The 72,089-nt window shown below is 43.6% G+C and overlaps 4 long non-coding RNA genes across 7 annotated transcripts in view; 2 read left to right on the top strand and 2 right to left on the bottom strand.

Annotated features, from left to right (window-relative positions):
- Positions 1-19,761: 19,761 nt before the first annotated feature.
- On the bottom strand, positions 19,762-38,114 carry LOC308484053. 3 transcript variants are annotated; one of them, XR_013989886.1, is made up of 7 exons: positions 37,817-38,114; positions 36,612-36,882; positions 35,828-35,972; positions 29,051-29,157; positions 26,421-26,544; positions 25,417-25,487; positions 19,762-19,986 (listed from the first exon to the last, which is right to left on the bottom strand). It is a non-coding gene; the product is annotated as an uncharacterized lncRNA (long non-coding RNA). The 3 variants fall into 3 exon arrangements; XR_013989887.1 differs by lacking the exon at positions 29,051-29,157 and having other exon boundaries at positions 37,817-38,105; XR_013989888.1 differs by lacking the exons at positions 29,051-29,157; positions 37,817-38,114 and adding an exon at positions 37,574-37,800.
- On the top strand, positions 31,565-36,709 carry LOC308484052. The gene is made up of 3 exons (XR_013989885.1): positions 31,565-31,992; positions 35,185-35,320; positions 36,582-36,709. It is a non-coding gene; the product is annotated as an uncharacterized lncRNA (long non-coding RNA).
- A 15,041-nt stretch (positions 38,115-53,155) lies between the features above and the next one.
- On the top strand, positions 53,156-58,571 carry LOC308482834. The gene is made up of 2 exons (XR_013989443.1): positions 53,156-54,188; positions 57,712-58,571. It is a non-coding gene; the product is annotated as an uncharacterized lncRNA (long non-coding RNA).
- Positions 58,572-69,392: 10,821 nt separating this feature from the next.
- LOC308483908 overlaps positions 69,393-72,089 on the bottom strand; it is a 5,925-nt gene continuing 3,228 nt past the window's right edge. For both annotated transcript variants that reach the window (XR_013989833.1, XR_013989834.1), the window contains exon 3: positions 69,393-70,794. This is a non-coding gene — a long non-coding RNA (uncharacterized lncRNA). The remainder of the gene's footprint in view (positions 70,795-72,089) is intronic.

The following is a 72,089-nucleotide window of genomic DNA, read 5'->3' as shown; positions in this document are numbered from 1 at the left end:
AGGCTGGCCTAAGGAATGCAATGCCTCCACCATCACCATCTCGGTTTGCTGACTTTACTCATAACAGAGTTAACCCTTAAATTACACACTGAATGAACTCTGCTGCAAACCTCTGACATTTTCCACAATCACACATCTCTCTGCCAGGCGAGCAGGAGGCATGTTCACAATTCAAGGACAGAAATGACACATTTAAGAAAAAATACACAAGGGAGCGATGTGCCGTGCAATGCCCTCTTTATTAATTATGTGAAAACAAAACATCAATTGAAGTTTTTTAAAAGCTTTTCTCCTCTTGCCACAATTGATTGCTTATACTTTAGAAATTAAAACAAAGAATGTTTCGTTATTTGAAGTTATATTAAGGATAATTTCCTAAATAGGATTGTACAGTAAAAAGTGTACAGTAAAAAGTGATTGTACAGGCACATCTTGGATGATTGCTGTGCCCTCCTTAACGCCCTGCTGAAGGAATATCTGACTCAGCAGTCCCTATTTGTAGAAAGAAGAGAGGTTAAGGACTCACTGCTGCAGAAGTGACTTTCTACGCTCCCTACATTGACTTGCCTGTCAGTGACTTTCTTCCCCTGAACATCTTTTCGATTTGCATCAGGAAGGTCAGTGTAGTAGATGGGGGGGGGGGGACTGCTCATCGTTCTCTTTGGGCTGTATCCAATGCCATGGGCAGGAATGGGCTAAAGCCTCAGGACAAATGAGGCACAGGGCCCCATAACTTCAATCAACCTTCCCCTAACCTGGCAGCTTTTTAATGACAACAGACCCAAGGGGTGGCACTGCCAGTCAGCTCCCTTCCGCTGATCTTTTGCCCTTGCAGAACTCATCTGTGTAGAGGAAGGTTGATTAGCTCTGGAGTTACTTATCCATGGCCAGGGGGCCAGGGGGCCAACAAATGAAATGGGCACCACACACCCACCCACACCCCACACATCATATGCTGTTAAAATGTTCATGGAATCATAGAACTATACAGTTGGGACCCAGATCCCTCCCCACTGAAACAGGTCACAATGCCACCCTTAAGAAGCCAAAAGTTTTTGCATGACACCAAAAAACAGGTAAAGACGGCCAGACATGCCTCCTGGGGAGAGCATTCCACACATGGGGGTGGGGGAGAGACACTCCTGAGAAAGCCCAAGCAAGAGATCTCAATCTTTTTTTAGAAAAAGCCAAACTGATTTTCACCAGGACCATGGATAATTTATTGGGTGTTCCAAAAAAGAATACATGTGGAGCCATACATGACTCCTGTTATTCCAACTTAGAACATGTCCATTGGGTTGTATCCAATGATAGTCAAAACCACAGCTAACCCTGTGCAGGTGTGGCCTTAGAGCATTGAGCATGCTCAGAAGAGCTGCCTGGCCAATCAGGAAGTAAACCCGTTTAACCCAAATAGTTGGTTGAATAATGGCCATTTGCCCTGATAAAATAAAAATAAGATTACACACACAGACAGACAGACAGACACACAACATTTAGTGTTACACCTACTAATTTCTACAAGAGGGCTGTCTACGTCCTCATCCATGTTGGGCTCATCTGCACCCATGCTGCCTGCACTGTTGGCTCCAGAGCCTTCCAATCCGCCCTTGTTGCTGCTGCCCTTGGAGCTACCGGAGGACGTACGGCGCTTGAAGATGTGCTGGACATTGGCCTGGTAAAATTTAAAAATAGTTCACTTGTTTTCCCGTCTAGAGATTCTTCATCCCTTCCTCCATGTCCTTTGTTTTCTGCCCCTCGAATACCTTTTGAGGGGGGTCAGAGTCTGAATGCAGTTAAAAATAAATAAATGCTGGGCATTTCTCTTGGTAGGGCTAAGCCCTGGTTGCCCTCTTGGACCAGCCTCCACAGAAAGCACCATTACTCAAGACATGGTGGTAGCTTCCAAGTGTCAAGACCTTCTCCCACCCACTGCTTTCAGTGTTAATTCTACTCACATCATCTAGGACGCCAGCCTGGTCCTCAATGTGGCTCTCCTCGTTAGCCAAAATTCTTGTAGCACAAACCAGGATCATTACAGCTAGCAGGATAGACCATTTCATGATGGCTCAGAATCAGGGTGTCTCCCTTTGGTCAGCAGAGAGGAAAAGAAGTGAGGAAGAGTTGCCTCTTGTCTTTTTAGGCTCTGTTGGGTGATAAGATCTATCTCTGGACAAAAACAAAGTGAAGTTTGGAAGAGCAACTAGCTTTTCATGATGGCATGGAGAACACTAAGCTCCTTGCCAGGGCTGAGTGGACTTCCTTCATTCTCCTTCCTTGACTGGTCTGCTGGTTCATTCCGCTCTGGTCTCACCCTTCCCGAATTTGACCATTCCTGATCCCACTGCTGAAATGGAATCATGCACCATTAAGAACATAAGAAGAATTCTGCAGCAGCAGGCCAGAATCCCACCTAGTCCAACATCCTGTTATCAAAACCAAAGAGCAGGATTTGAGCACAAGAGCCCCTCCTCGCCTGTGCTTTCCAGTAACCAGTATTGCTGCCTCCAACTGTGGTGGCAGAGCATAGCCACTTTTCTAGTAGCCATCAATAGCCCTCTCTTCCTCCATGAATTTGTCTGAACCTCTTTTATATCAATCTACGTTGGTGGCCGTCATTGTCTCTTACTGGAGCAAGTCCCATAGTTTCACTATGTGCTGTGTGGTGAAATACTTTTTTTTATTGGTCCCAAATCTTTCAACTTGCCCGAGTTTGTGTTCCTTACTGCTCTCTACCTTTGGACCCTGGTTTGCTGTATAAACACAAGTTGAGCATCTAATATTGTATCTTTAAACAACTCCCAAGCATTTTGGAGTTATTTGACCCTCTTGAATTTGCCTTTCTGCCCCAACCTCCTCAGTTTAAGGAACTTTCCCTTTTTTAAATCAGATGAAATCTGGTGATGGTGGTGGTGACCTGGCTTGCCAGTACAACATGTGAAAAGGATCTAGGGGTCTTGGTAGACAACAAGCGAAACATGAGCCAAGAGTGTGACAAAACAGCAAAAAAGAAGCTAATGCTATCATAGGCTGCATCAACAGAAGTATAGTGTGCAGTTGAAGGGAAGTAATAGTACCATTTTATTCTGCCTTGGTCAGACCACACTTGAAGTATTGTGTCTTGTTATGGGTGCCACAGTTTAAGAAGAATATTGATGAGCTGGAATGAGTGCAGAGGAGGGTGACCAAGATAATCAAAGGTCTGGAAACCAGGCCTTATGAGGAACTGTTGGGGGAGTTGGGTATGTTTAGCCTGGATAAGAGAATGACAGGAGATATGCTAGCCATCTTTAAATATCTAAATGGCGGTCACATGAAGGATGGGGTAAGCTTGTTTTCACCAGCTCTGGCGGGTAAGTCCAGAAGCGATTGGGATTGTGCTCTCTGTGCAGTGATCAGGGAGATGAACATGGAGGTGAGTGGGGGGAGTGCCCAGTGCAGACAAGGGACACATGAGTCACCTGTACAAGGTGTGTCAGGTAGTGCTGAGCCTCCCCGTGCAATGATGGGATCTTGGAAAGGGCCTGGAAAAGAGCCCCAATGCAGGGCTTTGACACTCCAACCATCAGTTTATGACCTTCTGATATGCAGTGGTACCTTGCATTACATACGCTTCCGGTTACATACGCTTCAGGTTACAGACTCCGCTAACCCAGAAATAGTACCTCGGGTTAAGAACTTTGCTTCAGGATGAGAACAGAAATTGTGTGGTGGCACGGCAGCAGTAGGAGGCCCCATTAGCCAAAGTAGTATCTCAGGTTAAGAACAGTTTCAGGTTAAGAACGGACCTCCAGAACAAATTAAGTTCTTAACCCGAGGTAACACTGTAAGTTGATTGACAGGTGGGCAGACACACCACTTATTACATTTGGCCCACCGGGGATTGTGAAGAAAAGTATCTGACCTTTCCCCCCACCCATTTCATCAGTGGCGTAGCGTGGGTTGTCAGCACCCGGGGCAAGGCAAGTAATTTGCGCCCCCTAACCATAACCCCCAGATGTTGCGTGGAAAAGAATTTTTAAAAAGAATTTTTAAAAAGCATTTAAAAAGCATTTAAAAAGTTGAAAATAATTTTTAAAAAGCATTTAAAATGTCTGGATAGGCTGGCCTAAGGAATGGAATGCCTCCACCACCACCTTTTCGGTTTGCTGACTTTACTCATAACAGAGTTAACCCTTAAATTACACACTGAATGAACTCTGCTGCAAACCTCTGACATTTTCCGCAATCACACATCTCTCCGTCCAGGCGAGCAGGAGGCATGATCACAAATCAAGAACAGTAAAGAAAAATTTAAGAAAAAATAGACGAAGGAGCAATGTGCCGTGCAATGCCCTCTTTATTAATTATGTGAAAACAAAACATCAATTGAAGTTTTTTAAAAGCTTTTCTCCTCTTGCCACAATTGATTGCTTATACTTTAGAAATTAAAACAAAGCATGTTTTATTCCTTGCATTACACTTGTGTTATATGCGATTATAGCAAAGAGTGCCAAGGCCGAAAAAAATGAAAACATCAGAGTTATTAATAGCCTTTTCCATCATTCTGGTAATCAATCAATACTTTGATCATCGGTTACACAACAGAAATTAAAACAAAGAATGTTTCATTATTTGCAGTTATATTAAGGATAGTTTCCGGACTTCTGGTCAGCGCCATTAGCGAACGGAGGATTCCCTCTGTAACGGAGGGAATCGGCTCCGCGAAAATCGGGTCCTGAGCTCTGCGGCGGAGCGGGGACCCCCAGAAATCGCAGGCGGTGAAGCCTGCGAACGTGGAGACTCAGCGGGCACCCTTCAGCGCCCCCCCAACTCGCGAGGAAGCCTTTTTTTGAGGCTTCGGAGCGGAACGGGGGAGAGGCGCGGTGCTGTGAGTTGACTGCTGCTTTCGCGGAGCGAAGCCGTGTTGCCGTTGCTAGAGAGCGCTGATTTCTTTCCTGGAACACTCGGATTTAAAGACTAACCGTGAGTAGGTGGAATTGGACTTAAAAGATTCTGAATTGGACTAAATTTTTAAAAGGAAAAGACGTTGAATTGGAACGCAAATAAGGATTGAATTGGCTACCGCGGCGGGAGGTGTATACAGGAAGTCCGCTTCCCGTCTTGTAAATAGTGTAAAGCATAGAGACTTTGAGCTAAAACGCTGAATTTTAACTTGAAAAGAGCTGCCTTCCGACCTGAGAATTCTTTTTGAATCTACCCTTCTGAAAGTAGGAAAGGAAGGGGTTTGTTTTTGGACTGCGTAAAGTTGCTTAAAGAATAATCTGCCAGTGAGACGTCTCAGCTGTCAAAAGCTGTCAAAGAGATCTGCTGACAGCAAGGTGGATATATTGTGGCCAGCTTCGTTGGAAAAATAATTGGAAGGCTACTTTTTGGAACTGTTTCTTCTTCTTTGTCTACAGTTTGTTTTTTCTTTTTCTTGTTACTTTAAAAGGGAAAGTGACTGCTTTGGACTGTTGTAACAGTGTCCACCTAGGGGGACTTTCTGAAATTGCAACAAGGGAATTTTGCACTGGTAAACAGGAACAGCATATCTGAGAGCGGCCTTGACTTTTACATTGTTATGGCAGATGGCAGAGAGAAATTAGACGCGTCAGTTTTGAGGTCTGGGAAAGCCTGGGGGCATCGAAGGCAATCATCTGCTGGTTTGCCTACGACAGCAACACAAGTTAAGTCCAGTGGAATGGCAGAAGAAGTTCTAGCCAGTGCTCTGGCCAGGATTAATGAAACTTTATTACAACTTAGTACAAAGGTTGATGAGACGAATAAAAAGGTTGAAGAAACGAATAAGAAAGTTGATACTGCAAATAAAAAAATTGATTTAAATACAGAAACATTAGACAACTTGGGGAAAAAGGTGAACAGCAACACAGAATCCATTCAGAGACTATTGCAGGAGTCGAAGTCTACACAGGAAAAAACTGCTGCTGTGGAATTTAAAGTAGGGCAGCTGGAAACTGAGAAGGTACCTGGCCTACAGAAAGAAATTGCAGATCATAAGTTGACGCTGTCTATGATTGAACTCAGAGAGAAACAAACCAATCTAAGAATTAGAGCTGTTCCTGAGCTGGAGACGGGCACCTTGATAGATTTTCTGACACAAGAATTTGCAGAATTTTGGAAATCGGATTTGAAACAAGAAGATTTTAAGATTGTGAGGGCCTTTAGATTGGGAAAAGGAGGAAAAAAGATTAAAATAAGGGATTGTTTGATTACCCTCCGATCTAAAGAAGAGAGGGATAAAATTTTAGGTTTGCACTACGAGAAACCTTTGACAATTCTGCAATCAAAAGTGGAAATTTTTAAAGACATACCGAAACATCTTTTGGATTTAAGACAAGACTTTGGAGACCTGGTGGCCCTGTTGAGAAAAAGTAAGATTCTTTTCAGGTGGGAATTCCCTCAAGGCCTATCTTTTAGCTTCAAAGGAAGAAAGATAAAGATAAGATCAGTGGAGGAAAAAAATAAGTTTCTGAGTACATACGAAGAAGATCTACAGAAAGGACTGGGAAAAGAGCCTGCCGCACTGGACAAGAGTCTACAAAAAAAAGGGAAAACAACGCCACCGACAGATATAGACAAACTTCTGGGAGCTGTTGGGGGAGAAGGAGAGTAAGTACAATATGACACTGCAAGTACTAAGCTGGAATATTAATGGTTTGAACTCCCGGGAAAAAAGGGGGCGAGTATTTCATATATTTAAAAAAGAACATTTGGACTTGATTTGTTTACAAGAAACGCATGTGACAAGGCTACATCGGAAAATTTTGATTAATAAAAGACTAGGAGAAGAATTTATTTCATCAGACAATGTAAAAAAAAGAGGAGTAGTACTTTACGCAAAGGAAAGCCTGTCACCAAAATTTTTATTTAAAGATGACCAAGGAAGATTTATTGCAATTGAAATTCAGCTTCATGGCCAGAAGTTTTTGACATTAGGCATCTATGCGCCAAATGAAGGAAAATCAGAATTCTTTAAAAAATTGCATGAAATCCTATTGGACTATCTGGATTACAATATAATTTTGATGGGAGATATGAATGGAGTAGTGTCCACAAATATGGATAAAGCCCAAAGACAAACGGTGATGAAAGATGGCAGACTACCGAAGACATTTTTTGAAATGACTGATAATATGGACCTTGTAGATATTTGGAGAATAAAGAACCCCTTGGAAAGAGAAGGAACCTTCTTCTCTGAAGCCAAAATGACATGGACAAGAATAGACCAAATTTGGATAACTAGGGGACTGGCCCCGAAGATAAAAAAAGCGGTAATTGGCCCTAAAACTTGCTCTGATCACAACCCAGTAAAGATGGAAATGGCATTAACGCCAATTGGAGCTTTCAGATGGAGGATGAATGACTCCTTGTTTAGGAATGAGGAAATCATTAAAAAGGCCCAGAAAAACTTGAGAGACTACTTTGAGATAAACATGAACACTACAATCGAGAAAAGAGTGATTTGGGACGCAAGCAAAGCAGTGATGAGAGGGTTCTTGATACAACAAAATGCAATTAGGAAAAGAGTTCAAAACGAGAAGAGAGAAAAAATTTTGGAGAAAATAAAGGATGGAGAAAAGAGATTGAGGGTAAAACCGAATTCACAGGAGATTTTAAAAGAGATAAAGTTACATCAAGTACAATATATGAAATTAACGAATCAGGAAATAGAATGGAAGATCAAACAGATGAGACAAAGGACATTTGAATCAGCGAATAAGTGTGGGAAATTGCTGGCATGGCAAATGAAAAAAAGACAAAAGTTTAACACTATTACGAACTTGGTGATAGAAGGAAAGAGTATACAGAACCCTGTGGATATTAGAAAGTGTTTTCAGAAATACTTTAAACAGTTATACACGCAGGAGACTCAGAAAGAAATAGACATTGATCAATTTTTGAGAACAAATGGATTACAAAAAATCTCTCAAGAGAGTAAATCGATGCTAAATTCCACAATATCTGATCAAGAGATGGAAGGAGCCATTCAGGACATGAAATTGGGCAAATCTCCAGGGCCAGATGGTTTGACTGCAAAGTATTATAAATCTCTGAAAGAATGGTTAATGCAGCCTTTGAAAGAAGTTTGCAATGAAATATTAGGGGGGGGGGGGAAGGCACCCGAGTCGTGGAAAGAAGCTTATATTACACTCATACTGAAAACAGAAGTGGAAAAGACACAGCTTAAGAACTACCGTCCCATATCCCTACTTAATGTGGATTACAAAATTTTTGCAGAAATTATGGCTAAAAGATTAAAAAATGTATTGGTGAAAGAAATTCATAAGGACCAAGCGGGCTTTCTCCCGGGGAGGCATTTGTCAGACAATACGAGGAATATCATTAATATTTTAGAAAAACTACAAGTTAATATTAATACCAAAGCAGTTTTAATATTTGTGGATGCGGAGAAAGCCTTTGATAATATTTCTTGGAGTTTTATGAAGAAAAATCTACAGGGAATGGGAGTAGGCCAAAGTTTTGAAAACGGTATAGGTGCAATTTATTCAGAACAGAAAGCTAAGCTGATCGTAAATAATGTAGCTACAGAAGAGTTTAAGATTGAGAAAGGAACAAGACAGGGTTGCCCAATCTCCCCATTGCTTTTTATATCGGTCCTGGAGGTTTTGCTTAATATGATCAGGAAAGACCAATTGGTTAAAGGTATACAACTCGGAGCTAAACAGTATAAACTGAAAGCTTTTGCTGATGATTTGGTTTTGACACTACAGGAGCCAGAATCCAGTACAAAAAGAGTATTGCAATTAATCCAAGAATTTGGTCAAGTAGCAGGATTTAAATTGAATAAGGTGAAAACCAAGGTGTTAGAGAAAAATCTTACAGAGATTGAGAAAGAGAGGTTTCAGAAGGAGACAGGATTAACATTGGTTAAGAAAGTGAAATATCTAGGGGTTCACATGACTGCTAAAAATGTGAATTTATTTAAAGATAATTATGAAAAATGTTGGATAGAAGTAAAGAAGGATTTGGAAATATGGTCAAAATTGAAGTTATCATTGTTGGGCCGAATTGCTGCAATAAAGATGAATGTATTGCCTAGGATGTTGTTTTTGTTTCAAACATTGCAGATTTTGGATAAGATGGACTGTTTCAAGAAATGGCAGAGAGATATTTCGAGATTTGTCTGGCAGGGCAAGAAGCCAAGAATAAAATTTAAGATTTTAACTGATGCTAAAGAAAGAGGTGGATTTGCCCTGCCAGACCTTAAACTTTATTATGAATCAGCCGCATTTTGCTGGCTGAAAGATTGGCTGCTTCTTGAAAACATGGACATTTTGGACTTAGAAGGTTTTGACAATGTCTTTGGATGGCATGCATATTTATGGTATGACAAGGTTAAAGCACATAAGGCCTTTAAGAACCATATTGTCAGGAAAGCATTGTTTAATGTCTGGGTAAGATACAAGGATTTGTTGGAAAGTAAAACACCAAGGTGGCTGTCACCAATGGAGGCTGAGGCTCTGAAAAAAACTAATATGGAGACAAATTGGCCAAAATATTGTGAAATTTTAGAACAAGATGGAGATAAACTAAAGCTGAAGAGTTTTGATAAATTAAAAACTAAAGTCCGGGACTGGCTTCATTATTATCAAATAAGGGAGGCTTATAATTTAGACAAAAAGATTGGTTTCCAGGGGGGAAAATCAAAATTGGAAACAGAATTGTTAGACCCTAAAACCAAGAATTTCTCAAGAATGTATAACTTGCTGTTGAAATGGAATACACAGGATGAAACGGTTAAATCCGTTATGATTAAATGGGCACAAGATTTTGGACATAATATTATGTTTGCTGACTGGGAACAGTTATGGACCACAGTTATGAAATTTACGGCTTGTAATGCCTTAAGAGAAAATATAATGAAATGATTTACAGGTGGTACTTAACCCCAGTCAAGCTAGCAAAAATCTATCATTTGCCAGATAGTAAATGTTGGAAATGTAAAGAGACGGAGGGTACATTTTTTCACCTTTGGTGGACATGCCCAAGGATTAAGGCTTTCTGGGAAATGATATATAATGAACTGAAAAAGGTATTTAAGTATACCTTTCTGAAGAAACCAGAGGCCTTTCTTCTGGGCATGGTCGGCCAATTGGTGCGAAGGGAGGATAGAACTTTCTTTATGTATGCTACAACAGCAGCAAGAATACTCATCGGGAAGTACTGGAAGACACAAGAACTGCCCACCCGAGAAGAATGGCAGATGAAAGTGATGGACTATATGGAACTGGCTGAGATGACCGGCAGAATTCGAGACCAGGGAGAAGGGTCGATGGAAGAAGACTGGAAAAAATTCAAAATATATCTTCAAAAGTATTGCAATATAAAAGAATGTTAGAAGGAGGTTGGAAAAAGAAATATTAGGGCGTTTTGGTAGATATGATATAATGGTCTAAGCAAAAATGAGTTGATGAATTTGATGAAATAGAGGAGGTTTAATTATATCATTTCAATTTTAAAATACGTAAATGAAAATAAGATTAGAGGGATTTGCTGGAAATACGATCTGAACAAGAATACAAAATTGGGAGGTGAGAGGAGATCATTGGAAATAAGTAAAGGGAAAAGGATATGTAAAGGTTTAATCTGTTTTTGTTCTATTATTAACTTAATACATTTTTATATTTTTTGTTAAGTTTTCTTTTTTATTCTATCTCATTGTTTTTTCTACTTGTTTATTTTTTGCTCTGTTACTCTGTATGGTTTTTCTTTGTTTCTGTGATTTTAAATTTGGAATAAATATTATTTAAATATATATATATATATTAAGGATAGTTTCCTATGTAGGACTGTACAGTAAGGAGTGTGTAGATTGCTTGATGTCACACAGATTCTGTTAAGCTCCTCTTTCCACCACTATTGTAATGTGTAGGTTCATGTTATGTGGTTATGGCTATGCATGTTCTTTCCCTGAAATGGGCTCCAATTCCACCCCTTCCAGAGCCTTTTGGGATGGGGGGCAGAGTGGACTTGTGCATGAAATCAAGACTTCCTGCCCAACCCCCAACCCCCCTCCCTAAAAACCTGGAGCTGAACCGAATCCATAAGCATCAAGGTCCTCAGATATGTTGGGATTCTGCATTCTGGGTTGAGGTGCCAAGGAGGAAGATCCGCAATGAGGACTACTCTGTTGCACTGGCTCCTTGTCTTATGTGGCTTCACTGAACGATGGCACGTTTTCCTTAATACCCGTCTGAAGCAGCAGACCCTATTTGTAGAAAGAAGAGAGGTTAAGGACTCACTGCTGCAGAAGTGGCTTTCTACAGTTTGTTCACTCTCAAGTCTCTTCACATCCAGCGCCAGAGAAGCAAGCAAGGATGCCTGAGGGGCAAAGTACGTTGGCAGCAGCAGAGGCAGGGCCATGAGGAGACCAGGAGCATCAAGGAGCCACATGTAGCCAGATGCAGGTACTATGTGCTCTCATTCAGTATAGCCTCTGCTCCTCTGTCTCATGATAAGGAAGAAGAAAATGTGTTCTGAGCTCTGTTTAATGCCCTTTCTTTACTACAAAGTGGACACACTTTCCAGTTCAGTTCGTTTAGCACCGCATACCAAGGAACATGCACCATTCTTGGCCTAATGAGGCTGCAATGGCTTTAGTAATAAACGCCCCAGATTGTCCCTAACGGGCCAAGCTCACCCTGACCATTAATTTTACCTGCGTTATGGTTCATCTGTTAAATTGCATTGCTGTTGGGAACAGGACCTCCTCAGCAGATACATGCCTCATTTGTAGGTACAACCAATTCAACTTTATTCCCAAGACTCTTACTTCCCCATGGTACCTAACATTTCTCACCACCTCATTGGTTCTCCAACAGCATGAGACGTTGGTCATGCAACTCCATCCTTAAGTGCAGATAGGGGGTTGTTAATTCATTTCCCCATGTCTTGTAATATTTGAAATGCAGCAAGTGTCGCCCCCTGACCCTGCAATCTGAACTGCTGGATTAGTGAGGATTCGTGGGTACGATTCTTCCCCCAGTACTTTTATACCACTTTTTGTATCAGGAGGGATTCTGATGCGGTTTACAAAGCCTGCCAAATAAATAAATAAACAAACTACAGTATATAGGAGAGATGAAAGATCAACAACCATAGAACAAGATTCTTCTCACTGAATAGTCACTGAAATACTCACCCACTAAAAACACCCCTATACCCCCTTCAACCTGCTCTCCCATACTTGCAAACACGGGCAGGGACACAGTATCCCACATCCCCATCCAATTCCATCCCTCCATTCAGAGGCAGGACTTCTCCGGACTGAGTTGAAGAGTGTTTTATGGGATGGATTCAAGCACATCCCAGGAAATTTAGGTTTTTTGCAATCAATGTGGATTAAAGGGGTCTGCTTCCCTCATGAAATGCAGTGGCGTAGCGTGTGGGGTGCAGGGGGGGCCGGCCGCACCGGGCGCAACATCTGGGGGTTATGGTTAGGGGGCGCAAATTACTTGCCTTGCCCCGGGTGCTGACAACCCACGCTACGCCACTGATGAAATGGGTGGGGGGAAAGGTCAGATACTTTTCTTCACAATCCCCGGTGGGCCAAATGTAATAAGTGGTGTGTCTGCCCACCTGTCAATCAACTTACAGTGTTACCTCGGGTTAAGAACTTAATTTGTTCTGGAGGTCCGTTCTTAACCTGAAACTGTTCTTAACCTGAGATACTACTTTGGCTAATGGGGCCTCCTACTGCTGCCGTGCCACCACACAATTTCTGTTCTCATCCTGAAGCAAAGTTCTTAACCCGAGGTACTATTTCTGGGTTAGCGGAGTCTGTAACCTGAAGCGTATGTAACCGGAAGCGTATGTAATGCAAGGTACCACTGCATATCAGAAGGTCATAAACTGATGGTTGGAGTGTCAAAGCCCTGCATTGGGGCTCTTTTCCAGGCCCTTTCCAAGATCCCATCATTGCACGGGGAGGCTCAGCACTACCTGACACACCTTGTACAGGTGACTCATGTGTCCCTTGTCTGCACTGGGCACTCCCCCCACTCACCTCCATGTTCATCTCCCTGATCACTGCACAGAGAGCACAATCCCAATCGCTTCTGGACTTACCCGCCAGAGCTGGTGAAAACAAGCTTACCCCATCCTTCATGTGACCGCCATTTAGATATTTAAAGATGGCTAGCATATCTCCTGTCATTCTCTTATCCAGGCTAAACATACCCAACTCCCCCAACAGTTCCTCATAAGGCCTGGTTTCCAGACCTTTGATTATCTTGGTCACCCTCCTCTGCACTCATTCCAGCTCATCAATATTCTTCTTAAACTGTGGCACCCATAACAAGACACAATACTTCAAGTGTGGTCTGACCAAGGCAGAATAAAATGGTACTATTACTTCCCTTCAACTGCACACTATACTTCTGTTGATGCAGCCTATGATAGCATTAGCTTCTTTTTTGCTGTTTTGTCACACTCTTGGCTCATGTTTCGCTTGTTGTCTACCAAGACCCCTAGATCCTTTTCACATGTTGTACTGGCAAGCCAGGTCACCACCACCATCACCAGATTTCATCTGATTTAAAAAAGGGAAAGTTCCTTAAACTGAGGAGGTTGGGGCAGAAAGGCAAATTCAAGAGGGTCAAATAACTCCAAAATGCTTGGGAGTTGTTTAAAGATACAATATTAGATGCTCAACTTGTGTTTATACAGCAAACCAGGGTCCAAAGGTAGAGAGCAGTAAGGAACACAAACTCGGGCAAGTTGAAAGATTTGGGACCAATAAAAAAAAGTATTTCACCACACAGCACATAGTGAAACTATGGGACTTGCTCCAGTAAGAGACAATGACGGCCACCAACGTAGATTGATATAAAAGAGGTTCAGACAAATTCATGGAGGAAGAGAGGGCTATTGATGGCTACTAGAAAAGTGGCTATGCTCTGCCACCACAGTTGGAGGCAGCAATACTGGTTACTGGAAAGCACAGGCGAGGAGGGGCTCTTGTGCTCAAATCCTGCTCTTTGGTTTTGATAACAGGATGTTGGACTAGGTGGGATTCTGGCCTGCTGCTGCAGAATTCTTCTTATGTTCTTAATGGTGCATGATTCCATTTCAGCAGTGGGATCAGGAATGGTCAAATTCGGGAAGGGTGAGACCAGAGCGGAATGAACCAGCAGACCAGTCAAGGAAGGAGAATGAAGGAAGTCCACTCAGCCCTGGCAAGGAGCTTAGTGTTCTCCATGCCATCATGAAAAGCTAGTTGCTCTTCCAAACTTCACTTTGTTTTTGTCCAGAGATAGATCTTATCACCCAACAGAGCCTAAAAAGACAAGAGGCAACTCTTCCTCACTTCTTTTCCTCTCTGCTGACCAAAGGGAGACACCCTGATTCTGAGCCATCATGAAATGGTCTATCCTGCTAGCTGTAATGATCCTGGTTTGTGCTACAAGAATTTTGGCTAACGAGGAGAGCCACATTGAGGACCAGGCTGGCGTCCTAGATGATGTGAGTAGAATTAACACTGAAAGCAGTGGGTGGGAGAAGGTCTTGACACTTGGAAGCTACCACCATGTCTTGAGTAATGGTGCTTTCTGTGGAGGCTGGTCCAAGAGGGCAACCAGGGCTTAGCCCTACCAAGAGAAATGCCCAGCATTTATTTATTTTTAACTGCATTCAGACTCTGACCCCCCTCAAAAGGTATTCGAGGGGCAGAAAACAAAGGACATGGAGGAAGGGATGAAGAATCTCTAGACGGGAAAACAAGTGAACTATTTTTAAATTTTACCAGGCCAATGTCCAGCACATCTTCAAGCGCCGTACGTCCTCCGGTAGCTCCAAGGGCAGCAGCAACAAGGGCGGATTGGAAGGCTCTGGAGCCAACAGTGCAGGCAGCATGGGTGCAGATGAGCCCAACATGGATGAGGACGTAGACAGCCCTCTTGTAGAAATTAGTAGGTGTAACACTAAATGTTGTGTGTCTGTCTGTCTGTCTGTGTGTGTAATCTTATTTTTATTTTATCAGGGCAAATGGCCATTATTCAACCAACTATTTGGGTTAAACGGGTTTACTTCCTGATTGGCCAGGCAGCTCTTCTGAGCATGCTCAATGCTCTAAGGCCACACCTGCACAGGGTTAGCTGTGGTTTTGACTATCATTGGATACAACCCAATGGACATGTTCTAAGTTGGAATAACAGGAGTCATGTATGGCTCCACATGTATTCTTTTTTGGAACACCCAATAAATTATCCATGGTCCTGGTGAAAATCAGTTTGGCTTTTTCTAAAAAAAGATTGAGATCTCTTGCTTGGGCTTTCTCAGGAGTGTCTCTCCCCCACCCCCATGTGTGGAATGCTCTCCCCAGGAGGCATGTCTGGCCGTCTTTACCTGTTTTTTGGTGTCATGCAAAAACTTTTGGCTTCTTAAGGGTGGCATTGTGACCTGTTTCAGTGGGGAGGGATCTGGGTCCCAACTGTATAGTTCTATGATTCCATGAACATTTTAACAGCATATGATGTGTGGGGTGTGGGTGGGTGTGTGGTGCCCATTTCATTTGTTGGCCCCCTGGCCCCCTGGCCATGGATAAGTAACTCCAGAGCTAATCAACCTTCCTCTACACAGATGAGTTCTGCAAGGGCAAAAGATCAGCGGAAGGGAGCTGACTGGCAGTGCCACCCCTTGGGTCTGTTGTCATTAAAAAGCTGCCAGGTTAGGGGAAGGTTGATTGAAGTTATGGGGCCCTGTGCCTCATTTGTCCTGAGGCTTTAGCCCATTCCTGCCCATGGCATTGGATACAGCCCAAAGAGAACGATGAGCAGTCCCCCCCCCCTATCTACTACACTGACCTTCCTGATGCAAATCGAAAAGATGTTCAGGGGAAGAAAGTCACTGACAGGCAAGTCACTGTAGGGAGCGTAGAAAGTCACTTCTGCAGCAGTGAGTCCTTAACCTCTCTTCTTTCTACAAATAGGGACTGCTGAGTCAGATATTCCTTCAGCAGGGCGTTAAGGAGGGCACAGCAATCATCCAAGATGTGCCATCGTTCAGTGAAGCCACATAAGGCAAGGAGCCAGTGCAACAGAGTAGTCCTCATTGCGGATCTTCCTCCTTGGCACCTCAACCCGGAATGCAGGATCCCAGATTGATCTGAAGATCAGTTCCTTTGGACCCCAACCACCCACATATCTGAGGACCTTGATGCTTATGGATTCGGTTCAGCTCCAGGTTTTTAGGGAGGGGGGTTGGGGGTTGGGCAGGAAGTCTTGATTTCATGCACAAGTCCACTCTGCCCCCCATCCCAAAAGGCTCTGGAAGGGGTGGAATTGGAGCCCATTTCAGGGAAAGAACATGCATAGCCATAACCACATAACATGAACCTACACATTACAATAGTGGTGGAAAGAGGAGCTTAACAGAATCTGTGTGACATCACACAATCTACACACTTTTTACTGTACAATCCTATTTAGGAAATTATCCTTAATATAACTTCAAATAACGAAACATTCTTCTTTTTAATTTCTAAAGTATAAGCAATCAATTGTGGCAAGAGGAGAAAAGCTTTTAAAAAACTTCAATTGATGTTTTGTTTTCACATAATTAATAAAGAGGGCATTGCACGGCACATCGCTCCCTTGTGTATTTTTTCTTAAATGTGTCATTTCTGTCCTTGAATTGTGAACATGCCTCCTGCTCGCCTGGCAGAGAGATGTGTGATTGCGAAAAATGTCAGAGGTTTGCAGCAGAGTTCATTCAGTGTGTAATTTAAGGGTTAACTCTGTTATGAGTAAAGTCAGCAAACCGAAAAGGTGGTGGTGGAGGCATTGCATTCCTTAAGCCAGCCTATCCAGACATTTTAAATGCTTTTTAAAAATTCTTTTCAACTGGTTTTTAATGAATACAAGCACACACACACACACACCCTTAGAAGTTTTACTGTAATCAAGAGCTATTGAATTTTTGTTGAATAAAAAAGGAAACAAACCAGGTATGATCTTCATGGAGGTAGCACATGGTCTGCTTGGCTGCTTAGTACAAAGGGAATTTTTCCACTGTTTGGTTGCGTGTCTCCCTCCCCAGTGCAAGTGCTGGGTTAAGAATGACCACAACCTCTATGTCTCTTTCTCCTCAAATTAAACACGGCGTTTGTTCTGTTTGCTCAGTAAAATAGGAAATGTTATTTTCCATTGGCAGAGTTTTAATTAATGGTGTGCCAAAACCCACCATCTGATTTCTAGAACCTGTTTCTTCCCCTGAGAAAGAGGCATCAATTCTCCCACATATGAGAAATTCTTTAGAATTAATTCATAAGGACTTCATTTTTATGAACAACAGCACACCAGCAGATAAGCATTTTTTTATTACATAGTAGTCAGGTACTGCCTTTCCCTGTACTGGCAAGGGAAAAACTTAGCTGAGGATGTGATGAGGGGTTTTGAGGATGAGCAGGAAGTTGGAGAGGCATTAGTTGGCAACACCTCTCTCTCCAGGCAAAAGGATTCCTCTCAGATGACCCGTGAACACCTTTTGCCATGTTAACAGATTTGCTCTTTGCTAGGCCATCCAGGCTGGTTTTCATAAGCTAGCCCAGGGATTCCTTGTCTGACACAGTTCTGCAGTTTGTACTTTCATCCATATCCCAGTTCATCAAAATCCTACCATTTATCAGTTTCTAGGGTTTAGGGGGTTCCCCCCAAATCTATAGAAATATGTTCCTGAATATGCAGCATCCCCTGAATTGACCTGATGCTTTGCAAGGGTCACCAACCGACCTGAAAATACCTGGCCCAGAAGTATCCTGAGCAGTAAAGTCTAGCTGCTCATTCACCAAGGAATTGGTCCATTCTAGGGAGTCCTCAACCCTGAGGCCCCCTTTCTCCCTGACAGCAAGGGAGCTATCCTTGTGGGAGTGGGACAAAGCTAGTACACTCCCAGAGGCCTCATCCACCAATCTCTCTGCCTCCCATTAGTCATCTTGGCCTCAAGGGAAATGATGCAGAATAATAGCTAAAGGAGCTGAAAGCCAAGACCAAAAAACCAAATGAAGAGATATATGAACCTTTTCCTCGATTTTGCCTTTTAGTCTGCTCTCATTTTAACTCGCTCCTCCCGTTATTTCTCTCCTTCGAATCCTTTCTTTCCCTTTGTCAAATAAAGCATTTTTCTTTCTTCTCTGCACTGCCCATTACTCTATTTCTGAATTGTCTGCATAGGTGCCAACTATGCAAGGTCCTGGGTGCCTGGGCACCCACAAATTTTAAATGAAGGGGACACCCCCAACGTTCTATTGCATGCTGTGTACATGGTCCACAGGGTGTGCAATTGATGTCAGCACGCTGCGGGACGTGCCGACATCACTCACGCACGGACGCATGCCACAGTAACGTCACCTTGCCCCAGGCACCCACTGTTGTGGGGGCAAGGCGACGCGCCTGATTGTCTCCATTTGTGCCTTCAATACTTCACCTTTAAGAAACTCCCTTCTCTTTTAGTATTTCTGACTATCTGATCTCGTCCAGAGCACAGCTGAGACAAGCCTAGTTAGCTCAGTTGGCTAGAGCATGGTGCTGGTAATGCCAAGGTTGCAGGTTCGATCCCCGTATATGAGACAGCTGCATATTCCTGCTTTGCAGTGGGTTGGACGAGATGATCCTCAGGGTTCCTTCCAACTCAACAATTCTGTGATTCTGCTCAAGAATACATGGATAGAAATGCACCCTGTGTGTGCTCAGAAGGGCTCTTTTAAAGCCTGCAAAAGACATGGTGCCTCCAAGAGGTAGGTGCAGGGGGTACTGATGTCTGGGGACCACAGCCAGCAGGGAACCCAGACTTGGAGCTTTCATGTTCTTTCTTTCAGAAGCCCATCTGTGTTCCCACTGGAAATGAAGTTATGAAGCAGAACCCCCACCCCTCTAGTGCATTGTTCTCGTCCTCAAGTTGTAACCCTTTGAATAACCACAATCTGCCTTTTGTTTTTTACTAGCAAGAAGTACAGATCTTTCCTGGGGTGGGTTTGTCTGCAATCAGGGGCTCCCTAGAAATGATCTTCTGCAATAAGTGTGGGTGGGTCTAAGAGGATTCCCTGACCCCAAATAACAAATGCAAAATGTAACAACTGTTCCGTGAGGCTTAGGCAAGAAGAAGAAGAGTTTGAACTTGATATCCCGCCTTTCACTCCCCTTAAGGAGTCTCAAAGCGGCTAACAATGTCCTTTCCCTTCCTCTCCCACAACAAACACTCTGTGAGGTGAGTGGGGCTGAGAGACTTCATAGAAGTGTGACTAGCCCAAGGTCACCCAGCGGCTGCATGTGGAGGAGCGGGGAAGCGAACCCGGTTCACCAGATTACGAGTCCACCGCTTTTAACCACTATACCAGAAGCTAAAGACTGGGCACTCAGTGAGAACTCACAGTATATTTAGATTAATGTAAAACTGTATACATGTCTAGTTTGAACTCTCTTTGTGGCTTTAACAGATGTGTGTGTCTGGGAGAAATTCAACAGGTTAGGCTTTTCTTCTAGGAGATTCCATTCTGGAGAAAAGCTTCACTACCAGGTATCAAACTATCAGTGTGTACATAAAAGGGTATATCTTGGGGCCTGACAATGCACCTAAAAAGGGGACACAACTTTGAATATGACATGAGGCATATGCATTTTTATTTTTTATTTTTTTGCAGAGCTTTTTCCTCTTTTCAGAGTATACTGGAAGGTGCAGTATGTGGGTGCACCTCTGGATAAACATCTTGTAGGTTCACATTCAAGACACCAAATGACAGGCTTGAAGACCACAATTTATTTGCAATTGCTGAATTTTGACAGGTTCCTTGAGGCAACTGGGGTGACTGCCCATAAAATCAGGTTTCAGGGCTAATGGAACACGGGAATGGAGTGGAGGTATCAAGCAGTGAAGGTGTGCCTTTGAGATCTTTTGGTGAACCTGCTGAGCATCTGGGTTGATTGCAATCTGCTTCTCAGTTTTCTTCAGCCATAGGCGCCTCTGCATCTGTGAGGAGAAAGTAGAGGGCATGTGATTCATTACTCTGAAAGATCAGCCCTCAGGAAGGCAGGAACCACACAATTAGAGAACTGAGAGGGACTTTGGAAGTCATTGAGTCCAGTCCCTTTCATTACAAGCATCCCCAACTTGTGGCTTTCTAAAAAAAGTAGGGGCATTCTTGCTCTCTCAATCCCAAACACAAATCTGTTGGGATTGGGTCCATTGTCCCCCTGTTTTTACCATCAGGAATTGCCTACTAACGTTCTACCAAAATCTACTTTCCTGCAACTTAAGCCACAAGACCCACTCCTCTCCTCTGGGGCAGCAAAGGATGATTCTTTGCCATCTTCCAATTGAGAGCCTTCCATGGATGTAAAGAGTGTTCTCCTCTCCTCTCCCCCTTCACTCTTCTATTCTCTAGGCTGAACCAACTATGTGTTGTATCCAATGTTAGTGCCAGTTCAAGTAGGCCCATTGAAATTAAAGAGCATGCCTAACATAGGTCCATTAATTCCAATGGCTCTAATCGGAATATAAATCAGTTGGATATGACTGAGGAGATTTCACCCCTCCCATACACAAGAATCTCCTGATCATCTCCTGATGGTCTCTGCTGACTCTCCAGAGAGAAGGAGGCGTGTCCTGCCTATCTACTTATTCTGCCCAGCAACATATCTGTGTGTGTGAGAGAGAGTCAGTCAGTCAGTGTATCGGAGAGAGTGAGAGTGTTGGAGATCCTAGAGATAAGATTGCTGTTAGAGCAGCTGCAGACTCTCAGTGTAGCATTGATTTATGCTTAGAATATTCAGCTCTGTATATAGTTTTGTATCATAGTTGTAGTTATAGAATAAAAGGAAGATATTCTACAGAACTGCTCTCCGAGTGGTTTATACTCTGCAAGACTCTGCAAAACTCTGCTGCGCAACGACTGTATTATTGAGACAGTGAATCCGGTGCTCTCAGCTCTGAGCTGTGAGTCCACAGCACTGTGACCGTTTCCTGTGAGAAGGAGGTCTCTGGCGGTGCTACCCAGCTCGCCTAGCCCAGTCGGGGTTGAGGTGCAAGAGTCCAGTTGGTGCACTGGCTCTAGGGCGATGCTGACATCGGTTATGGGCCCAGTCGTTGTTCCAGTCGTCTGACCTGGCGTTGTTCCAGTCATCCCAGGCGTCCCAGGCGTCCCAGTCGCCAGAGGTTTCTGTTGCTGATTGCCGGACGGTGGAACGGACGCTGCATGCTGGACTGATTTGCGGTGCCCAGAAGCAGAGCTGTTTTGGAGCAGAGTGTTCAAGCTGCCGCTGTTGCTCTTGCTGCTGCTTGATTTATGGAGGTATGTTGCTGACTGCCAAAGGAAGAAGATAGCATCCCTGTTTGCCTGTTAATTGCGCTCTGAGTGGGAGAGAGAGTGGCTGAGGGAGTCAAGGCTTTATCTGTGTTGCACGAGGGAAGTGTCTTGCTCTAAGTGATAGCAGACATGGCCTGTGCACATTCTGGCCAGATGGCTCTGTCCTTTCCTCTCCTCATGCCTGAAACCTATGCAGTTTGGCAAGTAAAGATGAAAGCGCTTTTACAGAGGGAAAAGCTATTTCACACGATAGAAGATGACCCTCCAGATAAGGATGATGATGACTGGGCTGAGTGGCATGCTGCAGATATGAAAGCCCGAGGGACAATTATTTTGAGTGTTTCAGACCACTTGCTGGTGAACTTAGAGGGTCAAGAGACTGCACAAGCTGTTTGGCATAAGTTGAGAGATATGCATCTTAGACAAAATGCTGGTTCCAGTGTGATTTTCTTTAAGAAGCTGTGCAGGCTGCAGTTGGAGAAAGGTGGTGATTTGCCTAGCCATCTATCTCACTTAAAGCGTCTCAGACAGGACCTTGTTCAGCGAGACCTGGCTATTTCAGAGGCTGTGTTTGCAATGCTGATGATCAATAGCCTAGATGAGTCTTATGATGGAGTGGCTGCCCAGATTTCCACAATGCCTTCTGACCGGCTAACAGAAGATTATGTGTCTAGCGTGCTCTTGAATGAGTGGGATCGCAGACAGGCTGTTAAAGAAAGCCGGGACTGTGCTGTTAAAAATATGCTTGAAAATGTGCCTGAGTCTTCAGCAGGGGAAAGTGAAAGTGAAACTGCTGTTGTTAAAGCTTTGAAATTGAAGCGGTGTTTTTCGTGTGGAGCACAAGGCCATTTGAGTTTCCAGTGTAAGAAGTCTTCAAAGAAGAAGGGAAACTTCAGAGGCAGAGGGGGAGGAGGAAGAAATCCCCAAGCACCTGCTACTTCAAAGGCCTTGATCTCTCGCTGTTCCAGTCAACGTGGGCGGAGTTTCTTCGTGGTCAACTCTGGCTGTTCAAACCACGTGGCCAAAGATAAGAATCTCTTTGTTCAGCTTGAGAAGCAAGAGAAAGAAATTCATCAAGCAGATGGGACAGTTCTCACAAGTATGGCTCAGGGAACTGTGTTCTTAAAGAGCCTGAATGCAACTATTAAGAATGTCCTGTATGCGCCTGATATTCAGGACAATTTGTTGAGTGTTTCCCAGCTTGATCGTCAAGGGTTTAAGGTGGTGTTTGCTAAATCTCGCTGTGAAATTCTTAGAGATGGCAAGCTCATTCTGTATGCAAAATGTGTAAATGGATTGTACCAATTGCCTTTTGTTTCAGGTACAGGCACTGCAGAAGCTACTGAGAAAAAGTGTTGCAATTTAACTGTAGATAAGAATGAGAAGTTGCATGACCAATGTATTCATTATTACCATCGCGTTTATGGTCATTTGAATTTCCAGGCTGTGGCAAAAATGCCTGATATGGTTCAGGGTATGAAGTTGAAAGAATGTCCCTACCACATGAAATGTGTTTCTTGTGCAGAGAGTAAGGCAAGGCAAGCTCCCAAAGGTACAGAGTCTGGGAGAGAGGCCAAGAAACCATATGAAGTCATTCATGCAGACTTAGTGGGGCCTCTAGCGCTCTCTAGAGGCAATTCAAGGTTTTCATGGTTCTGATAGACTCCTATTCGAAATATGTTTGGGTCTATATGCTGCAGAAAAAGGCTGAAGCCTTTACCAAGTTTCGCCAGTTTTGTAAATGGCTCAGAAATGTACATAATGAGAATGTACGTTGTCTTTTCACAGACAAGGGTGGAGAGTTTTGTTCAGAAGAGTTTGAGAGTTTTCTTTCTGAACAGGGCATTGAGCATAGGACGGCCACGCCCAGATCACCCTGGCAGAATGGTTTATGTGAGAGAGTAAACCAGACTCTGCAGCAAGGAATCAGAACGCTGTTACATGATTCAGGGCTGCCCAATCCTTTTTGGGCTGAAGCTCTTTCGTTTTTCTGTCATGTGTATAACAGGAGATACCAGTCTAGTGTAAATTGCACCCCATATGAGATGCTTCACGGAAGAAAGCCATGTGTAAAGCATTTTAAAATTTTTGGTTCGGAGGTTTGGGTGCACACCTCGCAGGGTGACAAACTGAGCAAGCGTGGAGAACATGGTGTTTTCCTAGGATATGAGAAAGGGTCTTATCGTGTTCTGATCACAGACACGAAAACCATAAGGCTGACCAGGAGTATTGATGACAATCCACAATGGGACAGAGTTGGCGTTTTTCAGTGCCATCCCATTTGTGATGATGGTGCAAAAGGGGCAAAGAAAGTTAAGAGGGAGGCAAGTGTTGTTGGTGATGATAATCCTGATGCCAATGTAGTTCCAGATGATGGCACAGATTATCAGAGCCCAAAAGCCTCAGGTGAGTCTGACGCTGACTCAGACTTAGCAGCTTCATATACTTTAGCTCCCCATTCTCCCAAAGAGGAGGAAGCACCAGAACAAGAGAATCAAAGAGTTCTGCGCAGGTCCGAGAGAACAACCAAGGGTGTACCACCGAAAAGGTTTTCTGAAGAGTTTGCAAAGACTGCGGTCACGAGCAACTCTGGTGGGGTTTTCAAACCTAGCATGAAGTGTGCTGAGAGTAGTAGCACAAAACGCTTTATTTATTTCCTTACCTGATATTTGAAGTAAAGCGTGTATTTGAGTTCTGAAAAATGGTTTGTTCAAATCTGCCTAATTAGAAATGTCAATTTGTATTTGAAAGGTGTGTGAAGATTTTTCCAGAAGCTGCTTATTCAATGGTATTGTAAAAGTGTTTTATATGCCGGGAGAGAGATACCTGCAGATATGTTAACCAAGGTTGTAAGCAGAGAACAACTTTTGGAGTGTATGTGCAAATTGCAGTTATGTTAAAGATTCTTGAAATGGTCGGATGAAATGGGGGAGGATGAGGAGATTTCACCCCTCCCATACACAAGAATCTCCTGATCATCTCCTGATGGTCTCTGCTGACTCTCCAGAGAGAAGGAGGCGTGTCCTGCCTATCTACTTATTCTGCCCAGCAACATATCTGTGTGTGTGAGAGAGAGTCAGTCAGTCAGTGTATCGGAGAGAGTGAGAGTGTTGGAGATCCTAGAGATAAGATTGCTGTTAGAGCAGCTGCAGACTCTCAGTGTAGCATTGATTTATGCTTAGAATATTCAGCTCTGTATATAGTTTTGTATCATAGTTGTAGTTATAGAATAAAAGGAAGATATTCTACAGAGCTGCTCTCCGAGTGGTTTATACTCTGCAAGACTCTGCAAAACTCTGCTGCGCAACGACTGTATTATTGAGACAGTGAATCTGGTGCTCTCAGCTCTGAGCTGTGAGTCCACAGCACTGTGACCGTTTCCTGTGAGAAGGAGGTCTCTGGCGGTGCTACCCAGCTCGCCTAGCCCAGTCGGGGTTGAGGTGCAAGAGTCCAGTTGGTGCACTGGCTCTAGGGCGATGCTGACAATGACTACATGCTTCCTGGGTCTCTGCTCATCCTTATTGCCCTCCCCCCAACTCATCCTGAGTCCTCTATTGATTGCCTTCTCATCTTCCTAGAGCAGCATTTACCTTGTTTAATACTTGAGCAAATGATAGACATTCAGCAAGTCAGTAACTTCCCATCATGGATACTTCTTTGTTAGCAAAGTTACACCTGCTGAATTCTTGTCTGCTAGAATTAAAGGAACAGGAGCACCTGGCATGAACAGAACAGCCAAAACAGAAAGCCATCTTAACCAGGAAGTTGCCAGCCTAGGTGTTCTCTCTCACTGCCCAAATCACGTTTGAAAGGACAATTCTGCTGAAGCCCATAGAAAGGGTTGAAGCGTGCAGTTGGCCTTAGTTTATGTTTAATGCCTGAAAAACTTTCCCCTGTACTCCAATGTGCCCTCAAGACAAGATGTTAGCGAACCATGATCAAGACCATAAATGGTGCGGATCTCATTTCTCAGAGAGGAAGGACTTTTAAATAATTCATTGGAGGAAAAGGGAAAGCTGCCAAAGCATAGAGACTATCCAAAAGGTTCATCATCCTTTTCCCCCATCCCCCAGAATCTTCCGGTCCATACCAACCTCTTTTGCTTACATAACTTCCTGTGGGTTTCCAATTTTCGTCATAACAAATACATTCCATTTTTCCTGCACTAGAAATAGAAAGAGGTGCAGCTTAAGATCTGAGTATGCATCTCCAACACATATTAAAAATGACTGAACAGCTTCCTCCACCGCAACAACCATGCCTCTGAATCCTGGAATGATTGTATGGATGTCAGCTGAAACAGCTATCCTTAAAAATTATTTAGGGGAATTCAAGGCACTTAGAAAACAATAATGCACTGTATCCCATCTTAGTCCTCCTCAGAGTAGACTGAATTTGCATCAATGGACATGACTAAATAGATTCCATGAATCTAAGCCCACTATTTATAGTGTGTGTCCTTTGAGGTAGACGTAGGCTTACAGTGAAGACGTCGTAGACCACTGATGAGCAGAAAATTGACATCCATCAATTTAGTTGGTTTGCAGGTGGTTTAGCCCCAATCTTACATGGATGCAGAGTGGTTGATTGTGCAATGGCACCAGCCTTCCTGAATGCACAAAGTGCCCTCCAGGTGTTTCACACTACAGCTCCAGCCAGTTTGGCCAACAACCAGAGGTGCTGTAGCATCCAAAGAATCTGAAGGGTACCAGGTTAGGGAGCATGGAGCACACTAATAACATTAATCATAATGATAATAATAGAGAATGGAGAATAGCTTCCTGGTTTCAGCACACCTATGTGATGAACACAGAGTGTTCCCGGAGCTTCACAAATCCCCACTATCTGCCTTTCCTTAGCTTTTAAACCAGGAGAGCCTCTCTACCCTTTCCCTGCTGAGGAATTTCCAGAAGGCCAACTGGGTGCCCATTCTTGTGTCCCTGAACCTCCACCCTCTTTGAACTGCTCCTTGTGGGACTCTGGCCTTCCTTTGTTTCGGATTTTATGATCTGCTACACACCAGTCTGCCATGCCTCTCCAGGTACAAGGATGTCCTCACCAAGCATCTGAAAGGATTTCCTTTTCCTTTCATACTTACGCATTTGGTGTACATCTCTGACGACCGCAGCCTCCGGCCATTGAACAGCTCATGAGTGCCAGAACAGACACCAAGATCACAAGATTCTTCATGATGGATGGAGAGGGAACTGGCTTTGAATCAACTGAAAGGAGAAGCGGGAGGAACTTGCAATTATATTTTTACTGAACTCCAGAAAACATACAATAAGCACAAAGCAATAGAGTCCATGAGAGCAATATCTGCAACAACATTTAGAGTCATTTTACAAAGGATAATATCACAAAACATCTGAGGAAGTGAATCAGAATCATAGAAATGTAGAGCTAGAAGGGACCCCGAGGATCATCCAATCCTCTGCAATGCAGGAATCTCAACATAGGCACACTTGACAGATGATTTAGAGTAAGACTTAGAGCACATCTCTGACATGAGCAAATGTTCTTGAGCAGCATGTAGGCTACTGAGGAATGCCCTCCACTGTGCAGCTGGACTCATTGGAAGTTGTAGTCAATGTCCATTCTTGTTCACGCAAGATGACCAACATGCTGTGTCAGATTTGTCTTTAGAAACTTACTCCTCAATCCACCCGATTCGGATAAATTAATCTTTCTGAGAATGCCACGTCCCATGTTTTGTCCAGCCAGCCAACCTTTCATTGAAAATCCAGTTGACTTCCATTGGCTGTCTATCTCTAGTAGTGTCATCCCCCCCCCCCCAAAGAGCCTTCAGGCCAGAGGGGAAACATTAGGGAACCCACCCACCCCTTTTTATTCTTTTATACTTAGAGAGTTTCTCAGTATACTCCTAAACAGGCAGCATCCCCTGAACAGGCCTGATGCTGTGCAACAGTCACCAAGTGACCTTAAAATACCCGGGCTGGATTGCCCCTCTTCATACCTGAGCTCTAGGAAGAGTCAAAGCAATGTCTTATCTGCCGAAGTAACACACTAAGGGGTTGGCAAAAAGGATATCCCTTGTTTCTGGAGAGAATCCCAATCCTAATTGCTGCTGAAAACAGGAAACATTAGGGAACCCACCCCCCCTTTTGAATGTTTTAATTAAAGATTGCCTTGGGTTAGTACATACATTGTTTCATAAATTTTTCTTTAGAGATCAATGTTTTCTTTCTGAGACTTTAACGTATAAAGTATAAGGTTGGGGGAGAAGAGCAGGGGGGAGAGATGGGGGGTTAGTGAACTTTCATTCTTTTACATAGTGCATGCACAAGGTTTTGGGTCAGCGCCACGTGGGTAGGTTCTCTTCCTTTTTTCATTTATTAGTTTTTGTTGGCACTGAGAGGCATTGGGGGGCCTAGGGCATGGTTGATGCCCCCCTTCTTTAAAGAAGAGACAGTGGTACCTTGGTTTAAGAACAGCTTAGTTTATGAATAACTTGGATTGGGAACGCTGCAAACCCAGAAGTAGGTGTTTTGGTTTGTGAACTTTTCCTTGGTTTAAGAACATGTTCCACATCCTGTTGAGTGTGTTCCATTTGTAAATTGAGTCCCCCGCTGCTATGGGAAAGCATGCCTTGGTTTAAGAACGCTTTGGTTCAAGAACGGACTTCTGGAAAGGATTAAGTTCATAAACCAAGGTACCACTGTACTCACCCTCTTCTGGTGAATTCTCAGACAGGCATGCAGGCAGAAATTGACTTGGCGCTTCCCAAAGCAAAAGGGACCATCTAAAACTATTAACTCAAGAGTATCAATAAAGGCAAACTTTAAAAAAGCATACATAACATATTTAAATAGAAAGGTGTTTAAATAATATACTGTTAACAACTCCTTTAAACACTATTATTTATACATAAAGTTACATGATAAAAACATTTTCAGTATAGAAGATAGGTCACTAATAAACACATTGAGCATTTGAAAAGTGCCGTAAAACCCAGCACTCCACTCAGGAGATTCTGGCCCAAATTTCCTCGTCCCTCAGAGCATTTTTGTCGGCAGTTTCTTTTTTCCAAGTATTTCTGGGGAACAGCCAGGACAGCACTGGGTTGAATCTAACTGCTGCAGGTCAAAAGAAAATGGGATTCTTACCAAGCTAGTGGTCTTTCACTCTTTCTCCAGGGATGGAAAGAAATTCGCTTTCAGAGAAGTCAAGAGATGTGTAGAGCAGAGGAACCCACCTTTGGTTTAAATAGCCAAATGATCAGTATCTTAATCTTAATCAAGATTAAGATGCTCATTGACATTTGGAACTCACACACTCGTTCCACCAGGGACAAGCCATTACAGGGCACAGGGAGTTACTTCCCGAAAGCACTTCACAGTTCTCATCACCTCATTGGTTCTCCAATGAGAAGAAACGTTAAGTCATGTAACTCTGTCCTTAAGTACAAGGTGGGGGTTAATATTCCCCCACCAATTTATGATAGTTCAAATGCGGCATGAGGCACCCTGATCTGAAGTGGGAGATTAGTGGGGAAGTGTGAGGATGATGTCAGGAGGTTATCAGCTGGTGGTTGGGACTTCCAATCCTGCCTTGGGGAGTTTCCCCTGCCCCTTTCCAAAAGCCCTTTGCTTCTCATTGAAGCTCAGCACTTGGGACTTCCAAAGGGCCACCTATCAGCTGATAGTTGGTGCTCCAGAGACCCCTTTTGCCCTCGCCCAGCCGCCTTTGCGCTTGCCCATACCTGACCTCAGATAGGATGTCAGGTGATTGGGAAGCTGGCCCGGAATTGTCTGATGGGCGAAATGGGGAGGTCTGGTAGGCCTCCTTGAGGCTGAAGGTTCATCATCCTTGCCCTGGCACAATAATATTTAGAAAAGAAACACATGTCAAAATACCCTGCAAAGTTTAACGTGAAGAAGTGGGGAAGAGGAAGATGCAGGAACACTGCAAAAAATATTAAGAAGGAATGCAGGATGAATGCTCATTGTCATGTAACATCAACACAACATGCACATCAAATATGCTTAATAAAGGCCAGGTATGCCCAATCTCCATGTGAACTTTGTTGAAGGAAATTGGGAAGAATCCTCACTGAATGCTTCACCTGGAGGAGACCTCCCATCAAATTGTGTTTGACAGGTACCAAGGAGTCCATGTGGTGGCAAGAAGCTGTTTCCTCCAAGCCCTGCTTATAGGCTTTCTGTAGGCATCTACAGAATCAGAGCCTGGACTGGTTGGAGCCATTGACGGATTAAGCAGTGCATTTTATGTCACTCAAGGCAAGTGAAGGGGAGCATGGAGGATAGCACAGATAAGCTGAAATATACATTCCAGTTTATCAATATTCTTCTTTAGCTGTGTTGCCCAGAACTAGACACTGTGCAAGAGATCAACTTCATCGCCCTCCTCTGCACACATTCCAGCTTATCAATATTTTTCCTGAACTTCTTGAACTAAACACAGTAATCTAAGTGTGGTATGAACAAGGAAAAATAGAGCTGTAGCACAAGATACTCTAGGATCAATCAAGCATGTATGTGTGTGTGTGTGTGTGTGTGTGTGTCTATCCCCAAATAGAAGCAAATAGATAATATCAACATAAAACATCTCCCCTCCTCTCATAACAGAACAGGAGAGCAGGAGCATTAGCACCATATATACGGAAATCATACATGAATGAAAGGCAAAAATAAATGCACACAGGAATAAATGTCTGATTCAGATATCTGAAGATGCACATCAATGAGCAGCTGTTCGGAACCTTTGATTCTCCAGCTGATCAAAAATTCTGGGAGTATAGCCAGAGATAAGAGTGAGTGAGTCCGAGAGACAGGGAGTCTGACATGTGGGAGTTAACTTTTCTTGGTGAGGAATGCATTGAGGTTTTCTCCATACGAAATAATGGAAATCACTGGGCAGCTTGTTTTATAAACTGTTTCTCAGGAGCAGATTACATTCACATAGTAGGACTTGCATGTACAAGTACAGAAATAGGAGATGGACCTCAGCCGAAGACCAGGAGAGGATGATGGAAGCCAAATTGTCTTGGTGGTTTCCAATAGAGATTCTTAGCTATGTGATTCAGAAGTCTCTAAAGTAAAGTCCCACTATATAGCGTTAAAGGATAATGACCTTTCTTCACCCCACAGCAAATAACAGTCTGTGGGTAATCTTTTCTAAGACTGCAATGTTCCTAATGTTCTTATACCATGTTTGCAAGGATAGATTGTCCAAAAGTTCCTATTGTTGTACTACTGTTTGCCTGACAGCAGCCAGTAAGGATGCTAGAAGTTCCTTTGAATGGAAGCCGTTGTCTGAGTCCAGAAATAAAGGTAGTATTGATTGATCTAACAGATACCTGGTTATCATGTTGCCCTGTTATATCAAAGCATCACTGTAAGCCAAAGACAGATTAGTAAATAAGGAGCTGTCCTCTTAAATTAAGATATATAATACATAATTCCCTCCATTGTTTCAAATCCAGGATTGTGATGCAGCATTACAAATCTTCCAATGGCAATGGCTGTCTTAAATTTTTAATATCTATAAGAAGACATACCGTATTTTTCGCTCTATAACATGCACCCGACCATAACACTCACGTAGTTTTTAGAGGAGGAAAATCCGTAGGCATGCCACCAATAGGCATTCCCTCCATAACACGCACAGACATTTCCCCTTACTTTCTAGGAGGAAAAAAGTGAGTGTTATGGTGCAAAAAATACGGTAATTCCCTCCATTCCCTCATTCCGTCCAGGAAATGAATATTCCTCTTAAATCCTATGTCAGACAGTGTATCCATGCCAGAGGCATGATTTTTAGTCTTAGCCACATACCCATTGATGAGGCTGTGGATTTTGTGTAGATAAGGACAGGACTGCAGGATGTGTTTCAGGGGCTGTGTGTCTATGCATTCAGGCTATGCTATCAGATCCTTCAAGTGTCCCAATGTAATCAGGACATCCTGAATTGACAGAAGCTGCTCTGGCTTCTGATCCCAATCCGGGATGCCCTGATTTTCCCAAAGACCGCTCTAAGCTGCGCTACATCTCAAAATGCAGCATGGGCTGGAGCGATCTTCCTGGAGGCTGCTCTAGGCTATGGGAAAGGAAGAGGTCAGCAGCAGGGAGGCGGCGAGCGATGGAGATGGTTGGTGGTGGGGTGCCCTGAATTTTTCTCACAAAATGTTGAAGGGTGTATGCTAACAACAACCAAGAAATACATCAATGGGTCCAATATACATTCCTTTGGGGGGCTTTCTCCAATGTGCACATTCATATTTGTGAGATGGGTGATGGAGAAGAAAATGATTGGGGAGCTGTGCATTATGCAATTCTGACATGGATATAGGAAACAGTCAGGATATAGGAAACACACAGCCTTGGTAAGGTGCGCCCTGTTCTCCACGTCAGCACAAGATGCCTAATTGCCTTCCCTAATGCCACTTGGTCTTAGTCCAGAAAGAGGTTGCATCACCCAACAGAGCTGAAGAAGGGCTCTATAAAGAAAGCAGAGAGCACCATCCTGGGCACAGCAGGGACCAAAGGCAACTCTTCCTTGCCTCTATTCTTTTGTGGAGGACACTCCAGTTCTGTCTCATCATGAAGTCGTGTCTCATTCTGCTAGCTGCAATGCTGCTGGTTTCAATGCTGAGCAGTTCAGATGGTGAAGATAAACTGGGCCGCGTAGTAAGTAATGTTAAATGTTTGTGGGTGTCTGTATGTGGGATGGTTTGTGGGTGTGAATTGGCTCCTTGCTGTATAGGGCATACAGTAGATGCGTTCAGTTGCTCGTTCTAAAACGAAACAAATAGGGTGTGAGTAGAAGATGAGAGCCTGGGTTGTTTCCTACTCAGAGCAGACCCATTGAAATTAACGGGTGTGACTAACAGGTCCGGGGGGGGGGGGAACAACTCAAATTGAGCATGAGTTGAACTTTGTACAAAGTTCTGAAGTAAAAAAGGGGAGGGAGGGGGGAGAAAATGCATTGTGTCTGATGTTGGTCCTACACATAAGAACATATGAAGAACCAATGACTCATCTAATCTAGCATCCTGTTCTTCCCATAAAGCAGGAGCCAAGCACAAGAGCAGTCTCCTGTTCTGCAGTTTCCATCAATTGGGTTAGGGCTGCCATATTCCCCAAAGTGAAAGTTGCCATGCGGAGTTCCCAGAAATTTTAGTCAATTTGGCAAAATCCACCCGGATGTCATTTTGCCAGTCTGATTCCCTGGAAAACTTGGATATGTGGCAGTCCTCATTTGGATGCATTTCAGCCTCTGACTGTGGAAGCAGAGCAGAGTCATCCTGACTAGTAGCCATCAGAGTAGACTCACTACAGTTAATGAGCATGGTTAACTTAGAACCTTTAATTTCCATGGGTTTCCTCTGAGCAGGACTTAGCTAGATTGCAACTCTTTGTTTAATGCTTCAGTTACAAGAGCTGGTTAATTTGTAACTCAGAAATCCTGGCGGGGGGGGGGGAGGACTAAAGGGAGCCAAAGTATCATCTAGTCCTGTCCCCTTCAATGCAGGAATCACAGCTCCCAAATCCCTAGCAGATGGCCATCCAACCTCTGCTTAAAAACCTCCATGGAAGGTGAGTCCACCACCTTCTGAGGTTGTCCATTCTATTCTCAAACAGCTCTGACCATTAGGAAGCTCTTTCTGGCGTTTAATTAGAATCTCCTTTCATGCCTTTGGAATCCACCGGTTCGAGTCCCACTCGCTGGAGCAGCAGAAAACAAGACTGTTCCTTCTTCCATGTGACATCCTGTCAAGAGGTCCATCCCACACAATGTCAGAATCAGGCCAGCACCCTCCAATTGGCAGGCGTCTCCTCTATTGTCATTTCTGTGCCCGCTACAGATGTTCTACTTTTGATAAGCATTCTAAAAACTTTGTCTCTCTTGGATTTTCCATTGCTTTCATGGGTGTGCTATTGCTCTTTTAAAACTGCTTTTATGTTTCATATATATGGTATTATATTGTAAGTCACTTTGGGAAGTGCTTCACTAATAATAGTAGTAAAGGTAAGGTAAAGGGACCCTTGACCATTAATAATAATATAATAATAATTTATTATTTATACCCCGCCCATCTGGCTGGGCTTCCCCAGACACTCTGGGCGGCTTCCCAAAAAATATTAGAATACTGTAATACATCAAACATTAAAAGCTTCCCTAAACAGTCGTGGACGACTCTGGGGTTGCAGCGCTCATCTCACTTTATTGGCCTAGGGAGCCAGCGTACAGCTTCCGGGTCATGTGGCCAGCATGACTAAGCCGCTTCTGGTGAACCGGAGAGGCATACGGAAACATTGTTTACCTTCCCACTGGAGCGGTACCTATTTATCTACAGTGGTACCTCAGGTTACATACGCTTCAGGTTACAGACTCCGCTAACCCAGAAATATTACCTCGGGTTAAGAACTTTGCTTCAGGATGAGAACAGAAATCGTGCGGCGGCGGCAGCACAGCGGCAGCAAGAGGCCTCATTAGCTAAAGTGGTACCTCAGGTTAAGAACAGTTTCAGGTTAAGAACAGACCTCCAGAACGAATTAAGTTTTTAACCCGAGGTACCACTGTACTTCTCCTAGCAGTTCGAAAGCACGTCAAAGTGCAAGTAGATAAATAGGTACCACTCCGGCCAGAAAGTAAACAGCGTTTCCGTGCGCTGCTCTGGTTCACCAGAAGCAACTTAGTCATGCTGGCCACATGACCCGGAAGCTGTACGCCAGCTCCCTCGGCCAATAAAGCGAGATGAGCGCCGCAACCCCAGAGTAGGTCACAACTGGACCTAATGGTCAGGGGTCCCTTTACCTTTTTACCACTGTACTTGCACTTTGTGCTTTCGAACTGCTAGGTTGGCAGGAGCAGGGACCGAGCAACAGGAGCTCACCCCATCGTGGGGATTCAATCCGCCAACCTTCTGATTGGCAAGCCCTAGGCTCTGTGGTTTAACCCACAGCACCACCTGCGTCCCTTAATAATAGCAGCAGCAACAATGAAAAACAACACCTTTCCCCAGTTTTCTCCTTCTCCTGATCTTCCCAATCCAATGCTAAAGAGGGTTGAGGGGATGGCACATCAATATGGGAAAGGTCCGAGAAGCACCTACTCCAGGTGCTAAACCTAACCTGCCTCCTTCTTCCTACAGATCAGGGCTACTTGCAAAACATTGACCCAGCAGATCCCAGTTGGGCAGAATCCCCTCCCCCAACTCCTGCTGGGACCCTATACCGAGTCGCAGACATGGAGCACGGGATGTTCCATGATGCCACCTGTCAATCAGAGCAACCAGCAACCGGCAGCAGGGAAAGAAAATGTGTTTTGGTAAATAGTGTTGCTGAGTATCACTTACATATAATGGAAAAAAGCCAAGGCAAAAAATGTTTTAACTAACAAGTAACATTGTAGTAGGAAGCGGGTGGCGCTTTGGGTTAAACCACAGAGCCTAGGACTTGCTGATCAGAAGGTCTTTGAATCCCCGTGATGGGGTGAGCTCCCATTGCTCAGTTCCTGCTCCTGCCCACCTAGCAGTTCAAAAGCACGTCAAAGTGCAAGTAGATAAATAGGTACCGCTCCGGCGGGAAGGTAAACGGCGTTTCCGTGTGCTGCTCTGGTTCGCCAGAAGCAGCTTAGTCATGCTGACCACATGACCCAGAAGCTGTACGCCGGCTCCTCAGCCAATAAAGCGAGATGAGCGTCGCAACCCCAGAGTCGGTCACAACTGGACCTAACGGTCAGGGGTCCCTTTACCTTTACCTAACATTGTAGAATGACATATCTACTATTGTTCTAATAGGCAAAAATAATGTTAAATAGGTTAGTGTAGATCCATCCTTGGATACATTTCTCTTCCTCTCCCTCTCTCTGACCAGGGCAATGACAAAAACGTCTTCAAGCGCAAAGTGGTCTATACGAAAGACAGGATTAAGTCTGCGGCCAAAGCAGCCGCCCTAGGAAACGTTATAAAAAGCAGTTTGTTTCCTGATGACTCCGATGATGATGATGATGGTGAGGACCTAGACAACCTTATTATAGAAGTTAGAAGAAGTAATACTAAATGTACTCTCTCTCCCTCTCTCTCTCTCTGTGTGTGCGTGTGTGCACAATCTTTTTATTTTATTTTATCAAGGCAAATGTCCACTAACCAGCCAAACTATTTGGGTTAAACGGGTTTACTTCCTCATTGACCATGCAGCTCTTCTGAGCATGCTCAACGCTCTAAGGCCACACCTGCACACCGTTAGCTATCCTATGGGTATGACGATCAGTGAATACAACCCAACGGACAATCTCTGAGTAGGAATAGCAAGAGACACATATGGCTTCACATGTTTCACCCCCGTGTATTATTTTTTGGAACTCCCAATAAACCATCCATGGTCCTGGCAAAAATCAGTTTGGCTTCTTCAAATAAATTTTGAGATCTCTTGCTTGGGCTTTTTCAGGGGTGACTCTCCCCCACCCCCCTATGGGGAATGCTCTCCCCCAGGGAGGCATGTCTGACATAATCTTTACCTGTTTTTTGGTGCCAGGCAAAGACGTTTGGCTTTTAAAGGCTGGCGCTGTGACCTGTTTCAGTGGGGAAGGATCTCGGAAGCTGAATTTTTAGTTTACATTGGATCTTCTAGATTGCTTTTAATGTACGGCACTATGGGTCACCCTGTGAGAAAAGCAAATAGCACATGGCGGTGATGTTTATATTTATTCATTGCTTGTTAGAGATCTCCAAGTGACTTGCTACATGCCTGCATTGCAGGAGCTTAGACTAGGTGATCCAATGTGTCCCAACTGTATGGTTCTCTATGACTCCATGAACATTGTAACAGCATATGATTAAGGGGTGGGGGTGCCCATTTCATTTGTTGGACCCATGGCCATGGGTAAGTAGCTCCAGAGCCAATTACAGGCAGAACCCTTCCTCTACACAGATGAGTTCTGCAAGGGCAAAAGATCAGAGGAAGGGAGCTGACTGGCAGTGCCACCTCTTGGGTCTGTTGTAATTAAGAAGCTGGCGGGTGAGGTGAAGGTTGATTGAGGTTATGGAGTCCTGTGCCTCATTCATCCTGAGGCTTTAGCCCATTCCTGCCCATGGCATTGGATACAGCCCAAGGAAAACAATGAGCAGTTCCCCTCCCCCCATCTACTACACTGACCTTCCCTAAAAGCGGTTCAGGGCAAGGAGGCCACTGACAGGCAAGTCAATGTAGGGAGGGCCTGAAAGCCACTACTGCAGCAATGAGGCCTTAATCTCTTTTCTTTCTACAAATAGAGTATTTCGACTTCTGATTACGAACCGTACCTCAGTTGTCCACCCGACGCCAAAGTTCAGTGAAGCCACATAAGACGACGAGCCTGTCCAGCAAAGCAGTCCTCATTGCGGATGTTCCTCCTCAGCACCACAAACCCAGAATGTAGAAACCCAGATTGAGCGAAAGATAAGTTCCTTTGGACCCCAACCCACCAATATATCTGAGGAGCATGATACTTATAAATTCGGTTCAGCTCCAGGTTTCTTTTGAGGGAGAGGTGGGCAGTAGTTCTTCATTTCACACTCAAATCCACACAGGAAACTGCAAATAATGAAGCATTCTTTGTTTTAATTTCTGTTGTGCAACCAATGATCAAAGTATTGATTAATTACCACAACAGTGGGAAAGGTTTTTAATAACTTTGATGTTTTCATTTCTTTTCCTCCTTGGCACTCTTTGCTATAACTGCATATAACACAAGTGTAATGCAAGTAATAAAACATGCTTTGTTTTAATTTCTAAAGTATAAGCAATCAATTGTGGCAAGAGAAGAAAAGCTTTAAATAACTTCAATTGTTGTTTTATTTTCACATAATTAATAAAGAGGGCATTGCACGGAACATCACTCCTTTCTCTATTTTTCCTTTAGTGTGTCATTTCTGTAAATTTTAATGCCCCCAGGAGAGGAGAGGGGATTATTTACAGAGGGGGAAAGTTGATAATGCTTAAATCACAATTAAACTAAAAGGTGAAACAGGACAATTTGAAACTTGTATTCCTGGGGGTGAGCAGAGCCTCACCAGGTCCCCTCTGAAACCCAGAGACAGACTTTGGATTCTGAAGGGACCACAGCCATGGAAATTTGCTACCCACCTCATAAAGAAATAAATATGTAACATCAGCAAAACAAATAAAAAGCATGATAAATCAGGTCACTAAGTTTCCCTGAACCTTCGAAGCACTTTTAATAAAACACAACTTATTTCAGTTCTCCTCCAGGATTTTTACTCACAATTTAGCCAGATGTGCAAGGATATCACAATCTAATGATCCCTGGCATGCAAACAGTCTGATAAGCAGTAATGAGTCTCCGTCAGCTTTTTGTACATTTAATTACAAGAAAGACACATCCAGGGCTTCCCACCTCCTCTCAGCGAAGGAGTTGCTCAGCCTAAATCAGAATCCCACCCACAGCAGGAAGGATGCCAGAACCTGCTTTTCTCCTCCTTCCCTTCTGCAGTTCTCTGAGCCTCACCCATCTCCCTGTGCCAGGACTGATTGGTTGGCCTATCTCTTTCCCAGAAGACACAGACTCCAGCTTATTTGATGGTTGCCTGGCAACGCTTTGGCCGGCTTCCAACTCTTCCACTCCTTGTGAACTAACAGCTTCTTCCCTGGGAAGGAGGGGTTCCGGGCAGTCCTGTCTGGAATCTAACAGTTCTCCCTCATATGCCAAGTCAGCCTCTTGTTCACTCAGCTCAAATTCTGAGTCTGAACCTTCTACTGCACCCTGGAGGGCCAAGTTCCTGACACTCAAGATACTCTAGGATTGATCTAGCAGATGTTTTAAAATATAATATATATATCATCATAATCATCAACTTTATTACGGTCCAGAGACCCAACAAATTGTTACAAAGCAATACACGATTCATACAGCCTACCTCCAGGTTAAACAAGCATTTTGTTCAGAATATAGGGATCATTGGTTCTTGCAACCACCAATAAAAACTTTGCCACTGCTAATGTTCTAGTGTTTGTCCGGTCTTCCAATAGGAACCTGACACAGTGAGCCTCTGATTTTCCCCGGAAAGGTACCAGAAAGGGTAATATCAGTTCAGCCCTGGCTTGCTCATATTTTGCACAGTACAACAAAATATGTTTTATGGAATCGATGTCTTGAGCACACAAGCAAAGTCTGTCCTGCTAGGGAACTCCTCTCAACCTGCCATCCAACACTGCAGAAGGAAAGATGTTTAGTTTACACAGCTGTATATGAAGCAAACAGAGAATATCAAGTCTGCATAAAACATTTCTCCTCCCCTCATAACAGAACAGGAGAGCAGGAGCATTAGCACCATATATACGGTTGTTGTTGTTGTTTAGTCGTCTAGTCGTGTCCGACTCTTCGTGACCCCATGGATCAGAGCACACCAGGCACTTCTGTCTTCCACTGCCTCCTGCAGTTTAGTCAAACTCATGCTGGTAGCCTCGAGCACACTATCCAACCATCTCGTCCTCTGTCGTCCCCTTCTCCTTGTGCCCTCCATCTTTCCCAACATCAGGGTCTTTTCCAGGGAGTCTTCTCTTCTCATGAGGTGGCCAAAGTATTGGAGCCTCAGCTTCACGATCTGTCCCTCCAGTGAGCATTCAGGGCTGATTTCCTTAAGAATGGATAGGTTTGATCTTCTTGCAGTCCAAGAGTCTCCTCCAGCACCATCATCATTCAAAAGCATCAATTCTTCGGCGATCAGCCTTCTTTATGGTACAGCTCTCACTTCCATACATTACTACTGGGAAAACCATAGCTTTTACTATACAGACCTTTGTTGGCAAGGTGATGTCTCTACTTTTTAAGATTCTGTCTAGGTTTGTCATTGCTATATAGTCCGTGGAACATGAGACTCTTAATCCCAGGATCATGGGTTCGAGCCTCACCTTAGGCAAAAAAATTCCTGCATTTCAGGGGGTTGGACTAGAAGACTGACATGGTTCCTTCCAGCTCTACAATTCTATAATTCTAGGAACCTTAAGTCACCCATACACAAAGGGTTTCTACCCTAATGTCACAATAGAAATGCCTGATTCAGATATCCGAACATACCCATCAGCGAGCAGCTGTTCAGCACCTGTTGTCAGGGATGTGGATCAACCCAGCTCAGGGGAACAGGCAGACTCAGAAATTGAGTCAAGTGAGGGAGAGACTGGCTCTGCAGACAAAAGCTGGCTGGATGTGTTTTTGTAAATAAAAGTACCATAAAACTGCCGGAGAGTCATTAATTCTAATCAAGGCTTGCTTTCCTGCCTGAGATCATTACAGCTTGGTCAGTCTCCAACTCCTCACATCAAAGGATGGGAAAGGAGGCAAAGATGTCTGAGGAGCAAGACGCTGGAACCTGGAACACACAGAGACGCAACTAGTGAGCTACAGGTACTATTTCAACAGAATTCAGTACTAAAGACTCAAATTGACCAGTTAGCAGGGGTGTTAAATCAACAATGGCTAGAACTGTTGGAAGAAAAAGATAGAAGAACCACCAGATCACCTATTGGGCCCCCCTCCAAGTTTTCAGGGGGGAACTCTGAATACCTAGTGTTCAAAACCAGTTTGAAATGGTTTCTGGAGCTGAGAGAGAGAGAATTCCAGAGTGAAAGTGAAAAGGTGATTTTTGTGGTCAGTTTGCTGGAAGGGGAGGCCAAGCGATGGGTGACTCCTCTCCTTGTTGATGGACATCAGGGCTTGTCAGATCTGGACTCATTCTTGAAACTAATGGATGCTATTTTCCAGGACCCACAGTGGGACGCCACCACATCCCAACAACTACTGAGTCTAAAGCAAGGGTGTAAAACCATGATGTAGTACACCATGGAATTTAATACGTTGTCTCAACAATTGGAATGGGGGAGAGGAGGCACACAAGACGTTATATCGAGCCAAGCTGAACAGGGACCTAATCGAAAAGCTAGCCAGGATGCCCCCCCCCCTTCTTCCTTGGAAGGTCTGATACAGACATCACTACAATTGGATCAATGAGCGATTGAAAGGAAGGCGGAGAGGAGCAGGCTGGGCAAGCAGTCATTCAAGATGGCCGACATTCCTTTAAAAACAAATAAAAAAATATTAAGTACAAATTAGAAAACATACATATTTAGAAAAGAAAATACAAAAGAAAAAGAAAATACATATAACCAAAAAATTAATAATAATTAGAGAATACTTTGTCTCTTTTCATATTACAGTTATTTATACCTCTAAAATGCTATTCATAATAAAGGAGTGAAATGAAAGGTAAGATATCAGAAAAAAGAAGAACAAAGAAAAAATAAAGTAAAAGAAAAAGATCATAAGTGAAAATTTTTTAAAGTAGATAAGTATTCACTATAAATAGCCGTTTCCCATCTATATTTATATTCGATTGTATAATTTTATCTTGGCCTTATCTATCTTAAATAAAATGTTTTTCAAAAGACTTCCACCGTTTGCCTCACGCGTTTTTAATAATCCATTCGTCAGATCCTGTGTTCTTCATTTTTTCCCTTTGGATTTCCTTGATGTCTCACTTTGTATTTTTTATATTACACACAAGATTATTCTAAACACAACCAGATTTTTGTCGCTGAGCCCTGGTTTTGTAAATAATCATTTAAGAACTCCCATTGCTTCATAACCATAGTTTTGGATTTTCTCCTTATTATAGCCGTCAGTTTTGCTAGTTCCAGGTACTCACAAAGTTTCCCCAACCATTCTCTTTTTGTTGGGATGCTGTCCTCTTTGATGGCCGACATTCCTGACACCCCTGTGCAAAGGTTTGGCAGCATGCCCAGAGAGGACCTGGGGGAGGAACTAATGCAGCTCAGCTCAGTGGGAGGCAGGCTCCAGACAGCTCCAGCTGAGAGAGAGCGGAGGAGAAGAGAGAGGCTGTGCTTCATCTGTAGCAAAGCAAATCACATAGTGAGGCAGTGCTCTAGCAGAGTGGTGTTGGGTTCACTTTCAGGAGCAAGCGTGGGGGAGAAGCCTGACCCTAAGGAGAAGCAGGTGGGAAAGGAAAGTTCCCAGTCCCTCTAGGAGGCCCAGGACTGGGAGTAAAGTTAGCCAAAGCGTCTCAACTGGGTCCAGTGATTCCGCCCCACCAGGCACCCGCCGCTTAAACGGACTTTGCAAGGGGGGTAGGGAAAAGAGTGCATGAAAATCCAAAGCCTGGCAGCAGAGGAAGAACGCCTCTTAAAGTGACAGGCAGCTCTTTAGAACGCCAGGGGTGTGAGTGTGAAAAGCTACTTAAATACTCCCAGGATGTTGCAAGAAGGCGCCCTCTAATTCACTCTAAGAAGGACGTTGCTCTCTAAGCTCACCAAATGCTGCCCAATCCCTGTTCGATACAGAGGCGATTAGAAAGCAACAATGAGGGGTAGAGCACCAAAGGGGGGCCGGATACCGGCAGCTCAGAAGCCCCTGTTTCCACCCAAGGGAAGGCTGTGAATGAGGACGCGAAGAGCACTCACAGCCCCACTGAAACAGTGCAAAGCCACAATGCTGAATAAATAAACTATGTCACTCAAGTCCACCTGCTCCCCAGCAGAAAACCACAAACCTTGACAACGTCCTGCAAACACACACCACACACTGCTTCACTCGCATGCACACACGCAGCCCCCCAACTCCCACGCTACCTTTTGCAATCAGCGCAGCAATGCACGATCTTGCTGTCTTTATTGCCCTTGAGGGAGCAGCGCCCGGAGATCCTGAGGCAAGGGCTGGAGCCGCGTGGATGGAGGCGAGGAGCAGGTGATTAAGCAGCAGCAGGAGCTGAAACGACTGAGAGATGCGTGGCGTGAGGCTGAAAGGGAAGCCTCAGATTTGCGCCAAGGCTTAAATCAGCCCCGGCCACGCCCCCAAGCGACCTGATTGGCTGCCTGGCAACGTGGCATGGCTGGGGTCTCCACCAGCATGACGTGAGATGCTGTCCCACCCCCACGCTGTGAAGGGAGTCTAGGCAGCCTGTCCGCAACCCAGCCCCACCCAGAAGCGGAGCAGATTTCCTGGACTCACATTGCTTGCCGTGCTACTGTTCCCAGACGAGAGTAGGGTGCAGTTTAGAGCCCTCATAGATTCAGGGGCTTCTACCGACTTTATAGATCAGGACTTTGTAGAGGAATATGGTCTACAAACACAGAGACTGGCGCCACCCCTCAAGTGCAAACCATAGATGGGAGGCCTCTGGTATCAGGGACAGTCTCTTTTTTAAAATAATAATAATAATAATTTTTATTAACAAACCAATCAAATCACATTAGCTCCAAATTACAAAACCAAATTTTAAATTTTTGTTGGGGGTACCCATGCTTCGAGCTCAGAAAGGGTCCAATCCTCATATTTCTGCTGCTTTGATGTTCACAGTTCTGTCCATTCATCTCTTTGTTGTTTTCCTTTACAAATCATCTTTCAATTTTCTTGTTGTTATCGTATTTTTTTCCTTTCTTTATAACCTCTGAAAGTCTCCACAAGCGAGTTGAAACGAACATTGTTGTAATTCTGTGTGGATTTTCACATTAATCCAAAAGTCGTATTCACACGGCAGGTGCCATTACAGCATTTCCATAAAATACAGTCTCAGCGTCTGCTCATTAACTTTCTCAGACCTGTTGCTCCGACATCAATCTTTTTCAGGGGAGTTCTGCCAGATCAAATGCAGAGTCAAATATGATAACAAAGCTGTGGCTTCCTCCCCCTCTTGACTGTCAATCCTGCAACAGAGCCTGTCTTGTCCTGGCGATTCTCTTTTAGAACTACGCCATCCCAAAAGCCTTCCATTTCCTTTCTAGATCTTCCACAAAGCAAAGCCTTTAGTTAATGAATTTATTTCCACATAGTTCATTATTCCGTCTCACTTGTTATTGGTCATTGCAACGGTTCTTCTTGGGGGGGGGGGGTTGTTAGGTAATCACATAGAGAAAAAAAGAAGTTTTCCCCCCCTTTCCGCCCCGTTCCGACATACCGACATCTTTGATGTTGATATAATTTCTTGTTCAGTCCAACCCGTCGCTCAGCATCACAGAGGTTGTTTCAGTTAGCAATCAATACTCCCTTTATTCACTTGAAACACGTGCATTTGCTGTTCTCTAATTATTTATCTTGAGCTCCTGCAACCAGGTCGCGCGATCAGAAGTAGCGTCCGGGAGAGCGAAAAACACACACAAGGGCTTTACGTCTAGTGCCCTCACCCCCTCCTTCTTTCAAACTCGGGGGTGATTTATGTGCATCCGCAGACGAGGCAGTGTTTTCCCATTCCCCCTGGGAAAACTCGGGAGGCTAATTACTCCCATATTAGCCTCTTAATTACCTCGTGTGTGCCGGAGAGATGGTACTGTCGGCCATCTTCCAATGCACCCCTAGCGGCCCCCCTGGTGTCAGGGACAGTCTCACATACAAGTGTGCCACTGGTTTCGGAAGTGCCTGGCCACAGGGAACAAGCCACATTTCACATCACGAAATTAGCCACCTACCCTCTTGTGTTGGGAATGACGTGGTTATCCAAACATGATCCAGTGATGGCCTGGGGGCAGCGATCCATAAAAATTGCTTCAGCTTATTGCCACCTGCATTGTTTATGTATTGAGGGCCCAGTAGTGGCGGCTGCAAGGGGGCAGAGGCATTGGGACCCCTAACTGGAGAGGAAGGGCAGTTGCCTCCCCAGTACAAGCTCTACCAGGATGTTCTCTGTGAGAAGGACGCAGACTGGTTGTCCCCCACCCCCAGGCCTTATGACTATAAAATAGACCTCCTGCCAGGGGCTCAGATGCGCACAAGTCAACTCTATTCTATCTCTGAGACAGAGCTGGTTGCTTTGAAGGAGTTTCTAGAGAGGAATCTGGCATGGACCTTCATCAGGCCATCCAAGGTGCCTGGAGGCTCTCCTGTGCTTTTTGTGAAGAAAAGGGGGACCTCTGAACTTAGACTTTGTGTTGATTACAGAAAGATAAACAGCATAATGGAGCCAAACTGCTACCCCTTACCATGCATTGGGGATTTGCTGGAGAGTCTGAGGTCTGTGGAGATTTTCACAAAATGGGATTTAAGGGGGGCTTACAACTTGATACGTGTGAGAGAGGCAGATGAGCGGAAGACAACATTTTGCATCAGGTATGGCAGCTTTGAATACTTGGTCTTGCCTTTTTGGTTGGGGTCAGGGACAGTGACTTTCCAAGCATTCATCAACCATGTTTTAGGTGGGTTGGTGGACCAGTTTGTGATCAGTTACTTGGATGACTTGCTGATCTACTCTGAGAGCATGGAGCATCACATGCGGCAAGTGACGGAGGTGCAACAGATGCTGAGAGAGCTCTATGTGAAGTTGGAGACATGCCAATTCCATGTCACAGAAGTAGAGTTCCCAGGGTGCCGCATAACGCCAGAGGAAAAGCACGTGGATCCAGCCACAGTGCAGAGTGTGGTGTCATGGCAGGACCCCCAAACTAAGAAGTACTTGAAGAGGTTTTGGGGGTTCATGAACTACTACCACAAGTTTATGTCAGGCTACTCCAGGCTCACAGCTCCTCTCACAGATTGCTTGAGAAGGAAAAGGCCTTCCTCTGGACAGTAGAGGCCCAGCAGGCATTCAAACAAGGAGCTGCTTGCTATCAGAGACTCGTTTGAAGTGTGGAGACATTTTTGACAGGGTGCACAACACCAATTAGAAGTATGCACTGATCACCGAAATCCAGAGTATTGGGAAACAGTGAGATGCCTCAATCAAAGGCAGATTTGGTGGGCAAAGTTCTTTGCCAGATTTGACTTTAGAGTACAGTATGTGGCCGGCAGTCAGAATCAGAGGGTGGATGCCATTTCCAGGAAGCTGGAGTATCAGGAATAAGAGTCAGCATATCCTGAAGCTGCAGCAACTGCAGTTAGCAGCTGGCTCTGTAGCATAGACCCCTGAATTCCAACAGAAGACAGCAGAGAATGAATGCATTGGGATTTTCTCCATATGTAATAATGGAAATCACTGGGCAGTGTCAGGCTGGAGCCAGTAAGTGAACAACAGCAGCTGCCAGACTTGGACGGCAGCCCAGGGGACAAAGGGAGGTTTGTTAAGGGAAGATCAGAGGAGTGAAGAGGGAGGAATTCACAGCCCAGAGAAACACAGGACTCAACTTCCGGAGGTGGCGCCAACGGTAATGGCGGATTCCCTCTGATTTGGAGGGAACCCGCTCCACAGAAATAGGGTCGGATACCGCTTCGGCGCAGCGGGGACCCCTGAAACCACAGGCGGGTGAAGCCTGTGACCCTGGAACTCGGCGGGCACTGTCTGCGCCCCCCCAATCTGCAAAGGAACCCGGCAACGGGCTCCGGAACAGAGCGGGGAAGTGGCGCTGTGCTGTGAGTCGTCTGCTTCTTCTGTGGAGTGAAGCCGGGTAGCTGTTGCCGGAGAGCGCTGCCTTTCTTCCTTGACAATTTGGCTTCGAAAATAACAATCCGTGAGTAGGATTACTACGTAAATTAAAGGAACGGTACAAAAATTGAAAGTAATTGGCCAAAGCGGAGAGGTATAAAAGGGAAGTCTGCCTCCCGCTCTTGTAGATAGAACAAAGCATTGAACTTGAAAGCGGAAGCTTTAAAAGACGAGTTAAAGGATTACAATCCGATCATCTAACCGGGATTTCCCCCCCCCCCCCTCAATTTGGGGGAAGAGGGGGGGGAAGCTTTGAACACTATTTCCCCAAGAAGAGGTGAGAAAGAGGAGATAAAAACCACCGCTCAAACCCCCCTGGAATGGGTTCCCAGTAACAGCAAAAAGCCTAAGAGAATGTACTGTCTTTGAATGTATTTTGACAGCTAGCCCTGCATCTGAAATACAATTTGGATACAATATTGCTGACAGGTATCTCCTGGTCCTAAAGTAACTGTTTAAGATAGATTGTTATCTTTCTGGTGAATTGGGGGACTTAAGGGAGAAGTAAATTACTTTAAGAACTTTATGACTGTTACAGTGTCCCCCTAGTGGAACTTGGAATTAGCTACAATTGCAGCTGGCCTGAGGAAATTTCTCACACTGTTTTCCTGGAACTTTCCATTTCAAAACAACTTTGACTCTGACTGTGTGACTGACCTTGTGTTTTATCTGGAGGGGTATGGCAGATGGGAAAGAGAAGTTAGATTCGTCACAGGCAACAAGGTCTGGCAGATTATATCGCACAGACAGTGGATTGCAAAGGAGAGCCTCGACATCTGGCCCCTCTGGAGTCCCAACAGCAACCTCATCGGCACAACCTAAAACTAAAGGTATGGCAAGTGACGATGCCCTTGCTCAGGTACTGGCTAAAATTAATGAATCTTTGGATAGAATAAGTAAACAAGTAGCAGAGGAATCAGATAAGATTGATCAAAATACGATAAGTATTAACCAAAATACAGCAAGTATCAATAATTTGGGACAGAAAGTAAATACTAATACAGAAACTATTCAGAAATTATTACAGGAATCTGTCTCGACACGTGAGATTGCCGAAGAGGCTAAAGAAATTGCTACAGCTACTGTTGCAGAGGTTAAAGAGAAGATACCACCGTTACATAAACAACTTGAAGACCATAAGTCAATCCTGTCTATGATCGAGTTGAAGGAGAAACAAGTGAACTTAAGGGTCAGAGCTGTACCTGAAGTGGAGAAAGACAATTTAGTTGAATTTCTTACGCAGGAATTCCTAGATTTTTGGAATCCAGACTTGGGGAAAGACAGTTTTAAAATAGTGAATGCTTTTAGACTTGGAAAAGGAGGGGGAAAGAAGGTGAGAGATTGCTTGATCACTCTCCGAACAAAAGAAGAGAGAGACAAGATTTTGAGTTTGCATTTCCAGAAGACACTGGAAATACATCAGTCAAAAGTGGAGATATTCAAAGATATTCTGAAACACCTTCTGGATCTCAGGTCTAACTACAAAGATCTGGTTACCCTGTTGAGAAGTAACAGAATTAACTTTAGGTGGGAATTTCCTCAAGGCCTATCCTTTAGTTACAAAGGAAAGAAGAGAAAAATAAGATCGGAAGACGACAAAGACAAATTTTGGAGAGACCACGGAGAAGACCTACAGAAGAAAGTTACAGGAGAGTTAAGTGCAATTGTAAGAGAAACTTTAGACACACCAGGACTATCTCTGGAACTAAAAGACCGCCTGAAAAACGTGATACCACCGACGGAACAGGAACAGGCACTGGGTGCTGTTGGAGGAGAACCAAAATAATTACATCATGGCCCTGCAACTACTAAGTTGGAATTGTAATGGTCTCAATTCCCCTCAGAAAAGGAAATCTGTGTTTCATTTATTAAAAAAGGAACAACTGGACTTGATTTGTCTACAAGAAACACATATAACAAGATTACACAGGAAATTACTGATAAATAAAAGACTTGGTCAGGAGTTTATTTCATCGGACAAAGTTAAAAAAAGAGGGGTTGTGATTTATGCAAAGGACAGATTATCACCGAAATTTATTTTTAAAGATGACCAAGGAAGATTTGTGGCAATTGAAATTCAAACACAAGGAGAAAAATTTTTGATAGTAGGAATTTATGCACCAAATGAAGGGAAATCTGATTTTTTTAAGAAGTTGCATGAGACTTTGATGGACTATTTGGATTATAACATGATTTTGATGGGAGACATGAATGGAGTGGTATCTACACATATGGACAAGGCACAAAGACAGGTAGTCACTAAGGATGGTAGACTACCGAAAACCTTTTTTGAGATGACAGACAACTTGGATTTAGTTGATATCTGGAGAACAAGAAACCCCATGGTTAAAGAGGGAACCTTCTTCTCTGAAGCCAAAATGACATGGACAAGAATTGACCAAATATGGGTAACTAGAGGAATGGCACCAAAGACAAGAAAGGTCTGCCCGAAAACTTGCTCCGACCATAACGCTGTTAAGATGGAAATGAAACTAACACCAACTGGCTCCTTCAGATGGAGGATGAATGACACCTTATTTAGAGATGAAGAAGTGTTAAAGAAGGCCCAAAAAACCTTGAGAGATTATTTTGAGATAAATATGAATACCAACGTGGAAAAAAGAGTAATCTGGGACGCAAGTAAAGCGGTTATGAGAGGGTTTCTGATACAACAGAATGCAGTAAAGAAGAGAATTCAAAATGAGAAGAAGGATAAGATATTGGAGAAAATAAAGGAAAGTGAAAAAAGATTGAGAACAAATCCAAAATCTCAACAGATTCTGAGAGAATTAAAGCTACACCAAGTACAATACATGAAAATGATGAATCAGGAAATAGAATGGGAAATTAAACAAATGAGACAAAAGACATTTGAGTCGGCTAACAAATGTGGGAAATTGTTGGCTTGGCAAATGAAAAAAAGACAAAAAGGAAGGAATATACAGAACCCAGCTGAGATCAGAAATTGTTTCCAGAGGTACTTTAAACAACTATATACACAAGGGCCACTGAAAGGAACTGATCTATATCAATTTTTGAAAGCAAATGGATTACAAAAAATCTCTCAAGAAAATAAATTAATGTTGAACTATAAAATAACTGAACAGGAGATAGAAGGTGCCATTCAAAACATGCAATTGGGTAAGTCTCCAGGACCGGATGGATTGACTTCTAGATATTACAGATCCTTGAAAGAATGGTTAATACAACCTTTGAAAGAAGTCTGTAATGAAATAATGGAGGGGAAAAGAGCACCAGAGTCGTGGAAAGAAGCTTATATTACACTTGTACCGAAAACAGAGACTGAAAAGACACAGCTTAAGAACTACCGCCCTATATCATTACTTAATGTGGATTACAAAATTTTTGCAGACATTTTGGCTAAGAGATTTAAAAAAGTGTTGATGGAAGAGATTCATAAAGATCAAGCGGGCTTTCTCCCAGGAAGACACTTGTCTGACAATTTGAGGAATATAATTGATATTTTGGAAAAACTAGAAGTGAAAATAAATACTAAAGCAGTTTTGATATTTGTGGACGCGGAGAAAGCTTTTGACAATATTTCTTGGAGCTTTATGAAGAAGAACCTACAGGGTATGGGGGTAGGCCAAGGCTTTGAAAATGGTATAGGTGCAATCTATTCAGAACAAAAGGCTAAATTAATTGTAAATAATGTGGTGACAGAAGAACTTAAAATAGAAAAAGGGACACGACAAGGTTGCCCAATTTCCCCACTACTTTTTATTTCTGTCCTGGAGGTTTTGCTGAACATGATTAGAAGGGACCAGCTGGTTAAAGGTATACAGGTTGGAGCAAAACACTACAAATTGAGAGCATTTGCAGATGACTTAGTACTGACGTTACAGGAGCCAGAATCTAGTACCAAAAGGGTTTTAGAACTGATTCAAGAATTTGGTCAGGTTGCAGGATTTAAATTGAACAAGTTAAAAACTAAGGTTTTAGAGAAAAATCTAACACCAATGGAGAGAGAGAGGTTTCAGAATGTGACAGGTTTAACAGTGGTTAAGAAAGTTAAATACCTGGGGATTAACATGACAGCAAAAAATGGGAATTTATTTAAAGATAACTATGAAAAATGTTGGGCTGAAGTGAAAAAAGATTTAGAAATTTGGTCAAATTTGAAGCTTTCACTGCTGGGCCGTATTGCTGCGATAAAAATGAATGTATTGCCTAGAATGTTGTTTTTGTTTCAAACACTGCAAATTGTGGACGAAATGGACTGTTTCAAGAGGTGGCAGAGAGATATTTCCAGATTTGTCTGGCAGGGCAAGAAACCCAGAATAAAATTTAAAATACTAACAGATGTAAAGGAAAGAGGTGGATTTGCCCTGCCAGACCTTAAACTTTATTATGAATCAGCAGCTTTTTGCTGGTTGAAAGAATGGCTGCTTCTTGAAAACACTGACATTTTGGATCTAGAAGGTTTTAACAATGTATTTGGATGGCATGCATATCTGTGGTATGATAAGGTCAAAGCACATAAAGCATTTAAAAATCACATTGTCAGGAAAGCACTGTTTAATGTTTGGATAAGATACAAGGATATATTGGAAAACAAAACTCCAAGGTGGTTGTCACCAAAGGAAGCGAAAGCCTTGAAAAAGCTCAATATGGAGGTCAAATGGCCGAAATATTGGGAAATTTTGGAACAAGATGGAGATAGACTGAAATTGCAGAGTTTTGAAAAATTAAAAAACAAAGTGCGAGACTGGCTTCATTATTATCAGATAATGGAGGCATACAATTTGGACAAGAAAATTGGCTTCCAGGTGGAGAAATCAAAATTAGAAACAGAACTGTTAGAACCCAAAACTAAGAATTTGTCAAGAATGTATAACTTGCTGCTGAAATGGAACACTCAGGATGAAACGGTAAAATCTGCTATGATTAAATGGGCACAAGATGTTGGACATAACATTATGTTTGCTGACTGGGAACAGTTGTGGACCACAGGTATGAAATTCACTGCATGTAATGCCTTAAGAGAAAATATTATGAAAATGATATACAGGTGGTACATAACCCCAGTCAAGCTTGCAAAAATCTACAATTTGCCTGATAATAAATGTTGGAAATGTAAAGAAACTGAAGGTACATTTTTTCACCTTTGGTGAATGTGCCCAAAGATTAAGGCTTTCTGGGAGATGATATATAATGAATTAAAAAAGGTATTTAAGTATACCTTCTTGAAGAAACCAGAGGCCTTTCTCCTGGGCATAGTCAGCCAATCGGTGTTAAAAAAGGATAGAACTTTCTTTATGTATGCAACAACAGCAGCAAGAATACTCATCGCAAAGTATTGGAAGACACAAGAGCTACCCACACTGGAGGAATGGCAGATGAAACTGATGGACTATATGGAACTGGCGGAAATGACTGGTAGAATCCGTGACCAGGGAGAGGAGTCGGTGGAAGAAGATTGGAAGAAATTTAAAGATTATCTACAGAAACATTGCAAAATCAAAGAATGTTAGAGTGATGATGGATTGAAATTAAGTGGTTTCTAGCTGCACAGGCGTTAAAGTTATATATAGACTAAGATTAAGGATTAGGCATAAAAAGGTTAAAAGAACGGAAAATTGGCTATTAATAGATAAGAATTTAATGTTATACCATATTAAGATTAAGGATTGGGATTAAAAAAGAGGGAAAGAAATTGCTGGACAAACAAATTGAACTGGAATACAAAAGAGGGAGGTACGAGGAGGTCCAGAAAATAAGTAAATTCAAAAGTGGTGATGAAAAGGTGGTACTGTTTTTAACTGTTTTTTCTTTTGTTTGTTTTTTTGTATTTTGTATTGTGTATTTTTGTATTGTGTATTTTTCTTTTTACTTTTAATTCTCTTTTACTGATGTGTTCTGTTTTTATTGGAAACTTTAATAAATATATATTTTTTTAAAAAAAGTTATATATAGATCAAGATTAAGGATTAGGATTAAAAAGGTTAAAAGAATGGAAAATTGGCTTTTAATAGGTAAAAATTTAATGTTATATTATATTAAGATTAAGGATTGGGATTAAAAAGGAGGGAAAGAAATTGCTGGACAAACAAACTGAATTGGAATACAAAAGAGGGAGGTATGAGGAGGTCCAGGAAATAAGTAAATCTAAAAGTAGTGATGAAAAGATGGAATTGTTTTTAACTGTTTTTTCTTTTTTCTTTTTGTATTTTGTATTGTGTATTTTTCTTTTTATTTTTAAATTCTTTTTTTATTGATGTGTCTCTTTTCATGTGAAACTTTAATAAATATCATTTTAAAAAAAAGAGAGAAACACAGGACTTAGCAGACGATAGCTTGTCTGAGTCAGTTTGCAAACCTCTCAGCGTGCAAGAATGCAGAAGAGGAGGGCTACAAGAAAAGGGGAAATTGACATCACAGAAGCGACGGAAGAGATTCATTTTCAAGCGTTGTTTCCGGAGGAAGAGGAACAACGCTGAGGATTTAATTGAGTCATCATCAGGGTAGCCATAAGTCACGCCGGCAGAGAGCTCCGGACGAGTGGCATGCTTTTTCCAGAATAAAACCAACTTTTAATTGACTGTACGTGTACACGTCTTGCTGCCACTACAGGCAGCTTGACTTATGAACCATTTCTCAGGAGCAGATTCCATTCGCATAGTAGGACTTGCATGTACAAGTAAAGAAATAGAAGCTGGACCTTTGCAGAAGACCAGGAGAGGATGATGGAAGCCAAATTGTCTTGGTGGTTTTCAACAGAGATTCTTATCTAGGTGATTCAGAAGTCTTTTCCAAGACTGCAGTGTTCCTAATGTTCTTATACTGTGCTTGCAAGAATAGATTGCCTGAGATCAGTACACCTGTGATTCTCCAGCTGATCAAAAACTATGGAAGTATAGCCAGAGATAAGTTTTTTCTTGGTATGAACTTTCATGTGCATGCATGAAGAAGTGTACATACACACAAAAGCTCATACCAAGAACAAACTTAGTTGGTCACTAAGCTGCTACAGGACATTTTGTTTATTTATTTATTTATTTATTTATTTATATTTTATATATATTACACATACCCATTGAACTTGATGAGGCTGTGGATTTTATGTAGATAAGCGCAGGACTGCAGGATGTGTTTCAGGGGCTATGTGTCTATTATTGCTGTACTACTGTTTGCCTGACAGCTGACAGTAAAAATGCCAGAAGTTCCTTAGAATGGAAGCCCTTGTCTGAGCCCTGAAATAAAGGTAGTATTGATTGATCTAACAGATACCTAACTATCATGTTGCACTGTTATATCAAAGCATCATTGTAAGCCAAAGACAGAATAGCAAATAAGGAGCTGTCCTCTTAAATTAAGATATATAATACATAATTCCCTCCATTGTTTCAAATCCAGGATTGTGATGTAGCACAACAAATCTTCCAATGGCAATGGCTGTCTTAAATTTTTACCATATATAAGAAGATCTAATTGCCTCCATTGTTTCAGTACGTCCAGGGAACAAATATGCCTCTTAAATCCTATGTCAGACAGTGTATCCTTGCCAGAGGTAAAACTTAATTTGCAGTCTTATCCACATACTCATTGAACTCGATGTGAGTGTGGATTTTGTGTAGCTAAGCACAGGACTGAAGGATGTGTTTCAGGGGCTGTGTGTCTAGGCATTCAGGCTATGCTATCAGATCCTTCAAGGGTCCCAATTTAATCAGGACTTCTTGAATTGGCAGAAGCTGCTCCAGCTTCTGAGCCCAATCCAGGATGCCCTGATATTCCCAGAGGCCACTCTAAGCTGTGCTGCATCTCAAAATGCATCACGGGCTGGAGCGATCTGGGAAAGGAAGAGGTCAGCAGTAGGTAAGGGGCAAGCGACGGAGATGGGGGGTGGACGGTGCCCCAAATTTTTTCACGAAATGTTGGAGGGTGTGCACTAACAGCAACCAAGAAATAAGTCAATGGATCCAATATACATTCCTTTGGGGTCCTTTTTCCAATGCGCACATTCATATTTGTGAGATGGATGATGGAGAAGAAAATGACTGGGGAGCTGTGCATTAGGCAATTCTGACATGGATATAAGAAATGGTGAACTTCAGGAAGCATAGGACACAGAATGGAATGAAGAAGAGAAACAGTCAAGAAAGAGAACAGAAGACCACACAGCCTTGGCAAAGTGCACCCTGTTCTCCCCGTCAGCACAAGATGACTAATTGCCTTCCCCAATGGCACTTGGACTTAGTCCAGAAGGAGGTTGCATCACCCAACAGAGCTGAAGAAGGGCTATATAAAGAAAGCAGAGAGCACCATCCTGAGCACAGCAGAGGCAAAGGCAACTCTTCCTTGCCTGTATTCTTTTTTGCCAACTCAAGGAGGATACTCCAATTCTGACGCACCATGAAGTCGTGTCTCATCCTGCTAGCTGCAATGCTGTTGGTTTCAACGCTTAGCGGTTCTGATGGTGAAGACAAACCGGGCCACGTAGTAAGTAATGTTAAATGTTTGTAGGTGTTTGTATGTGGAATGGTTTGAGGGTGTGAATTGGCTCCTTGCTATATATGGCAAAGGTGTGTTCTGTTGCTTGTTCTAAAACGAAACAAATAGGGTGTGAGTAGAAGATGAGAGCCTGGGTTGTTTCCTACTCAGAGCAGACCCATTGAAATGAATGGGCACAACTAACAGGCCCAGGGGGGAAACACCCCCAATTGAGCATGAGTTGAACTTTGTACAAAGTTCCGAAGCAAAAAGGGGGACGGGGGGGGGGGAGAAAATGCATTGTGTCTGATGTTGGTCCTACACATAAGAACATATGAAGAACCAATGACCCATCTAGTCTAGCATCCTGTTCTTCCCAAAAAGTAGGAGCCAAGCACAAGAGCAGTCTCCTCTCCTGCAGTTTCCATCAATTGGGTTAGGGCTGCCATATTCCCAAAAGTGAAAGTTGCCATATGGGTTTTCCCAGACATTTTGCCAATTTGACGGAAACCCACCCGGATGTCATTTTGACAGTCCGATTCCCAGGAAAACATGGACATATGGCATATGGCGACCCTTCCCCTCTGCAGGGAGGTGGGACCGATTCGGATGGTCCGCCCCCGCCACTTAATGGATCCAAATGGTTTCCAGAGAGCGGTAGGGGATGCTTTATCCCATGTTGATGGCCTTTCAGCTGATTCCCTGGTGGCCCGCTGGAATGTGGAGTTAACCAGGGCTATTGACTGTTTGGCTCCGAAGCGCCCTCTCCGATTGCATGGAGCCCGGACAGCCCCGTGGTTTTCCACGAATCTGAGGGCAATGAAACAATCGTTGAGACGGCTAGAGCGCCGGTGGCGGATGACCCATTCTGAAGCTGACCGGACACAGGTTAGAGCTCAGTGTCGAGCCTACCAAGTGGCGGTAGCGACGGCGAAGAAGGCTTTCTTCGCCGCCTCTATTGCATCTGCAGAAAACAGCAGCAGGAGACTTTTTCAGGTGGTCCGCAATTTAGCGGAACCACCTGCTACATCGGGGCCCAATACGGGCCACATGATCTCCTGCAATGATTTTGCAAAGTTTTTTGCAGATAAAGTCGCTCAGATTCGGGAAGAGGTAGACGCCACCATGGGAGCAGGGCCGGGGCGGGGGAGTGCTAGAGTCCTGTCTAGTCAAATTGTGTGGGATCAATTCCAATCTGTTACCTCCGAGGATGTGGACAGGCTGCTTGGACGAGTGAAACCAACCACCTGTCTCCTTGATCCTTGCCCATCCTGGCTTATAAAAGCTAGCCGGGAAGGGCTGGGCGATGGGCTTCGTGGGGTGGTGAATGCTTCCCTCCGTGAGGGAGCCTTCCCAGACCCGCTGAAAGAGGCGGTTATTAAACCGCTTCTTAAAAAACCATCTTTAGATGCGGCCACGATGGCCAACTATCGCCCAGTCTCAAATCTTCCATTCTTGGGCAAGGTGATTGAGCGAGTGGTTGCTGAACAACTCCAGGCACGCCTGGAAGAAGCGGACCATTTGGATCCCTTCCAATCGGGATTCAGGCCTCATCACGGGACTGAAACTGCCTTGGTCGCACTGGTTGATGATCTCCGGCGGGCTAGGGACAAAGGTGAGAGCTGTTTCCTAGTTCTGCTGGATCTCTCAGCGGCGTTTGATACCATCGACCATAACATCCTTCTGGACCGTCTTGAGGGGCTGGGAGCTGGGGGCACTGTCATACAGTGGTTCCGCTCCTTCCTCCTGGGCCGTGTTCAGAAAGTGGTGGTGGGGGATGAGTGTTCAGACCCTTGGGCTCTCACTTGTGGGGTGCCTCAGGGTTCTGTCCTCTCCCCCATGCTTTTTAATATCTATATGAAGCCGCTGGGAGAGATCATCAGGGGGTTTGGACTGGGTGTTCATCAGTATGCAGATGACACCCAGCTCTACCTCTCCTTTAAATCAGAACCAGTGAAGGCGGTGAAGGTCCTGTGTGAGTGTCTGGAGGCGGTTGGAGGATGGATGGCGGCAAACAGATTGAGGTTGAATCCTGACAAGACAGAAGTACTGTTTCTGGGGGACAGGAGGCGGGCAGGTGTGGGGGATTCCCTGGTCCTGAATGGGGTAACCGTGCCCCTGAAGGACCAGGTGTGCAGCCTGGGAGTCATTTTGGACTCACAGCTGTCCATGGAGGCACAGGTTAAATCCGTGTCCAGGGCAGCTGTGTACCAGCTCCATCTGGTGCGTAGGTTGAGACCCTATCTGCCCGCGGACTGCCTAGCCAGAGTGGTGCATGCTCTGGTTATCTCCCGCTTGGACTACTGCAATGCGCTCTACGTGGGGCTACCTTTGAAGGTGACCCGGAACCTACAACTAATCCAGAATGCAGCAGCCAGACTGGTGACTGGGAACAGCCGCCGAGACCATATAACACCGGTCTTGAAAGACCTACATTGGCTCCCAGTACGTTTCCGAGCACAATTCAAAGTGTTGGTGCTGACCTTTAAAGCCCTAAACGGCCTCGGTCCAGTATACCTGAAGGAGCGTCTCCACCTCCATCGTTCTACCCGGACACTGAGGTCCAGCACCGAGGGCCTTCTGGCGGTTCCCTCACTGCGAGAAGCCAAGTTACAGGGAACCAGGCAGAGGGCCTTCTCGGTAGTGGCGCCCTCCCTGTGGAACGCCCTCCCACCAGATGTCAAAGAGAACAACAACTACCAGACTTTTAGAAGACATCTGAAGGCAGCCCTGTTTAGGGAAGCTTTTAATGTTTGATGTATCATAGTATTTTAATATTCTTTTGGAAGCCGCCCAGAGTGGCTGGGGAAACCCAGCCAGATGGGCGGGGTATAAATAATAAATTATTATTATTATTATTATTATTATTAGTCCTAACTTGGATGCATTTCTGTCTCTGACTGTGGAAGCAGAGCAGAGTCATCCTGACTAGTACCCATCAGAGTAGACCCACTGCGGTTAATGAGCATGTTTAACATGCTCGTTCTTCCATGTGACATCCTGTCAAGAGGTCCATTCCACACAATGTCAGAATCAGGCCAGCACCCTCCCATTGGCAGGCGCCAATGTCGTTTCTGTGCCTACTACAGATGTTCCACTTTCGACAAACCTTCTAAAAACTTTATGCCTCTTGGATTTTTCATTGCTTTCATGGGTGTGCTATTGCTCTTTTAAAACTGCTGTTATATTTCGTAATTTTGTCTGTGTGTTTCGTAGTTGTTTGTGTGTTTTTTAAATGATTTTATATATGATTCATTTTTCAAAAACAGTTTTAGTATATGTATCTGTTATATACAGTATATGGTCTTATACTTCAAGCCACTTTGGGATGCCTCACGGGAACTGAGTCATTAATAATAATAGTAGCAACAACGAAGAAACAACAACCCACCTTTTCCCAGATTTCTCCTCCTGTGTTAATCTTCCCAATCCAATGCTAAAGAGGGTTGAGGGGATGACACATCAATATGGGAAGGGTCCAAGAAGCAGCTGCTCCAAATGCTAAGTCTTACCTGCCTCTTTTTTCCTACAGGTCAGGGATAACTTGAAAAACGTTGATGCAGAAGATCCCAATTTATTCAAGAAAAATATAAAACCACTACGTTTCGTGCCAAAAGAGCGAAGAGCGTTGCCAGTGAAGTAAAGAAGTCCTCATGTCTGGATGCGTGTGGACATTCCTCCTTGGCCTCTCGACCTCTCAACCCAAATCACAGACTCCCAAATTGGAGGTGGACCAGAGATCAACTTCCCCTTCACTGGATTGCCCACTGTCTAAACCACGGTTGTGGCACTCTATACCTCTCTCCTTCTCTCTTGGGATTCTTATGGGCCTTGCTCTTCCCCCGCAGTTTGATTGCTTTTGCCTGACTAAATGTTTTCCTTGAATTGTGATCATGCCTCTTGCTCACCCAGTCGGTGGTTGTGGAAACTGTCAGAAATGTAGCAGCAGAGATCATTCAGTGTGTTATTTAAGGGTTAATTCTGTTATGAGTAAAGTCAGCTAACCAAAAAGGTGGTGGTGGAGGTATTGCATTCCTTAGGCCAGCCTATCTAGACAAATAGATACTGATGTGTTTGATTCTCTTTTAATGTTAATCTTAATTGTTTTAAAATGTTTTTAATTCTTTTAAACTGCTTTTTAATGATTATATAAATTTGTAACCCCCTTAAAGGTTTTACTACAATCAAGAGGGATATACATTTTGTTAAACTAAAAATGGAAACAAACCAGATATGATCTCCATGGAGGTAGCACATGGTCTGCTTGGCTGCATAGTTCTAAGGGAGGTTTTCCACTGTATGTTTGGTTGCGTGTCTCGCTGCCCTGTGCAAGTCCTGTCTTAAATTATATGCTGCTTTTGTTCTGTTTGCTCAATAAATTAGGAAATGTTATTTCCTGTTTGCAGAGTTTTAATTAATGGTGTGCCAAAACCCACCATCTGATTTCTAGAACCTGTTTCTTCCACTGAGAAAGAGACCTTCATAAAGACTTCATTTTTATGGACAACAGCACACCAGGGGTGGGAAGATGTTCACTTTTGGAGAAGCCACAAGATGCCTTCATAAGAAAACCTCACCTGGGTTTGTTTTAATAGCCAATAGATTGGTATCTGTCCTGAGGGCGGCAGGTAGTGCTGTGGTCTAAATCACTGAGCCTCTTCGGCTTGCTAAACAGAAGTTTGGCTGTTTGAATCTGTGTGACAGGGTGAACACCTGTTGCTCTGTCCCAACTTCTGCGAACCTAGCAGTTTGAAAGCATACCAGCAAGAGTAGATAAATAGGTACAGCTGTGGCAGGAAGGTAAATGGCATTTCTGTGTGTTCTGACACTCATCACGGTGTCCCGTTGCACCAGAAGCTGGTTAGTCATGCTGGCCACAAGTGGTGTGTCTGCCCACCTGTCAATCAACTTATATCAGGAGGTCATCAACTGGTGGTTGGAGTGTCAAAGCCCTGCCTTGGAGCTCTTTTACAGCCCCTTTCAAAGATCCCTTCATTGTGTGGGAATTTTGTGGATAGTAGGAGAGTATATATTGATTAAATATTATCCTTCCCAACTCACACTAGTGAGTCTCTCATACGTGTGTGAGTGTATAGATAGGTAAAGGTAAAGGTAAAGGTAAAGGTAAAGGTAAAGGTAAAGGTAAAGGTAAAGGGACCTCTGACCATTAGGTCCAGTCTTGGCCGACTCTGGGGTTGCAGCCGTCATCTCGCTTTATTGGCCGACTAAGCTGCTTCTGGCGAACCAGAGCAGCACACGGAAACACTGTTTACCTTCCCGCCGGAGCAGTACTTATTAATCTACCTGCACTTTGATGTGCTTTCGAACTGCTCAGTTGGCAGGAGCTGGGACTGAACAACGGGAGCTCACCCCGTCGCGGGGCTTTGAACCGCCGACCTTCTGATTGGCAAGTCCTGGGCTCTGTGGTTTAACCCACAGCGCCACCTGCGTCCCAGAGGTATAGATAGATAGATACAGAGATAAATAGATTGATAGATAGACAGGCAGACAGATAGATAGATATGAGAGAGAGTTTATTCCCGCTTTACACAGCAAGAGTCTAGTTGCATATTCGTTTCAATCTCTTTAGTTAAAGAATCCTATCTGGCAGTTTATTCCTGGTAAGACCCCTTTGATTCCCTCGTAAAAGAATAAAGACACAAGAGTCTTCCGTATAAGTATTAAAAGTTTACTCACATTCAATTCTCAGATCCCTGAAAGCAAGCTTTAGCCTGTAGTGACAGATACAGTGTGGCTTACATCCTTGTTAGGATGGGCCCATGGGCTGCTGGCAGAGAGCCAGCAGTGCAATACAAGAGAAGAAATGGCATCAAAAATGAGCAGCATCAAAAGAAGCTGACTACATGACTGGACCATTTGTGGGGTCTGCAAGGGTCATGTCCACCTACCTGGTCACATGCAGAGGGAGGATACTTGAGACCAGGTGTAACAGGAAGTTCAACTGACTGGAGTAGCATCCCCTGCTTGTGTCCACTCTAGGCAAACAGGAAATGTAGTATTTGTCGGCTCCAATGGATTACATCCCACCCATTGCATGTGGAAGCTCAGCACTACCTGACACACCTAGCACCTAATGGGCTACATGTGATTAATGTGTCCCTTGTCTGCACTGGGCACTCCTCCCACTCAATTCCATGTTCATCTCCCTGATCACTCTGCAAGGAGCACAATCGCCCCAGCTCCTGCAGGACTTTATACCGAGTTGTCCTCCTTGAAGCAGACATGGAGGATGGGGCGTTCCATGATGCCACCTGTCAATCAACTGACAGGAGGTTTTCAGCATGATGGTTGGAGCGTCAAAGCCCTGCATTTGCATGCTTTTCCAGCCCCTCCAAGGAAGGAGGCTTCATCACCGCTTGAAGGAGTCCATTCCACTGTCAAACTGCTCTTTCCATCACAATGTACTTCCTAATGTTGAGTCAGAATCTGCTTCCTTGTAACATGTTGCCATTGGTTCTGGACCTACCCTCCAGAGCTGGAGAGAACAAGCTTGCACCATCCTCCATGTGACAGCCATTTAGATATTTAAAGATGGCTAGCATATCTCCTGTCATTCTCTTATGCAAGCTAAACATACCCAACTCCCTCAACAGTTCCTCATAAGGCCTGGTTTCCAGATCCTTGATTATCTTGGACACCCTCCTCTGCACACATTCCAGCTCATCAATATTCTTCTTCAACTGTGGCACCCATAACAAGACACAATACATCAGGTGTGGTCTGACCGAGGCAAAATAAAATGGTACTACTACTTCCCTTAAACTGCACACTATACTTCTGTTGATGCAGCCTAGAAGAGCATTAGCTTTTTTTGCCGTTACATCACACTCTTGGCTCATGTTTAGCTTGTTGTCTACCAAGACCCCTAGATCCTTTTCACATGTTGTACTGGCAAGCAAAGTCCTGCCCCCACCAAATTTTACGTATGTGCAGCTGCTTATTTCTACCTACAGTAAGTGCAGAACCTTGTATTTGTTTATATTGAAACTCATTTTGTTAGTTTTGGCCCAGTTCTTCAAACTATTAAGATCATATTGAATCCCAATTCTGTCATCTGTGGTGTTAGTTACCACACCCAGGTTGGTGTCACCTGCAAATTTGATTAGCATCCTCTCAATTCCTTCCTGAAAGTTATTTCTAAGGAAATTGAACAAGGTGCCTAGGACAGAATCCTGCAGCACCCCACTTATCCCCTTTTCCCAGGATAACGAGGAAGCATTAGTGAGCCCTCTCTGGGTTTAGTCAGTCAATTAGCTCATCTGGAAGATCCTTAGTTCAAGTTTAGTTTATTACGGCCATAGGCCCACATTCAATACATCATACAGCAGAACAGGTATAACAAGATAAAATTAATAAATTAAATTACGTTTAAGTCAAGTACATCTCAATCCGTAAGTTTCTAAATTCCATTAAAATAAGAACAATATAGCGCTTAAAATATCAGATTATCAGTATAAATCAATATTATTTAGGCAAAATCAATAATCATAGAGTAATCCATTTTTCCTTTTATAGGCTAATACTGTTATCAGAAATCTGGCAACAGAAAGGGACCTACTCGGATCAGAATCTTGCAATAAATGTATTAGCTGTGTTTCCAAGGAATCACCTGAGATTTCCAATAATAAAGGGGACAAAAATCTGCTCCGAGAAACTGAATGTAGTGAACAGCAGAATAGTATATGTTGTAAAGATTCTATAGATCTATTATCACATACACACACCGCTGAGATCCGACCATTGGAAAATCTATTATTCAAGACATTGGAAGGAAAGGCGTTAAATCTTGCCTTAATAAAGGCATATCTGTGGGCCCCTACAGACAAAGAGGTCAAATAAGATGGTATCTGCTGTGAGGGCACTATGCCAAGATTTAATGGTGAGCAAGTGCCACTACCCAAAATGGTGTTTTGTTGTAGGTCAATCTCCTCAAGTTTTTGAGTGAGGGGTTTTTTTTGCTGTGGCTAGGTCCAATTCCAATAATTCTGATGGAGACAATCCATAGGTCACTACTTTGGAATGGATCTCTTTTGCCCCTAGGACGGGAAAATTATCTCTCCAGAGGCATTGGATCAAATACAGATTCAGGAGCCTATGCCTTAAGGACAACCAGTAACAAAGGCTGCGCCTCCAAAGAGTATTTTCTAAAGATGTAGTTTTTAATTCTAAGCGAATAGCTGCGTTACTAACGCACTGAGGAAGTTTTAGCAGTCGTCTTAGAAATTGGTTTTGAATTGCCTCCAAGGTCATCAAGTTTACTGCGGTCCCCCATAAAGGAACAGCATATGCCAATGTTGCAATTACTTTAGCTTTGAATACTTTCAAGGCAGATGGAACATGAAGAGCCCCGTCCGAAAAGAAAAAGCGCAAAAGCGCAAAGGATAGGGCCTTGGCCTTGTTTAAAATATGTGCAATATGCGCCTTCCAATCCAGATTATATTGGAGAAAAACTCCCAGGTATTGAAATTTATAGACCTGTTCAATAGGTTTTCCATCTAATTGCCACTTATAGGATTTCCGACTTTTTGAGAAAATTAGTACTTTGGATTTAGATTGATTTATAGTGAGGGAATTTGTTTTACAATATGAAACAAATAGTTTTAATGCTCTCCTGAGGCCAATTCTTGAGAAGGATAAAATCACAGCATCATCAGCATAGAGTAATAATGGGCAACGATAGTTTGCGAGACGGGGGGCATGGGTGATTTCCTGAGATTCAGCCAATGGTATCCTCATGTCACTAATGAATAAATTGAAAAGAAAAGGAGCTAGGATACATCCTTGCCGGACTCCTCTGTTGATGGGCACAGAATTTGTGAGATCGCCGGCTGGGGTTATTCTCACCCTAGCAGCCGACCCCTCATGCAGCTGGATTATTAACCATAAAAGTCTTCTATCAATTCCCCATCGGGCCAACTTTTCCCAGAGTAACCTTCTTGGGATGCTGTCAAATGCAGCCTTAAGGTCGATAAAAGCCGCACAAAGTTGGCCTCGGTTTGAAGAGGAATATTTCCGGGCTAGATGGTGCAAGACTAAAACATGGTCCGTAGTTGACTGGTTCGGTCTGAATCCTGCTTGCTCGGGGCCTATCAGTTTCTTTTCTTCAGCCCATTGGGTAAGTCTATTCAGCAGAAAACGTGCATATATCTTTCCAACTATTGACAGTAAACTAATATTCCTATAATTCTCTGGGTCGTCTGGGGAGCCTTTTTTATATATTGGGATTATAATAGCGTCCTTCCATATTTTTGGCACCCTTCCAGTTGCATTAATAGCATCGAAAGTAACAGCCAGGATTTTTGCCCACCAGTCGGAATGTAGTTTTATGGCTTCCGCCGGAACCAAATCTGGCCCAGGGGCTTTGCCGATTTTAAGTTTAGAGATTAAATTCAAGATTTCATCGGGGTCAGTAGGGGGCCAGATGGGGAGATGGTCAAATACATCATCAAGAGCGTTGGTATTGGAATCTGCTGACGCAAAATATTTCCTTAAAAAGGATTCCCAGACCGGGGCAGGAATTATTGTTAAGGGGTATCTCCTTGATCTTCTATTAACCAATTGCCAAAATTGCCGTGAGCTACATGAACTAGAGGCGACTATAAGCGCCTGCCAGCGATTTTGTTGCCACTCTTGCTTAGCCATTCTCTGGGCTTGCTTATATGCTGTTTTTGCTTGTTGGTAATTCCTAGGTAATACTAAAGCACCAGAAGATTTATATTCATTGTAAATGGCACAGAGATGTTGTCTAGCTTGTTTGCATTTTAAGTGGAACCAAGGGGCACCGGTCTTAAAATGGGCCTGATTTACTTGGATGGCTGGTACTGTAAAAAAGGACATAAGATCTTCTGTAAGCAGAGAAAATGAATTAATAATTTGTTCATGCCCATACAAATCTAAATCCAAAGCAACATGAGTTTGAATTATCTCTTGTTGGAAAAATTCCATGTATTTTTGGGCTTGAGTTACTGACCATTTTATTCCTCTCACTTGTTCTGCAGTATTTATTCCCATATATATGGGGTGTCTGGACTTGATAGACTGCCAGTCTAGGGAAAACTTGGCACTCAAGGGGAGATGGTCGCTCATTTGGACGTTTTCTATTTTAAAATACGAAAAATTTGGGAATAGATCTCTGGAAACAATAAAATAACCGAGAACACTATTTGTAAGTGTGCTCAAATGAGTGAACTCACCCGGAATATCCGGGGGACAATTTCCGTTTAAAATTATCAAATTCAAACGTAAAATCAGTTGATAAAGAAGGGTTCCCGCTTCGTTAACCCTATTATCTTTTGATTTTCTCTGTATATGGGGGGAGAAATCCAAGTTCTGGTGATCAGGTATGACCCACCATTTGGCCTTGCCTAGCGCTTCCCAGTTTGCAGCTGTACGAGCATTAAAATCACCTCCCATGGCTGCTGAAATATTTGGGAACTTAGTGTAACAGAAAGCTGGGTGTTCTTCAAGTGTTTCCCATTTGGAATGGAGGTCCACTACCTGCCCCCCAGGGGGGGAATAAACATTTGTTACCAGTAGTTCAAATTTCCCTCCTGAAATCAATCCTGTGATCGCGTAAGGCGAGGAAGATTTAACAAGTGTAAGTTTTGCTTGCAATTTGAGGGAGATGGCTATTACCAAACCTCCCCTAGGGCGTCCACCTTTAAGAGAGGGGCTAGCTGGGAGCAAAATGGTATCGTATCCATTTATGTCAATCACCTCCTCTTCCCAAGTTTCTTGTAGGAGAATTACTTGAAATAAATTAACAAATTTTAAGAAGTCTGGATCAGATTTCTTCCCCCTCCATCCCGCAATATTCCAGCATAAAAATGACATCGAGGAGTGGCTGGGTTGGTCGTTAGGTAGTCAGATCATGTGGGAATGGGATTCTAAATTTGGGGGAGTTTCAGCTTCAAAAAAATCAGTAATTTTCCTTTGAGAAGGTGGCAATCGTGCTATACAGCCCAACTGTTTAGATTTATTGGGGTGGTTTGGCTGTAAAGTCGTGCCACTCGTCTCGCTAAAGGCAGATGTTAGGCCTAAGATAGTCGACTTTTCAGAGCCAGATGGTAGAATTAGGGGGGTATTACTTAAAGAGAGCGAATTTAAGTCAACAGGTATCGTGCCACTAGTTGAGTGATCATTAATTGTTTGGATAATTTTGTTAATACGACCTGTCGGGTCTTCGACCAGATCATTCTTCGGGGCTAAAAATAAAATGGAGTCGTCTCTCATTTGTTGGTCTGGTTCAGCTGGTTCTGTTATCGGTTCGATGGTATCTATGGATTTATTCAACTTGCACACATTAGAAGAGAGTGGGTTAATAAAGTTACAAGTAAGTGGACCCATATGGGGCACTTTACATGGAGAGCCTAATTCAGATTCGTTAAGTTCCCTCATTTTGTCCCAGGCAGATGTTGTAGTCATATTTGCCTCAGAGATGGGGTGCATGGTAGATGGGTCTGGTGGTAAGGTTTCCGCCTCCAGAATATGGAAGAGTGGATTCATTTCCGCAACAACCAGTTGGCTGGTAGGGGTGGGTGCCTTCCCAACCCACAGGTCCAGTTCTTGGTGGTATAAACGTGGGACCGAATCTGAACCACAGTCTCTATCAAGCATATTTTGTTTAGGTAGTCTTAGCTGTTCCTCCGTCACTTTTGTCAGGCAGAAGTAAAGGGTATCAATTTTATGAAGTATTTCTTTCTGAACTTCTGGCGGGAGAACGCTATAAGAGTAGAGTAAGTTATTATCAAAGCTGTCAAGATCGATTCCCTGATTCTCCGCATACCTGGGCCCAAGGGAGTCCAACCTTTGAGAGTCCTTGGCAACCAGACCAGTAGGATGTTTGGAGATGTCCTCCGCAGAGTTTATATCAATTAAAACGTGTTGGTCAATCTCATGTTGAGTTTTTGGCAAATTTACGATATGGGGTATAAGTGGAATTGGAGGTGCTTCATTTTTAAAGTACCTTGAGATTCTTATACCACTCGTCTCCAGTTGTTCTCTACATTTATACACTTGTTTTGCCAGTCTCCCTTCATAGAATGAGACCACCGCTCTGGCAAGGAATCCATTGAAGTATAGTTATTCCACTTGGGCCAAATCAGTAGGGTTATTAAGGATGCCCGGCATATAGATCTTTAAAAGGTTCAATAGATGGGCTTTACGCTCTTTTTGTGACAGGAGTCCTGGGGGTTTGGGATAATTTGATAAAACGAGTTTGTTTCGGTACAGCACCAGATTCCAGTTTTTATTTGTTCGATTTATCAGATTTCTCTTCTTAGAGGGATTGGATTCATCTACAGCTAGAATGTAAGACCATGGGTCTTGGATCAAGATGTCTTGCTTGGAGTTAGGTGTTGGGGTAGGTGTTAAGGGTTTCAAGGAATCCATCGCAGCGTCAGGGCAAGGGTTTATAGAACGTTCTTGCTTAGAAGATTTCCTGGTTAAAAGTTTCTCAGTGTTCCCACTGGTCTCGGTTATTGGGATACTCTTGAGAAGATTAAAAAGCTTTTTAAAATCCATTTTTTTGTGACGCACTGCCTTAAAATTTTTAACATTTCTGCTCTTTTTTGCCCTTATGAGCCTCCTTTTCAAGGCAGTAGCCCTACAAGATCTCTTGGCCTTCCTTGGTGATCTGTTTTTGCAGGTGATAGGAAGGGAGTTGTTATTACTTTCCAATTCTACAGTCATCCCGCTGGATTCCCTACAGAGAGTTTTGCAAGTGTCCAACATTATAATGAGGATTTTTGTACAGGTGGCCAGATGAGATTTTATATTTTTGATATCCTCAGTTAAAAGCACAAGCCATTTTATAACTGATAAATCCTCATCCTCATTTGTCTCAGGTTGGAAGCAGGAGTCTCCTGATGTTTTAGGGTTTCCCAAAGAGATCTCTGCAATTTGTTTTAACATTAGTTCTTCCACTTCTCGGACTTGGGATGGTTCAGGAGAAGCTTGGGATTTAAGTCTCTGTTTTGGTAGTACTTCGGTGACTGTACCAATTGTGTTTGGATTTACTTTGGGCTTTATTGGCCCTTTGTTGTGGCATTCTTCTACACAATCCTCTCTCTGCACAGCCGGCCCTTCAGTGCAGGAGGGAATAGTTTCAGTTTCCTGCTGATTCTCACTCGGCTTAACTTTACCCCTATTCTTAAAGGGCCGAGTGCTTTTTGTTTGAGTTCCCTTTAGGGTAGCTCTTTTAGAGAGAGGTCTTAGATCACTCTGGTAGAAGCCTGATGTTCTATAGCCACTCCTGGTCATCACCATTATTTATCTTGTAGGGTCAAGTTGGTAAAAATCTCACCTCGGTTCATTAGCTCCGTCGGGTGTTGCAGGAGGGTTCTCCGCGAGACTACTTTCAAGGTAGGCAAGTAATTCTCGAAGATCCTTAGGCAGCCACCCAGGTTTCATTAGATGCCTTCCACTTTCTTTTCTTGTTGGAATGGTTTGCATGGGTGCCAACTATGCGGGGTCCTGAGTGCCTGAGCACCCACAAATTTTAAATGAAGGGGACATTGTGAGGAGAACCTGAGCTTACAGGGTTAAACAGCTCAGAGTGTACGCCCTGCCTACTGTTGGGAGGGGGGAGGTTCGTCATTTCCGAGAGCCTCAAGCCTTTGTTCTCTCTCTCCTTTCGCTTTTGAGGAGAGTGGACGTGTTTTCACGATGCTGTTCGCTGTGATAGATAATGGATAGTCTGCTGTAAATAAAACTGCTTTTAGCTGTTAAGATCCTGAGTGGACTTTATTTAAGCACACTGAAGAATGCTCTGGAGTTTTTGCAGTTTTTCTCTTCCGGCTGCTGATCTCTGTTTTTGCTCAGAGCATCGGAATGTGGACTTTGGAATGCAGAGGCCTGGCAAGAGATTGCGCAACAAAAGCGGGCCGGACGCCAGGCTTATCTGAGCAATAAATCAATCTTATTTCAGAGACATCCCTCAAGGTTCTATTACATGGTGCATACATGGCCCACAGGATGTGTGATTGACATCAGCATGCTGCGGGACATGCCGACAACATGCGTGCACACACGCATGCCATGGTAACGTCAGCATGTTGCGGGCACCCACAGTTGTGGGGGCAAAGCGACGTGCCTGATTGTGTCTATTTGTGCCTTCAATAGTTCACCTTTAAGAAACTCCCATCCATCATGGGCTCCCTTCTCTTTTAGTATTTCTGACTATTTGATCTCGTCCAGAACACAGCTGAGACAAGCCTAGTTAGCTCAGTTGGCTAGAGCGTGGTGCTGGTAATGCCAAGGTTGCAGGTTTGATTCCCGTTATATGGGACAGCTGCTTTGCAGGGGCTTGAACTAAATGATCCTCAGGGATCCTTCCAGCTCAACAATTCTGTGATTCTACTCAAGAATACATGGATAGAAATGCACCCTGTGTGTGCTCAGAAGGGCTCTTTTAAAGCCTGCAAAAGACATGGTGCCTCCAAGAGGCAGGTACAGGGGGACTGATGTCCAGGGCCCACAGCCGGAAGGGAACCCAGACCTGGAGCTTTCATGTTCTTTCTTTCAGAAGCCCATCTGTGTTCCCACTGGAAACGAAGTTATGAAGCAGAACCCCACCCCTCTAGTGCATTGTTCTTGTCCTGAAGTTGTAACCCTTTGAATAACCACAATTTACCCTTAGGTTTTTTACTAGCAAGAAGTACACATCTTTCCTGGGGTGGGTTTCTCTGCTATCAGATACTCCCTGGAAGTGATCTGCTGCAATAAGTGTGAGTGGGTGTAAGAGGATTCCCTGACCCCAAATAACAAAATGCAAAATGTAACAACAGTTCAATGAGGCTTAGGCAAGTCCCCTGCTGTTCAGAAGCTAAAGACTGGGCACTCAGTGAGAACTCACAGTATATTTAGATTAATGTAAAACTGTATACATGTCTAGTTTGGAGTCTCTTGGTGACTTTAACAGATATGTGTGTCTGGGAGAAATTCAACAGGTTACCCTTTTCTCCTAGGAGGTTCAGTTCTGGAGAAAAGCTTCACTTGCGTGGACAGACACGGGTATATTTTTGGGCCCAACAATTTACCTAAAAAGGGGACACCACTTTGAATATGACATGAAGCATATGCAATTGTTTTGCAGAGCTGTTTCTTCTTTTCAGAGTAGCTTGGAGGGCCCAGTATGTGGGGGCACCTCAGGATAAACATCTTGTAGGTTCACATTCAAGACACAAAACAGGCTTGAAGCCAACAATTTATTTGCAATTGCTGAATTTTGACAGGTTCCTTGAGGCAACTGGGGTGACTGCCCATAAAATCAGGGTTCAGGGCTAATGGAACACGGGAATGGAGTGGAGGTATCAAGCAGTGAAGGTGTGCCTTTGAGATCTTTTGGTGAACCTGCTGAGCATCTGGGTTGATTGCAATCTGCTTCTCAGTTTTCTTCAGCCACAGCCACCTCTGCATCTGTGAGTAGAAAGTAGAGGGCATGTGATTCATTTCTCTGAAAGATCAGCCCTCAAGAAAGCAGGAATCACAGAATTAGGGAGCTGAGGGGGTCTTTGGAAGTCAGTTAGTCCAGTCCCTTTCATTACAAGCATACCCAACATGTGGTTTCTCAAAAAAGAGGGGGGGTTGTTCTCTCACTCCCAAAAACAACACAAATTTCACCATCAGAAATAGCCTCCTAAAGTTCTACCAAAATTTGCCCTCTTAGAACTTAAGCTGTAAGATCCACTCCTCTCCTCTGGGTCAGCAAAGTATGATTCTTTACCATCTTCCAAATGACAGCCCTCCATGGATCTAAAGAGTGCTCTCCTCTCCTTTTCACTCTTCCTTTCTCAAGGCTAAACTGTGTTGTTTACCTGTATACAATGTTAGTGCCAGTTCAAGTAGGCCCATTGAAATGAAAGAAAATGGCTTACATTAATTCCAGAGACTCTATTCGGAATATAAATCAGTTGGATATGACTACATGCTTCTCGGGTCTCTGCTAATCCTTATTGCCCTCCCACAACCTCCTCCCGAGTCCTCTATTGATTGCCTTCTCATCTTCCTAGAGCAGTATTCACCTTGTTGAATATCTGAGCAAAAGACAGACATTCAGCAGGTCGGAAACTTCCCATCATGGATACTTCTTTGTTAGCAAAGTTACACCTGCTGAATTCTTGTCCACTAAATTTAAAGGAATAGGAGGACTTGGCATGGACAGAACAGCCAAAACAGAAAGCCAACTTGACCAGGAAGTTGCCAGCCTAGGTGTCCCTCTCACTGCCCAAATCACACTCGAAAGGACAATTCTGCTGAAGCCCATGGAATGGATTGATGTGTGTGGTTGGTCTTAGTTTATGTGTAATGCCTGAAAAACCTTTCCCTGCTCTCCCATGTGCCCTCAAGACAAGATGTTAGCGAACTATGATCAAGACCATAAATGGTGCAGATCTCATTTCTTTTAAATAATTCGGATCTCATTACTTTTAAATAATTCATTGGAGGAGAAAGGAAAGCTGCCAAAGCACAGAGACTATCTAAAAAGCTCATCATCCTTTTGCTCCATCCCCCAGAATCTTCCAGTCCAAATCTGCTCAGATGCTGTTCATTGGCTTCCACGCTAGGGCGGTGACCACAAAAACATATTGGATTCCTAGAAGTAAAAAGAGCTGTAGCTTAAGATCTGAGTATGAATCTCCATGTCATGAATGAACCAGCACCCAGGGAAGATTTACAGTCAGCTAGAGAAAGCAGGCAGGAAGAGATAGAGTTAACTGCAAGTCAGGGGATTATAGTGTGCCAGCAAAGTACAAAATACAGAGACTAGAAATGAAAGCAGTTCAGAGGGAGGAAATGACAACGGAAGAGCATTGTCAGAGTAGGGGGGAGTTGACCCCCTGTTCCCCAAGATCTCGGCAGCTGTAGGAAACACCCACCCACCCTTAGAAGGGAGACATTTGGTTTAGAGATGGACGGCTGTGATTGATGCTCAGATGGAATCTGGGGTTTTTTGCAATTAATCTTCTTTTTAATTAACTACGCTCATTGTTATCAAGACTCCTTGACACGCCAGTACATATTTAAAATGACTGAACAGCTATTCAGCTTCCTCCACCGCAACAACCATGCCTCTGATTCCTGGAATGTTTGTTTGGATATCAGCAGAAGCAACTATCCTTTAAAATTATTCAGGGGAATTCATGACACTTAGTAACAAGAATGCACTGTATCCCATCTTCGCCGTCCTCAGAATAGTCTGGATTTGCATCAATGGACATGAGGAAATAGATTCCATGAATCTAAGCCCTTTATTTATTTATTAATTTATTTATTGAGTGTCCTTTGAGGTGGACGTAGGCTTACAGTGAAATTGACATCCATCAAATTAGTAGGTTTGCAGGCGGATTAGCCACAATCTTTCATTGATGCAGAGTGGTTGATTGTGCAATGACACCAGCCTTCCTGAACGCACAAAGTGCCCTCCAGATGTTTCACACTACAGGTCCAGCCAACTTGGCCAACAGTCAGAGGTGTTGTAGCATCCAAAGAATTTGAAAGGTACCAGGTTAGGGAGCATAGAGCACACTAATAACAGTAATCATAATGATAATAATAGAGAATGGAGAATAGCTTCCTGCTTTGAGCACACCTACGTCATAAACAAGGAATGTTCCTGGGACTTCACAAATCCCCACTATCTCCCTTTCCTTAGCTTTAAAACCAGGAGAGCCTCTCTACCCTTTCCCTGCTGAGGAATTTCCAGAAGGCCAACTGGGTGCCCATTTATGTGTTCCTGAGACTCCACTCTCTTTGAAGTGCTCCTTGTGGGACTCTGGTCTTCCTTTGTTTCGGATTTTATGATCTGCTACACACCAGTCTGCCATGCCTCTCCAGGTACAAGGATGTCCTCACCAAGCATCTGAAACAATTTCCTTTCCCTTTCATACT

The sequence above is a fragment of the Podarcis pityusensis genome, assembly GCF_964106645.2.
Source record: "Podarcis pityusensis genome assembly, chromosome: 8".
NCBI lineage: Eukaryota > Metazoa > Chordata > Lepidosauria > Squamata > Lacertidae > Podarcis > Podarcis pityusensis.
Note: the sequence above shows the minus strand (reverse complement) of the source record. Positions and strands in the feature narration are given on the sequence as shown.